The sequence below is a fragment of the Harpia harpyja genome, chromosome 11 (assembly GCF_026419915.1).
Source record: "Harpia harpyja isolate bHarHar1 chromosome 11, bHarHar1 primary haplotype, whole genome shotgun sequence".
Taxonomy (NCBI): Eukaryota; Metazoa; Chordata; class Aves; order Accipitriformes; family Accipitridae; genus Harpia; species Harpia harpyja.
In genome coordinates, this window is record NC_068950.1 from 353160 (window position 1) to 420323 (window position 67164).

Sequence of the window (67164 nt, forward strand, 5' to 3'; positions counted from 1 at the left end):
GGCTTCAGCGTGCCGCTGAATCTGCCACAGCACAAACAGGACTGGATCCCTAACTCCTGAGTCACCCACTGCAAAGGGGTTTGGACACCCCAGCCACAAGCCGGCACAATGCCCAGGGCCAAAACTCGCCCTGAATGCAAAAGGAGCTGCCTGGGATCCACCAAGCAGGATGCACAGAGCTCTTGCCAGCTCTGACCCATGGGGCTTGGTACAACCTCAAGCCTTGAATGGGGAAAGTGAGGCACACACAAGCTGGTGGGGGGCACTTTACCCCACCACTAGACCCTGCTCTCCCTCCCTCAGCTCCCAAGAGCAGTACCAGCCCCACTATGCCAGCAGCAAAGCAAGCCTGGCCCAGACCCTCCCACTGCTCAGATCAGGGGACTCGAAGGCAGCCCCCTTGCAGGCAGTGGGGGTCTGGCCCAGAGCTGGAGCAGTGCTGGCAGCAGGCCACGGCGTTCAGCCATGACCAGGGCTAGTGATGGCGGGAGGGATTGCAAACTTTGCAACAGAAACTGGACCTGCTTCACCTTCCCCAGTGCCCTGCTGGCATCCACAGGGCCAAGGAGCTGGTATACAGGCAGCTCCCTGCCAGCATCCCCTGTCCTTCCAGAGAGGGGCTGGGGAGCACACATGGGGCAGGGACTGGCTGCAGCTCACAGCCCCTCACTGTGTCCAGGCACGGCGCAGGAGCTCCCTCCAACTGCAGGTGACTCATGGCTTCGCATGACATGAATTGGGTCAGGTCTCAGCCCCTTTCCCGCACAAGGGCACAGCTGTGAGCAGGCAACATCGTCCGCCTGGGGAAGGAGCAGCCGAGCTCTCCCCTGCACACCAGGCTGCCCTGCCCTTTGGAGCCACACACTAGAGCATTGTGGCCCAGCTGGTTTTTCCAGAGATGCATCCAAGGGGCGAAATCAGATCTCAAGGGAAGGGAGCAGGCACGTTCCTGGCTGTACAAAGGAGCTGTCGAGGCAATGCCAGGAACTGGGGCAGCTGCTGGGCACCACAGCCTGGGCAGAGGAAAACCAAGCAGACAAGCTCCCAAACCTGGGCTGTGCCTTGCTGCCCCTAACTCCAGAAGCTGCTGCTCCTTTACAGACCTTTGTATGCAAACCCTGCGGCAGAGGCACCTTGCCCTGGCACTTCCCGCCAGCTTTGTTTTACACTATCAGATCTTAAACAACCAGCCTGGAAGGCTGGGACAGGGGGAAGGACCCTGCTGGGGGACCAGGGAAGGGTTTGTGGGAGGAAAGCTCTCAAAGGAAAACAGAAAAGCAGCATGTGGCAAGGGAGTTCCCTCCGCACAGGGAAGGTATTTTTGGTCAGGGCTTGTCTAGACTGGAGTAACCCACACTGCGTAAGCACATCAACACCACGCAAGCCTGGGGCATGCGGGGGCCTGCTGTTCTCGGCCAGGACAGATCAGGCTGCACTGACCGAGGGTGAGCAAGAGGCTCTGGAGGCAGAGCTGATGCCAGCACTGGGGTGACCCCGGGTGCTCCTGGGCCCTGTCCCGCAGGTCTTGGTACCCTGCAGAGCCTGGGATGTGCCTGGGTAGAGGGAGCTTACAGCACCCAGGACTCTGGGAGTCCAGCCGGGGTTCCCTGTGCCACGTCAGCAGCTCTGCCCACCTCTGGCAAGCTGCAGGCAGGACCGAAGTGGCCCTGAGCACTGCAGGCAGAGCTGGGATACCCCCATCTTGACCCGGACCCCAGAACTGGGCAGGGCTGTTGCTGACACCATGGGTGACATGGAAGAGCAGACACAGCCCTGGCTGACCCTTGAGCCTGGTCCAGCCTGGCCCTGCCAGGGTGCTGCCTCCCAGTGCCCCCCCATCACTCCCCAGCAGGGCAGAAGGCCCTGTGCCCCCTGCCAGCTCCCCAACCCCGGGGCCACTGCCTGTCCCTGCTGCAGCCTTTCCCGCAGGAGGGATGCAGGGTGGCTGTGCCAGGGCTCCCTCACCGCCCTGCCTTCCCTCGGCTCTGGCTGCCGGAGCAGGCAGGGGAGCTGCAGGCACAAAACGTCACTTTTTCCGAGAGCTTCTCCCCGCCTTCCCTTCCCCCTCGCAGAGGCCGGCTGTGGTGCCGGGGAGCTCGGGAGGCTACCGGGGTCAGGGTGAAGGCAGCACCAGGACAGGACCCAGCTGGGACCCTGCGCTGGTCACAGCTCTTCACGCCTCTCCAAGGCAGTATTTCCTAGGCAGTGTGGGCGAGGAGCACCTGGCCAGCCCCATCTTTGCTGGGGCTCCCTCCCATGGGAGGGGGCTGCTCCCATCGGCCCCTCACTGTCCCATCAGCCCTGTTCGAGACCAGCTTTCCCAGCACAACTGGGAGAGGGGCTCAGCAGCCCTGACAACAAGCAAACCTCCCTACTAGTGAGGGGCTTCAGACCTCTTTCCCTTGGAAAAGGAAACCCTAAACACTTAAGCCCATGGACTCCAAGGCCAGGAGCATCCATGGAGTAAGAGAACAGGCCTGACACATTCTTTAACGATGATCTAATTTAAAAAACACATTTTTATAAAAACACATCATAATGAAAATGCATGTAGTTTAAAAAGAGGCCCACAGCGCTCCAGTGTCGGAGGCAGCTGTGTGTCGGTGATGGGACTGCTCCATGGCCCACTCCCCACCATCCCAGGGCATTCAGAGTCCTGTGTCCGGCTCCACCTCCCCTTTATTTTCCTTTACCACAGAAAGCTTCTCCCCTTCCCCCTACCCCCCCGCACCCCCTAAAGCATCAGCTGAAGCTGCAGAGGAGACAAAGGCTCAAGCAGCCCCCTCGCCCCAAGCTAGGTGCGAAGCAGGCAGGGTGCAAGAAGCCCTCGCTTCCAGCACTGCAGCATCAGGCACCACTGGAGAAAAGCCTGCCCATGTACCCTTTGCTCACACCCGCCGCTGGTGGCCAAGACTGCTTTTAAAGGTAATCAGGGAACAGAGAAGAGCTCTGGATTGCTTTGATCCTTTCCAAAAAAGTATTGTTAGCCCAGCAGCTGTCCTCCTCCCCCTGTGCTTGTGAGGATTTGTACTCGTAAGGCTGGATAATTTGACAGGGATAACACACACTCAGCACAGGCAACCTCAGACTTCCTGACGAGTTTGCTCTTGGCTTGGTGTGGTTTGCCAGCCCAATAAATCCACTCCCACGTGCCACCCTTCCCTCCCTCCCTTCACACGGAGGGCTGGGACGGCAGCCTTGGAGCGTGACTCAGACGCACAGGGGATCGAGGACCTCCCCTTCCCACGGGCAGGGTGCTGGGATCGCCAGGCATGGGCAAGCACAGAGGCACCGCAGGCACGGGGAGCCGGGAGCCGCAGCGCTGCGGGAGCAGGCATGGACAGGGCCATCCTACAGGTACCTGCAGCAGTGAGAGGCACTGGAGCCGTGGAGCCAATGGTTAATACAGAGCCAGCGTCCCCGTCCCCCGCGCCAGGAGCAGTGTGGAGCACAGCGAGGGGCAGGTGTGCAGTCCGGCACGCGTGGCCAGCGCACAGCTCACGGGGCGCCCCGGTAGCTGTAGTGATTGCGATCGGGGTCGCTCATGGTGAGCGGCAGGCTGGGCTTGCGCTCCGGGTCTTTCTCGTCGCACTGCCGCGGGGGACGGTGCTTGAAGAAGTCAGAGACGTAGCGGACCTGGAAAAGACCGATGAGAAGAAGGGTTTGAGGACCCCTCTGACCCCTCCGGCAGGCTGAGCTGCAGCCAGCGGTAAACCGGCAGAGCATCAGGTCGGGCAGGGGACACTCACGATGAGGACGGCAATGAGAGCCCCTTGGAGCAGCCCTGCCAGCACATCGCTCCAGTGGTGCTTGTAGTCAGACACCCTGGTGTAGCCCACGTAGATGGCGAAGGTGATGAGGAAGAACTGGATGGTGGGGCGCAGCAGCCGGGCCCACTTCCCCACCAGCCGGGCTTGCACGTAGAGCTGGGCAGGGAAGGGGGAAGAATCACCCAGCGCAGGAGGCACCAACTGGCCTGAAGACGGGGTGCTCAGGGCACCGGTCCACCCTGGGGGACAGGACCCACAGGGGCTTGCCGCCATCCCGCAGCACCGAGCGCCCAGAGCACAGCACTTACCGCCAGGAACATCATGCAGTACATCCCGAAGGAGGAGTGCCCAGAATAGAAGGACAGTCTGTGGGGCAAAAGGGATGGGTCAGGCCATGAGAGGGAGCCCCCAGTGCCCATGCAGTTCCCCACAAGCTCCCCACCCACTCTGTGGGCTCTGCCCTGCAGCAGGAGAGCACCGATACCCGTCTGGGGCTGCCACCAGACCACAGGAGCCCAGCACCGCCAGGCCAGTGGAGCGGACATGTCCTGTGGCCCCATGGCTCACCTGGACTCTGTGATGTTCCTGCTCTCCCCCTGGCAGACGTTCTCCAGCTGCACGTAGATGGAGCAGTTCACCTTGGACCAGTCAGGATTGCAGACTGCCAGGAAGTTCGGCCGGAGACGGCCGATCATGTATTTGGCCAGGTCAGTCAGGGACTGGCTGATGGCCCCCCCAAAGAGGAAGGTCCCAACCACCTTGTAGAGGGCAGCCAGGTAGTTGTTGAACTCTGACTTGGAGTAGAGGCGCTCCGTGTAGACCAGGTACGCCTCCCCTGACGAGATCTACAGAGACCAAGGGGCAAGGGGTGAGGGTCTTGGGGCTACTGAGCAGCTCCCCAGCACCAGGGGTATGGGACACTCTGGCTCTCAGGTCTGCGGCAGAGGAGCCCCAGGCGCCTGCCTGCCACAGGAGCTCCTGGGGCCTCTCCCCCTCCCTGCAGGGAACTAGCCCCCCAGGATGCGGGTCTCGCTGCCCCAGAGGGAGCTCCTGACCCCCAGCAGAGGAGGGCTCGACCCGAGCGTCCTGTTGCCCTGCCAGGGGTCTGGAGGTGGGCTGTGCTGGGACCCAGCTCCCAGATATAATGTGCCAGGATGTCCCTGAGCCAGAGGGAAGGGGATAGCACTTCCTTACAATGACAACAGTGCAGGTGATGGTGACCCCAGCCATGAGGCCATGGGTGATGGTATCCGCCTTGTAGGGGTAGCGGATGGAGTCATCGTTGCAGTAGAAGCCCCGCTTGTACGGGGAGTTCACCAGCGTCAGGATGACGAAGGGCAGAGACGCTGCAAGGCAGAGAGAAGGTGAAGACTGGGGACACCCGCCTGCAGGCTCCACACAGGCACCCAGCATCACAAGGTTTCCCCATCCCTCACCCCCAGGTCTCTGGGAGGGATCCCCTCTGGGGATGCAGTCCCGAGCCACCCGCACCCAGGACAGGAGGACTTGCACCCGCCAGCACGCCAGCCCCGCTGCTGATAGGGCCCTATCGGAGCTCACAGCTGCCTGCGGCACCCAGATACCACACGAGATGGCCGCAACCGGGCACCTGCAGAGCCCCCAAGGCTGCCCCACTCCTCCCCAGGCGCAGCAGTCGCAGGGCCTGGTGCAGGAGAGCAGGGCTAATCTTCTGCCCTCTCCTCACACTCCCTAGGGTCTTTCAGCCTAGGAGGATGGAGCTCATTAGAATTAACGAGCACAGGCATCTTGCAAACCTATTTTACAGCAGGGAAGGGCCCCCAGGCCCCAGATGGTCCTGGCAGAGCCCTCACACCAGCTCCAGGAGAGCCAGTGCCTGGAGATGCTGGTGGGTGATCCACCCCAGGCACGGTCAGACCCCAGTGCACTTGGGTTCCCACCCTCGCCCTCCCACAGCCCTTGCTCCTGCCAGCCTCTCCTCTCCCCCGGCTCCTGGCAGGACTCTGGAAAGATGCTGCGACTGGCTGGATCGGTCCAGGCGAGGAGGCTCTTCCACCCGGCGTGCCCCAGCCCTGGCCACAGGCATCTTGGAGCTCGTCCCTGGACGGGACCGTCCCCAAGATCAAAAGGGGTTTTGGGGGGTCTCTGCCCCGTGCAGCAGGCATGCCAAATCCCCCACTGAAAGGGGACATCCTGCCACTGTGGCCGCTCTGACCCTGCCCAGGGGACGCTCCCTCTGGCAGCGCCGGGCAGCCCCGGGAGAAGCCCGGGCAGGGCCGAGCGCTGGAGGCACCCACCCCGGGGACACGGGGCGCCGCCGGCCCCGGGATGCTCTGCCCCGGGGAGAGGGCCCGGAGAGCACGGTCCTCCCCCGGCCCGCAGTCCACCTTAAGCCCGGGCTCCCCTCCCGGTTCCGCCTTTCCCGGCGGTTTCCGCCTCCCCTCGTTCCACCGTCTCCCGGGAACACGCACCTTTGTCCCCCGCCCGCACCCTCCTCCCCGGGGCGCAGCCGGGGGGGGGGTCCCTCCGCCGCCTCTTGCGCCCACCGAGCGAGCGGGTAAAACGATAACAAAATACCAGCCTGCGGCTCCCCGGCCTCGCCCCGCCGCCCCCCTGCTCCCCCCGAGCGCAGGCAGCAGCGGCCAGAAAACGCTGCCAGGGCGCTGGGAACGAGCCCCAGCTTCGGGGGGACGGCTGCCCGGCGCAGGGGTGTCTGCAGGCGCCTCTGTGTGCGCCTCAAACCTTAATTTGCAGCTCAAGTTAGACACCAATTTTCTTCCTGGGTAATTTCATCCTCCAAAAAAGCTCCCCTAAAAATAAAAGACACCGGCATACCGGAGCAACCCAAACAAAAACAGGAACCTGCCTCTCCCCACCGGTGCTTAGAGCCCAAGAAAGCAGCGCCCGGCCCGGGAGGTTCAGGCTGAAATTACGACCTGGGCCTTTATTTTTAGTCCGTCTTAATTAGGTGCTTGTCAGCGTCAGTTTTAGAAACAGGCGTTTGCCTGCACCGGGGGACAGGGCGGGGGGATGTAACTGGGAAGGGGCACCCCGAACCCAGCTGCCCGGGGCTGCGGAGCCCCCCGGCCCCGCTCCGGCTCCGGCCGCCCGCGGAGCGCAGGGCCCGGCCGGCGGGCAGGCAGCCAGGGCGGCGGCAGAAGGAAACGTCCCTCCCGCCCGAGCAGCGCGGCGGGGCCCGGCCAGCAGCCTCCCGGCCCGGGACCGACTCCGGCCCCCGGCCCCCCGGGGGAGGCCGCCGGACCCGCCCCGGGGTCCCCCGGCTCCCACTCGGCCGCCCGCCGGGCACGTCCCCGGGGCGCTGTGCCCCCCCCCCCCCCGCCTCCCGTCCAAGGCGCCCGGACAACGGGGCGGCCCCGCGAGCCGGGACCCCCGACGGGGCCCGGGAGCTCCGGGACAGGAGCCGGTGCCCGCCCGGCCCCGCCGCCTCCGCTCGCGCCGCCCCGAGGGCGAAGCGGCTCCGGCGAGGCCGGTGGACCCCCCGCGGAGGCCCAGAGCCCCGGGACGGGGGCCAGGCAGGTGGCTCCCCGGCAAGCCCCTGGCCCAGCCCCGCAGCACCGGCAGCGGGCCGGCCCGGGCAGGGGCGCCGGGGTCCCCGGTACCGCCCGCGGACCCGGACCCAGCCCACGGCACAGCCCCACCGGAGGGATGGGGGGGACGGGGACGGCGACGGGGACGGCGACGGGGACGGCACGGGGACGCTCCGGAGCCGCCCGGGGCGGGGGGCGCCGCGGCCGCGCCGGTACCGAGCCCTCACCGACCGCCAGGCAGAGCACGTCGAGCACCACGAAGACCTTCCTGCGCTCCATCCCGCTGCCGGTGGCGGCCCAGCGGCCCGGCCCCGCGGCTCACATGGCCCAGAACGGCGCGGGCCCGGACGGGAGGTAAAGTCCGGGCGGACGGGACGGGGCGGGGCGGGGCGGCTCCGGCAGCCGGTGCCCCCGCCCGCGGGCTGGGGCGGGGCGGGGCGGGAGCGGGCGGGGGGCGGGCTGTGGGGCCGGGGCAGGTGTGGGCCGCGGCGGGGGCGGAGGGCAGCGGGTCCCGGTGCGGCCACGCCGGGGGCGGCCCGGGCCCGGACCCCCCTCGTCCCCTGCCGCTTCCCCGGGCCCCGCTCCAGCGTCCTCGGCTCCGGTCCCCCCGGCCCCCCGCTCCTCCTGGCCGGCCTCCCCGCCCCGGCTCGGCTGCCTCCCGTCGCTGCGGCAAGGGGAAGGGGGAGAAGGAAGGGAGCGAGGCCGCGTGTGGGAGCCGCGTGTGTCCCGCCAGCCTCGGGCTTCTTTCTGGGGAAAAAAAAAAAGGGGGGGAACAAAGGAAAAATCCGAGGGTGGAAGAACGCGGCCACAGAAATGCACTGGCTGCATCGGTGCGGTGCAGCGGCTGTTTATTGCAGAGCAGATACGGGGCTGACTCAGTCGCGATGCCGGTTGTTGGGGTTAAGGAGGGTTCCCCGGGAGCCTTCGGACACAGTGGAGAGGCCAGCCGGGAGCAGAGCAGCCGGATTTAAACACAGGACAAGGCGCATGTTTGTTTTAAGCTGTGATTTAACCGCTGAAACACAGGGCGGTATTTTCCCGTGCATCAGACGTTGTTGGAGCAGGACAGGCTCCTGGTGCTGCCCGTTGGGGCTGGGGACATGCCAAGCCGGTGGCACCCAGAGCAGGGATGGGAGCAAGGGTTCGAACACAAGTCCCCACAGCGAGTCCCTGGCAGGAGTGGGGATGGCTGCAGCCCGGCTGCTCCAGGCCCGACTGTTGGTCAGGAACGGAAGGAAACATAAATAATACAGAAACCACCCAAATGATAGCTACTGGGCTGGTTTATTTAAGTGCAGCGTGAGTGGCCTGTGGAGAATGTCAAGGCTGTTGTGGGAAGCCAGCAGAGCTGGAAACGCTCTCGGGCTGCCCTGGGATTTAAGGAGAGGGGCAGAACCACTTGCCGGCTTTTCTCTGCTCCAATCCAACCTGATCTGCCCCCGTACAACCTCCTCCTGCCCTTCAGTGCCACGGGGCCCTGGCACAGCTGCTGGGGCAGGATTTGCCCCGCACATGCTGCCTGCAGGTCCCAAATCTTGGTGATGGCAAGGTAAAAGCCCTGAGGCAGGAGGGCTTAGGGGATGCTGGAGGAGGGGAGGTTGGCCAGCACCTGTGGGATGCCCAGATTGTGCCGTGGAGGGGACACAGGGTTCAATACAGTCTCTCCCACTGCTGGTAAGTGTCGTCACAGCCCCCAGCAGTCCTTGGCCGTGCTGAGCCATGCTCACAGCTGGCATCCAGGCTGGGCCATCATGGGGGCATAGATGTGGCAGTGTGGGGCTCAGTGAGGACAGGATACGGCCCGGCAGGGTCATGCTGACCCACACTGTGGGCGTGCATCTCTGTGCTGCAGCAGGGCAGTGGGGAGCAATATAGGGCAGCTGCTACCCTGCCTGCACAGCACGGCCTCGCAGAGCGGGCACCGTGGGCAGGACTTTGCCCCATGCAGTGCCGTGGCTGTCGGATGGTGCCAGGGCAGCGGGAGCCACCCAGGAACCGCCCAGCCTGGCTGGACTAGCTGCTCTCAGCTCGGCCCAGCACTCGGGGATGTAACAGGGATGGGAAGCAGCCCCTGCTCTCAGCTCGGCCCCGCACTGTTTGCTCAGCCTGCGTGGTGCTGGGCAGACGGGCTCAGCCTCTCCCTGCTCAGCACCAGGCCCCGGCCCGCAAAGGGCCTCGCAGGGCCGTGTGCGGCCGGCGACGCAGCCCTGGCTGCCGAGGGGGGGGGGGGGTCGTGGGGAGGCCTGGCAGCGTTTGGGCCCTTTGGTTAGGTTTCCTCCAACACCACTTGGATTTTCCGTGGAGTCCTGCGGGACGCCGGTCCCGGCCCCTCCCAGCCCCAGGGTGAGCACTGGGACCCCATCCCCGCGGTCTGCTGATGCTCCGCTCGGGGCGGGGGGGGTAGGGGAGGCGGGAGGGAGGACCGGGACCCTTCTCCCCCCGCTGCCGGAGGTCTGCCCACGTCTCTGCCGCCGTCCCCTCGCACGGAGGCTCACGGGAGGGAGGACGGGCCCGAGCCGGAGGAGCGGGGGCTGCTGGGGGCGGCCCAGCCCCCTCCCCGCGTCGCTGCAGCCGCAGAGGGAGCGACCGTGCGGGCCGAGCTCCCGGCCCCGCCGCCGCCCGCCGCGCCTTGGCGATGCGGGGTGCGGGGGGGCGAAGGTCCGGCACCCCCGAGCGCTGGGGACCCCCGCGGGGCGGCGCGGGTCCCCCGGGCGCAGGCGGGTCCCCCGGGCGCAGGCGGGTCCCCGGCGCGGCGCTGCGGCCCCCTCTGCCGTCGAAGCGCCGCGGCTGCAGCGGCCGCGCACCCGCCCGGGGCCGCGCCCGGAGCCGCCGCCGCCCGACCTCGCCGGGGCCGCGCGTGGGGACCGTGGGGCGGGCAGAGCCCGCGCGGCCCCGCCAGGTCGCTGCCCGCCTTCCCGCGCCCTGGAAGCAGAGAGGAGACATCTCCCCGAAGCCTGCGGGGATGCAGAGCCTTCGGGGGGGTGTCGGTCCTGCTGACCGTACGCCCTCGGAAACGTCACTCCGGTCACGCAGGGCCAAAAAAGGCATTTCAAAGGATGCGACGAGATGAGGGACAACCATCCCACCCCAGAGCTCCGAGCGCACCCGCCCTTCCCGGCGCTCCTCAGGGCCTCGAAGGAGGCGGGGAACCCGCTCCCGTCCCCCGTGCCCGGGGCTGTGCCCACCATCCTACCCAGCCTCTGCTGGAGGGAGCCGGGGGGGCTGCAGCAGCAGCTAACGGCCCTCCTCTTCCGAGGCACAGGCCGAGCTGAGCCCGGGCCCCGCTCCAGGCCCCAGCAGCCGGGGCGTGCTGCCTTACGGCCGAGAGCCGCTCCCGCTCCCATCCCTGCCGCGTGGACGGCAGCCGGGACGCTCTGCCTGCTCCCACCCGCCGTGGCTGTGTGTGGCAGCACCCCAGTCCAGAGCTCGGCCGAGGGGGTGCTTGCCCAACCCTGCTGAGTTGCCAGGAGACATGCAGAGCAGGGAGAGCTCCCAGAGGGGTGGGTTGCCCCTTTCCTGCTGGTTTTCTGGGTGGCGTTTTCCAGCTGCAAGCGAGGGAGACAGGAGCCCTCGTTTCCGCCCCCCCCCGCCCCCCCCAAGGCCCCAGGACAGAAGGCGAGAGCCAGAGAACAGAATTTAAGGAGTTTCTGACGAAACAGAGGGGCTTTGTGGTGAGGAACGAGCCTTCTTGCAGAAACATACAACACAGTTGAAGCAGGAACGTTTCTCTCGCCTCCAGGATGTTATTTCTGGCTGAAGCCAGTGAGACACGGATGGACCCCCGCCTCCCACCACCATGGGCTCTCTGAAGGCTGCCAGGGTTTCAGAGGACCTGGGGCATCTGTAAGAGCAAGGAACGCCTCCCTCCCCTCCACACACAGTGCCAGGAGGGAAAATTCAGCCAAGGAAGCTGGGCCTCCTCCCAGGTTGTGATGGCATCCCTGGTACAAGGCATAGGAAGGCAGGCAGGGGCCAGGAACAGAGAAGGGAGGGGCCCCAAGAACCAGCCCCAGACACCCTGGGACAGGAGCTGCAGGCATCCAGGCAGCTCACACGTGCTCCAGCCATGGGAAGTACCTGCACCACAGGCCCGGCTCTGGCAGGGTGAGCTGGAGGCACAAGCTCTTCACTGATCCCAGGATGAAGATGCTCCTCTCCAAGCAGAAGCAGCTGCGCTCAAGAGCAGGTTGAGTTCAGCTGCTGCAGGACTCAGGGCTGTTCTGACACGCAATCATAGCACCCGAGATGGGAGGATGCCATCCCACAGGGCTCCAGGGTCGTTACCCAGCCCGGCATCTCCCCAAGGACAGACCGGAGATCAGTGTTCAGCCACACACCCTGCCCGGGGCGTCCTTGGTCTTAGGGACCATGAACATATGCTGCCAACAGCTTCCCACGCACTCTGCTGGGCATCCCACCCCTGCCCATGGAGCGATGGAGCACTCACCCAGGGTGGGAGATGATCGGACAGAAGAGGCAAGGACCCCTTTTCTTGCCTCTACCATGACGATGCACGGGACTGTGGCATCTCAGTCTCCAAAACCAAGACAGGCTTCTGGCTCACTTCCAAATTAGGTTTTTAATTAAATAAATAACGGCGAGGGGTCTTCAAGGCAGTATCACTTCACAGTGTAGGGCTTGGGGGGGGGGGGAGGGGGGAAAGAGTCCAGCATTGGGAGCGGCTCAAAGTGAATGTGCTTTGTGAGAAGGAAAAAGAAAACCCCAACAAAAACCGAAAACCAAACCTCCTCCCCAAGTGACTCCCCCTCCCTGTCCCAGCCCTTTCCACCCCTCTCCCTTAAAGTTATGTGGAAAAAGCGCCGCACTCATGTTGAAAGACCCCATGCGAATCTGTAAACAACACTGAAGAACATAAATAAGGGAGATTTCTGCCTCCCCCAGCTTCCCCTCTCCTTTCATTAGGGCTTGAAACAAACCAAAGAAAAAATGGTTTCAGGAAAACTAAGAATGTTCTTGGCTGATGGAGAGGAGATGCCAAGGCCTGGCCCTCCCTGGGAGGGCTGCCCGTGCTCTCACCCTGCCTCCTCTTCTCCTTTCAGCCAAGGAGCTTCCTCTCTCCCCCAGAAAAGGGGAATCACAGCCTGGGCAGTTCCACTATGGAGCGGGCACTCGTATTTGCTTTCCATTTCCAGCAACTGGGAGCAACTGGAGGGGAGACCTCCAGTTACCACGTCTGGTTGACAAAGCAATGCCTGGTCAAGGCAGGTGTGTGTGTCTAGTGCTCAGCACCTCTCAGCAGAGCTGGCCAGGGACCGAAGCAAACCCCTGCTAATGCACACAAAATGGGTCTGGAGCTTGGAAGATGAGAGACAAGGTCTGACCCTGTCATCCCATGAAGCTGCCTGATGCTGTCTCTGTGATCCCACTGCAGGGCTGAGCACAACTTCACAGGGCCAGGTAAAAGGAGGATGCAGGCTAATGGTTTTAGTCATCTTCCAAATCCACTGGCAGCAGAACCAACGGCAGGATCACAGCCCACAGGCCTCTACCAAAACAAGCAGAAAACCTCAACCCAAACCCCTTCCCAAATGCGGAAAATGGCTGGAGGAAGGGAACATCTGCATCAGAGCCTTGCCCAGCAAGTCAGCAGACAGCATTCCCTGCATGGAAAAAAGGGGAATGAGAACATGTGGATTTAAGCCAATGGCAAACCCCAGACCTGGAACATATCCGGGAAGCAAAGCAGCTCTGGACTCCAGCACACCCACAAACACGCCACTGTGGCTCTCTGCACAGCAGCCACCCTCCTCGCTGCCATGCGAGGCCATCCTTGTCACCTCCTTGAACATTGCTAATGGCAGTAAAAACATACTTTCCTTTCAGAAACCAGCTCTTTTTGTGACGCAGAAAGGGGCAGGGATGCCCAGGGACTGGTGTGCTCTCCTTCCTGGGACTCTGTGCTAGCACCAGTGTCCTAGGCTTGGTGCCCCGGGAGCTAAGCAACCTTCTCCTCCCACAGCTGACAAATTGTTTGAACAAGCTGGGAAGTTACAGATGTTTTCATCTGCATTTTACCCTCTTGTACTGCAGCGGTCAGCAAGGATCAAGTCAGTCACCACCAGTAACAGAAGTGGCAGCACTGTACCACTCTGGGGCCAACATCACTTTGTGGGTGTAGAAACTCCCTTTACTCCCAGTACAAGTTCTCCATGGCCCAGCACTGCAAGGGAAGGTGAGAAGGACTTGAGTGCACACAGTGCTACTGCACCGCGCAGTGTCCCTTTCCAAGACCTGACGCTTCTGTCAAAGGGCTGGGCCAGGCCACATCCCACCTGCAGCTGGTGGTGGAGTGGGCAGGAAGACATACACAGCTGCGAGAGGTTTGAAAACAGCAGTGTGTGTGCCTGTCATGACCCACAGCTCAGGAGTGCAGGATGGCTGTTGGGAAGGGAACGGGGAGAATCACTTCTATTGCAACACACTATCTGTGGGTGAAGGGCCAAGACTCCTCATCTTCCTTCAGCATCGCCATGCCTGTCTCTGCAGGCAAACTGCCCTGCAGCCCAGGTGGACTGTGCTCCCTGCGGATTTCCTAAGCTCTCGGACCTCCAGACTGCATCCTCCATCCCAGCCCCCAAAGTGCTGGTGATACGTCCCTGTTCTCAAAGCATCTCTGCACTCAGACTGTCCCACTGGGGTCAAGCGACATTTCCCCTGTCCTGAGGCAGGGACTCTCTGAACAGCCTGGAATTACCTGGGGTGACACATGGTCAACGAAGCAGGGGGCGATGGACCTCCCCCCTCACTAAAGACAGCCACCAGCTTTGCGTGATTGTGTCAGAACACACTGGAGCAGAAAGGTGTTTGGTTTCACTGTAGCCTTGGATCAAGGAGGATGGAAAGACGGATTCTGACCAACAGCTCCAAACTGTCCCTACGGAACAGTGGAAGTTCCAGGATTTCACTCAGTCAGGTCGAAGTCCTTGCTGGGTCTGTGACAAGTTTGTGACTGGAGACTCTCACTGTGACAAAGGCTCTGACCGAGCCACAGGTGCTGGGCAAGCCTGATGAGCAGTCAGAAAACTATTTACATCTCCGATGCCAATGAGGCCAAAATCTGTGACCGATAAGGACACTTGCGCAGGGGTCACCACTGCCTCTGGGTCTCTGTCCAAATCCACAGGGCCAGCAATTAAAGGCAAACCCTCGTTAATGTCTGCAGGGAGAGTGAAGTCCATGGTTATCGTCTCACCAGAGCTCTGCAACGTCTCCTGCTTCTCTGCTAGTCCTGGTCCTGCCAGTGGCAAAGCATAGAGCCCCGATTCTGAGGGGTTGACAGTGTGTCGTGTGCAGGAAGCTGAGATGGCGCCTGAGGACGTCTCCTCCGTGGGGTCGAAGGAACAATTCGTCTCCGAAGGAGTACTGCACTCATAGCCCTGCCCCGACTCACTTATGCTGCCCAGGCTGCAGGCTGTGCTCTCCACGCTCAGAGGCTCTGCACACCGCAAAGGAGGGAAACATGGGAGACAGACAAGGAGGAAGAAAGGGTGGGGGACAGCAAGTGAAAGAGAGCTAGAGTGAGTCCATAACATACAAAAAACTAGAAACCAGTTCAGTCCCACCTAATCACAACAGTATGTGTTTGATGGCACAAATGTTTCTCTATTATAGCAACCAAGATCCCTGCCAGCATGTACCGAAGAAAGGCAAGATGCAGACAGCAGATGGGAGGCCATCAGTGTTTCTATGGAAATTAAAGGAAATCTCACAGAGACACTCCAAGATAAGCCAAATCCTAAGTCCTATCCCCTCACGCTGACAGCCCCTGGGAGGTACCTACACAAAGCCCTCATCTGTGGTAGGACGGTGAGGGAACGAACCCATTTTGGGCTCCCTGTGAGTCTTCTCAGAGCCATCTCTCTCTGAAAGCAGACTGCAGGTACAGCCTAACTTCTGGTGCCTTCAATCAGCCTCCAGAGGAGGTGCCTGTGTCTACTGTGTCTGTGTTAGTGCATTGGAAGGATCTAACTCAGGTGCCCAAAGTTAGTGCAAATCCTTTTGCTTTGTGAATGACTTAGGCCACCCCTCCAAGGCTGAAGCAGGAACAACTCTTTTTAAGTCACTACTGGTCAATGCAGAGACAGACAAGTCTCCTCTGCCCACACCAAAATCTGCCCAGGGCTGGTATTTGACACAGGGCAAAGTGAGCACACTGGCAAGGGTGTGGAGAGAAGAGCAACAGCTGGATAATGGCAACAGGAGAAAGGCAAAGGAGGGTCTGTGCTGCTGAGTGAGGGAGAGAAGTTATCCCCATGGCAGACAGAAGAAAAGAAAGTTACCTGTGCTCTCTATTGCTATCTGATCTTGACTGAAGTGAGAATCCAGGCAGCTAGTTGCAGAGGGAATTGGTGGGGAGCTCCGAGAACGACTGGTGTTTTCTACTTCACCCCCATCCAAGTCATTGTCGGTGAAATCCCTGTGGGGAAAGAGAGATAGCACTGCCACCACCTGTTAAGCAGAGAGATGCAGGCAGGGAAAATGGTGACTGGAATTAAAACCCACCAACAAATAAAACAGGACTGTAGAGGCCTCACTAGAATGAATGTCCATCCCTTCTTGGTCTGCAGAGCCCAGTCAGAGTCTGCACTGAGGCGATCGCAGTTAACTCAGCATAGCTAAGACCAGCCCACGATAAACCAGAACGGGCTCTGTAGCTTTCCAAAACAAAGAGCTCTGCCCCCCAGCTCTCCATGAGCCTCAGTCCCTTCCAAATTGAAATAAATGGTCAAATGTTCTCCCCAGAAAACAGCCACCTTCACAGAATGACTGCAGTGGGTTGTAACAATGTTAGTGTGCCAGCAAAGCGCAAGTGATGAGAAAATATTTTCCCACCCTGGGGGGACTTGAGATTTCAGGTATTTTACTGTCTTGCATCAGAATTTAAAAAAAAAAAAAAAATCTTAAGACTTCAACTAATGTTTTTAATTGATTCAACTTAAATATTTCATTTTGACCTTTTAAAACATTTCAGTTTCAACCTTATTGTAAAGTATTTTCTGTAATTAGCACACATTTCAAAGTGAAGAATTTGCCTCAAAGGGTGGCAGCAGGCAAAGAAATTAATTCAGGTTCCAAACAACGAGAAATAGTGTATTTTTGAACTTAAAAAGCTCCCTTCCCAAAACCTCATTGAACCAAGTTATTTCCCGAGATCAGCCCTGAATCCCTGACCCTATCCTTAATTTTTGTGGATGAATTTGTCTGAAACAAACCAGTACTTTCTGACACAAGGAAGTCCGCATCCAAGCAAATAATTGCTTTATCTTCCCTTCCCACACTTAACAGTGTTTATGTTCTGAGAATATCCGGTGCATCCCTCCATGCTCCCACCCAAGAAACCTTCTAGAGCAGAAAGCACGGTCTTTTAAGCGGAGGTGCTTTGCAGCAGGAATCTTCACTGGGAGGTTAATATTACTAATTTTAGTGTGAGAATATTCCACGCACGTGGCTCCAGGGTGGAGGACGTACTTCTTCCTTCCTAAACGAGTCTGCTGAGTGAAGTAGTCATAGCGCTCTGATTTTTTCCACATGTAGTAATACTCCACACACTCGCCCACTGACCGGGTGCGGACCTGAGGAGAAATGTCATAGTCAGAACACTATGCATCAAGATGTATCTCATGGAGCAAGGACTATTATCCCATTTAATCAGCACAGAAAATTAAGTGCATTACAGTAATTTATATTGCTATGGACACATCTATGCTGCAGAACAGAAGCACATACTGAGATTTCCAAGGTGGTAATCGGCCAGAAAAAGAACTCCCCACAGTGCACAATTGCTCTTGCAGACCCCAGTGTGGATTCACACATGGTCCATTTGTGCAGGACTTCCCTGCGCTTCCAGTAGCACACAACATCAAGAGAGCAAACCTGCATCCATTTTCACTGGCCAGCATCAACATGCCCACAATTAATCAGCGGTAGAACTGGACTCTCTGGTTCTGCCAACTCCCAGCACAGCAGCATATGTCCTGGGGCCCAGCTCTCCCTACAACAGCATCTTTCATTCTAGAGGACCCCAGGGGACTTTACAAAACATCCACATGCTCAACTCACTCATTCACAGAAGTACTGCAAGGGCTGAGAGTTTGGAAAGAACTTTTGAGACTCCAGAAAGGGCTAATCAGTAATTAACTGACATCACTCATGCAGCTCAGTGTTGTTTGTGACTTCTCCCACCTGGAAAATAAGGCAGAGCAGGGCAGTGAACAGCCCATCACCTGCTAGCATGAGTCAACACAAAGCCTGGGATTGGAACTCAGCAGTCCTGAACTTCCTGCATTAGCTGAGGCTCAAAACATACCTCTGGTGCAAATGCACGTGCTTCCTTCCCTTTGTCTTAGTGGGATGCAGGGGTGAGTGTCCTTACCTTATTTGCTTGGATAAGATGAAAGTTTTTCCCATGGACCCTGAAGCCATGTTCAAAATTTCTACATTCTTCCTCACTCCAGGCACAAAGCTCATCTATAGCAGAAAGAAAGAGGAATTGGAGGAGATGTACAGAATCTAGAGTTACATGTGCCTTGATGTTTGGGGTAGAACCCAAATATGGGGGGTTCTCACCTCTGATAACTTTCACATTGAACCGTAACCTCCGCAGTGCCTCTTCTGCATTGAAGTTGCATTTAACCAGTTCATACAAAGCCTAGGAAACAGAAGAAAATTACCTGCAGTATGTACTGGAGCAACACACCACAAACCAACCTGCTCATGACTCACATTTGTCTTCTAAAACTTATTTTTCCTAGGAGCCACTTTGCCACTAACCCCAGCTTGACCATCAGCATAGATTATTCCACTTTTCAAGGCACTGGATTACAAACCCTGGGACTGAAAAGATGCAGGTCTGCCAGCAGCTCTGCAGGTTACAGTTGTGCCTCCATGTTCCAGCAGACTTACTGTGAGAGTCTAACCTGGCTAGCTTAGAGGAAACTCAACTGCTCTGAAGTTTCTTAGCCAAATGTTTGATCTTCTGCTGGCTTCAAAGAAGAATTAGACAATGTTATAGAGGACAGATCCAAAAGGATGTTCCTGCTGCAAGCTCTGGCTCAGAGAGTTTGGGATACTGGGAGAATACAGTCAAAACAGTACCCAATCTCTACTTGCCCAGTCTGTTACACGCTTTCCACAAACATCCGTTACTGTGTTGGAAGAAAAGTATTAAGCTAGACAGGCCTGTGCTCTGATCCACTACAGCCTTCTCCAGTCTTCCCAACAGGAGGGTGAATAACCTCCTGAGAAGCACACCCTCACTTATCCGTGAAGCAGGAGCCGAGGATCACTGGAGTCAGGTCTCATTCTCTTTTAAGGGGGTCTCTCATTCAGGATCTCTGTAGGAAATGTTGCACTATTACGCCAGCACCATTAGAGTATCTGAGGGCTGCAAGAAGCCCCCACACGTACCTGTTCATTGTCCTTCACCATCTCTCCTTCTGGCAGGCTGCTGCTAGACAGCTCGTCCCATCGCCGCTTCACTGCACGGTATAGGAACTCTTCAACGTCTCTCTCAGGGAGTATATTCGGGTCCCAAAGCAGCTGATCTTCATTCTCGTAGGCTAACAGAAAAAGCACTGAAATAAGCTAATCAAACAGAGAGTTCTGCTGCTTTTGAGAAATGGTCTGCATGTACATGCACAGGAGAGACAGAAGGAGGGATGAATCTTTGCTTGGTACTCCAACCTGGCACTAGAGATGACAACTATCTCTGTGAAGGTACTGCATTTTCCCTCCTGATTTTGGAGGCAAATGAGCTTAATACTCTTTATACCTCTTTTAGAGCCCTAAGCACAGGCTTGGCATGCTTCCATTTCTTCAGAAGAGCTGGTTGACAATGTTTTTGTTACCATGTTCTCAAAGATTGTTGCTTTGATTCATTAATCCTGGCAACTAAAAAACCCTAGGTTCTAAGGTGTCTTTTCCAGCACACAGTAAACAAAAGGAGTGGGAGGCAAAGGCAGCTTTGAGCTACAACCCTGGCCTAGGCTCAAGACCCTCTCCCTCTCCTAGGCACAAAACCAAGGAGCTGCAAGGCTGTCCCTCCCCTGCGATAGCTTGTAATGCTCCTTCATGAGCTGCTCCACTAACACAGAATAGCAGGAGCACACTGCATCACTAAGTGATTCTTGCCCCTTTCAGCTTTCAAGGCTCCTAGTCCATGAGAACATGGCACACAACAATGCAGAGAGATGTTCAAGTAAAATAACAGCACAGAGGAAAGCAAGAAGAAAGACTGCAATAAAAAATAACCAGAAATACTGAGATTTTTCTATTCAGATAAAAACATTAGCACCCTCTGTACTTAACTTGTTTCTACAGGCAAAGGAACCAACTCTTCTGCCCTGTAGAATCACTGAAATCAGGTCAGAGGCACTACAGACTGGGCATAAAAGACCCCCGTCGGGATCTATCATCAGTTTCCTTTCATTTCACACTGATGCAAACACACAGGTTATGGAAAAAGTGCACTAAATCTGTGGTCTTCAATACAGAAGGCTGAGAGCACTGATAAAGTAACAGTGAAAAGTTCTGAGAACTATATTGGGTAAATCTGAAATAGTACTTGCAAAACTGTTAACTTTTATCTCCTTTAACTAACTTGCTCAGAGTCTGCTAGGATAAAAGAACTACGGAGGAAGCAAGTAATTTCTAAAGACATGACTTTCTGTTAGCTGTCTTGTTCAGAAACTCAACAAGCTGGTGCTAGTCTTGCACTAGTTATTAGATGCAATCTGCAAATCAAGGCACCTCCATCTACTCTGCAGACATCCTATCAAATTTGAAACTGATCAGCTCCAGGGAGTACTGAATGAAAATAACTCTGGCTACTTAAGGAAGACGTCAGAAAAAATAAATTAGAGTATCACCAGGAGGGTATTCCTTCTCTTTGGCTACAGCTGAGACCCCCTCCTCCAAACCTGTCACAACCACCCAGTTTTCAGTGAGCTTATTAGCTCCTGTAGCTGTATTACTAGCCCTGTTCAAACAGGCTAGTTTAAAGCTAGCTCAGGTGTAGCTGTAAATTTTGGAGTCAACACTGAGAGGTGCCAAGCCTAGAGATATGGAGCAGAACTGGTGAACCAGGGCCCCATCAAACATCCAGGCCAGCAGCCCTACATCCAAACAAGATACATAAAGCAGGTTGCCTTACCTTTTTCGCTGTGCCTGTTTAAGTGGAGGATGGGAACAGTGGCTTGGTACTGAGGTCCAACCATGATCTCCTGAAATATCACCACAGAGAAGCGGGTAAATTGAAATGGAAAATGCTCCATGTGGCACTGAGGTGTACTTCATGATTTAGGGACTACAACACCATGAGGCCGACTTATATATCAGTAGTCCCCACTGTCGCTATTACTTCTAGGGAACCCTGACTATTTTATAGGGTAACTAAGATGATTTACTACCAACCAGATGATACTTTGGGGACCTTAAGCATTTACATAGTTTTAACGTTAAAGATATATGGCAAGTGGCTAAGGCTGGAGATAAAGAAATGCAGAAGCTCTCCTGCAACCTTCGCAACCAGGATGAATTTGAAGTCTGCTCCTCTCTTTCGTAAGATGGCTCCCCCTCAGTAAATCCTGCTGGAAATATTGCACAGCATTTCACCTTTATAGGGCTACAGGCTGCACTTTTAGGTTACCAAGGCACAACAGCATTTTCCATATCTGAAGCAGAAGATAATTTCAGACACAGATTTCAAGATTGTATTAAAAAAACCTCTTGTAACCCACATCTGTCACCACCTCCCACAAAATGCAAGGTGCTGAGCAGAAGAAAATAAAGAAAGAAAATTTCTTGGGGAAATATCACAGAGCTGTGGTGTCATGCTTTCCTCAGACTCAGGCACATTGTATTAGCTCCCCTTCCCAATGCAGTCAGATCATTTACCTTCTTACACTCGTTGGATGGGATGGAGTCCTCCTCTGAATCCTCAGCCATGGAGGAAGCACATGGAGAGGAACAGGGCTCCTTGTCTTCGTCAGCAAGGAAGTTGTTTGCTTTGTGGGAAAGCAAAACATCTGTAGTTATGAAATGTTTGGGGTTTTTTTTATTGCTCTACGTTCCCTCTCCTTCCCTTCATTTTCTGTCCTAAAGTTACTTTCAGCATGGTCCGCAGTGACAACTTACCTATATTTTAATTTTCTCCTTTTAAATAAAAGAATTTGCACACTTGCCACATGGGTGGTGCCAACGAACCTGGGGAGCTCAGACTGCTTCATTTTGCAGGATAGCAGAAGGAATAAGATCATTTCATGCTGAGTCTCTCTCACGCACTTTGGCTTCCCACATATTCCAATTAGGAACTGCCACAATATATCACACCACTAGTACTACTGAATTTATTCACTTCTAGAGATGTCAGATCAGGTACTGATCTTTCAGACTGCAGTTACAGCAGGTAGCAAAACAATTCTCACTTTCTTAATGTTATGAGTTACAGCTAAAGACAATTCTCCCCTCATCCCACTGCTCATCTACGCTCTATCATGTCCTAACCAATGCTTGGTAACACCATTGGCACTCAGGTTTATTTGCAGCCCCCAGAAGGAAAGTGGAAAACCTGATGTCAGGAAACTAAGTGACAAAATAAAGAAAAACATTCTCACTCTATCCTGCACATCACATCTAAGTAAAAACCAATTACGTAGAAATTAGCGACACATACAGCCAGGCTGGTTTGGGAATAGGTCCGATGCATCATGGGATGTGACGGATGGAGTCAGATCATCAGCTGAAGACTGTGTCTCCTCCTCTTCTTCCCCTGAAAGCAAATCCTTCGCTATTTGTTCCTTTTAACAACAACAAGAAAGTGAAAAATATTTTTAAATTAAAAAAAGTATATAAGGAGGGGTGAGGCCTAGAGTAAAGCATTTCTGGCCAAGGGTGGCCGCATCCACAGATCTCCTCACCCTCCCACAGCTTGTCCAAAGACAGATTCTCTCTCACACTCCCCACCATCCCTAGATTATTTTCCCTAGAAGCACTGCTACAAGTGTCAAGGGTGGCTTCCTATGGAAGCCAGAGAGAGGACAAGCAAGTGGCCCTTTCTGTAGAGCTCCACTCACAGCAAATATCTCTAAGATCCTGGAAGGAAAAGAAAAAAAAAAAAAAAAAAAAAGCTTTCTACAGATTTTAGCTAGAACAGGAGGAGCCAAAGCTTCACCTGGGAAGGTACAAACCTTCCTTGACTCTCCACAGATCCACATCTACGTGCAAAGACTCATAACCCAAGTTCCACAAAGAGTTTTTACAGTGTTCTTTTAAAACAGTTATCCTTTCTCCAGTGTCCTCTAAACTCTTCACATTCACATTTCTGCACCGGGCGTTCCTCACTGGGACACCAGAACTAGGCAGGCCCCTTCCCTTGGCACTAGTCAAACCCCACCTGAAAAGAGCTACTAGACATCTCAAGCTCCAAGACAGCACAGTAACCTATAGCACAGGCTAAGAGCGTAGACCCAAGCAGACAGCTGCTCTTACCTTATCCAGAGTCATATCTGGGAGATTTGGAGTAATATCATTGCTCTCACTGTCCTGCTCCGAGATGGGATCAGATGCCTCATAGCCATAAAGTGCAAGCAGCTCCTCAAATGGCATTTCACTGCTCTGAGCGAGAGGAGGACAAAGCTTCATCAGGAATGGAACAATCACCGAGTACAACACCAGCTGTAGTGAACACAGAGATATGCAGAGGCAGTCAAGGCAGCTCTGCTCTTCTGGGGGCTCTGAAGTGCCTCGGGTAACGCTGCGTAATGGAGGAGGCATGGTCTATCAGGACCCACCATAACCTGTTCTTCTCAAAGGTATGGAGAAGCCAGGAACTTTCACCCCAAAGCAATACAGTCTATATATTGACTATATATACAGTCAAAATATATTTATTTTTTACACTAGATTTCATGCTGCTGAAGAGATGCCAGGCAGCACAACTGTATTTACAGAGAGGAAGGGAAGGAGCAAATCTCTGTATTAGTCTTGTGCCTGACCTGAAGAGACAGTTTCTGTCACCAAGAACACGCTTTGTGTTCCACCAAGGTCTCCATGGGAACACCCCCAGGAAGACCACATCATCTCATCTTCGTGGTTCCTCCACTGTGAAACAGACATTGAACATATACCCAACAGCTGATGGTTCTTCAGCAAGGTGAGCGAAGACCACCTTGTCAGATTGGCTTCTTGGCAGAGGAACACTCCAAAATTTACTGCTTTTACCTTGTCCTGATTTTGGCTGGGAGAGAGTTAATTTTCTTTCTAGTAGCTGGTACAGTGTTATGTTTTGGATTTAGTAGAATAATAATGTTGATAACACACCGATGTTCTCAGTTGTTGCTAAGTAGTGTTTATACTAACTCCATTTTTCAGCTTTTCATGCCCAGCCAGCAAGAAGGCTGGAGGGGCAAAAGAAGTTGGGAGGGCACATAGCCAGGACAGCTGACCCAAACTGGCCAAAGGAATATTCTATACCATGTGACATCATGCCCAGTATTATAAAGTGGGGGGAGTTGGCCTGGGGCGGGGCACGGGCGGATCTCTGCTCAGGAACTAACCGGGCATCAGTTGGCAAGTGGTGAGCAATTGCATTGTGCATCACTTGTTTTGTATATTCCAATTATTTTATTATTATTATTGTCATTTTATTATCATCATTATTATTTTCTTCCTTTCTGTCCTATTAAGCAGTTCTTATCTCAACCCACGAGTTTTACTTTTTCTTTCCGAATTCTCTCCCCCATCCCACAGGGTGGAGGGGAAGTGAGCGAGCGGCTGCGTGGTGCTTAGTTGTTGTCTGGGGTTAAGCCAAAACACACCTGTTGTCAAAACCATTCCTTCCTATCGAAATGCAAACGTAACACTTGTTGATGGGTGGACTTAAACACAGCGCATTGCCAGGTGAGCAAGTCACAGTTTCTCACAAAGATCTTTGGTACCAGTACTGTAAAAGGAAACAAGAAAATCCAGCAGGTAATTTCCCTTCCCCTCCCTTGCTGCCTTTACCTGAGAGGCACTGAAACTCTTCTCCAGCTCTTCTAAAGATTTCTGCTTCTCCTGAGTATCATCTTCTTCTTCCCTCTCTTCCCGTACACCATAGTTCTGTGAAAGGATCTCTGCTAGGTTCAGTCGATGATCAGCTGAGCCCATTGACACAACTGCAGGGATTAGAAGTTGGATACTAACACCACCCTGGACCAAATCTTCAGATGTGACAAAGCCTGGGACAATCCCTCCTCGTATGTGTGCAGCCATGATAAGCCAGAGGAAGAGATTAGGTAGAAAGGAGTGAGAAGGGCTGGGGAACACAACTGAAGGAAGTCACTCTGTAAGCACTAAAATTGCAAAGCCCGGTTCTCTGCACATTCAAGTCCCACAACTGACTGAAAGCTGAATCTCAAGGTTTTCTGAGTATTTGTGTGTCTCTCCTGACTGGATTCGCTAGTGTCATAACATGCGAACACACAGTGCAGCCTTTCCTTCGCCCAAGGCATTTTTAGCATAATTATCCCTTATTGCAAGAATGGGCAAATGGACACTTGTAGGAGCTTTGGCATCTTTAAGACTCTCCTCCTCTGTCAAATGGCATGGGAATCAACCAACAGGTTTGGAAGGTGTTGGAAGGAGAAGGGAACAGACAGGCCTATCACAGGAGCCTTGTTTTCTCTGGAAACCAGACCAACAAACAGATGCATACTTAAGCTGTGGCTACCTGCTGCACTCTGAAGGCCAGGCTCTCCAGGACATAGACTGCGGGCTGGGTATGGCACCACCCTCGGACTCTGCCTGCCAACCGAGGCCTTCAAGAAAAGAGAAAAATATGGCTGAGACATCTTTTCTTAAAAATGTAACATGCCTCCAGCCACTTAACCCCAACAGCAAATGCAATTAATTTAATTTCAAAGCAAAAGTTAACAGAAACCACACAGGGTAGCAGTAGAAACTGTGCTGTGCAAAAAGAGCTCTAGTCAAGTGTATTTAACAGCTCTTCCAGGCCTCCTTTCCTCTGGATTCATCACCTTCCCCACAGTCTCTAACTGCATATGGTGGTGTTTCCATTTTATCTTTTTTACCTTCAGCACTCCACTAATTATTTATCCTCTCACAAGTTTAAGACCTCAGATCTTTATGGCTTACATCTTCACTTAAAAGAAGGACTTTGACCCTAAGCCATTATTCTAAACACACACATCATGCTTGTTTGAACACAGCGTTTTTAAGAACTGACCCACTCTTTGGAGAGGCAATCAGAAGCAGCCAGCCACAACATGCTGGCTTCTCCCTAATGCCTCACCACATCCAGAAGGCTCAGAGGGGTAAGCAAAGAAACTTAGAGCTGAGCAGGCAGCGAAGGAGTCTGGGAGGACTGCGAGTGGCACAGGTGAGGCAGGAAAGGGTGAGACAGGTAGACACCGAGAACAGGCACCTGCTTTCGGGCATTCAGTGCTCGGTCAGAAGTTCAGGCAGCAGTATGGGCTGAGGCCTGGAAAACAACCCAGAACATCTGCTGCTCCTTGGGCTGCTGTACATGGAAATGCTGTTCATCAAGTTCAGCCTAGGTAGGGAGCAAGCAGGTAATTAACCAATGCCTTTGGGTGACTGAGAGCATCCGACTGCAGAAGAAAACCATAGTGTCAGTCCCCCAGTCACCAATGACATCTTTTTATGATCCTCAGCCATTAATAATCTCAGCCGTGCACCATTACTCCTCTCTTAGTCAGTGGGAGCCAGGACCTCTACAATGCTTCAGTATGAGGCTCTTACAACTTATTTAAGAAAACATAGTACAGCTTCACATCAAAATTCATCCTCTAACAATAGAGCAAAGTACATACCAAAAAAGCCACCCCAGACTTTGGTTTCTGAGTTAGTGCCTTCAGGTGTTAACACACATATTGCAAATTCCATAACAACTAGAGAGGCAGCTATTTTCCAGGTATAATTACTGCTACGATAACGGTTGGCCTGGAAGGCAGATGACATTGCCATACAAGAGCAGGACCAAGAGGGAGGGAGGGAGGGAAAGGATCTGTGAAGCAGCCATGGAATTCTTGCTCCTTCCTCTACCAGGACCGGTGAAAAGAGGATGCCTTTAGTCCAACTGGAGCACACACTGTGCACTAATTCACCATCCCCAAGGGTCTGATTATTAGCAGCAAGATAACCCCACTGGAGACCACTCTGTCTGGCTGCAGACAGAGCCCACTGCCCGTGTGCACTAAGAAAAGGGAGGAGTTTATGGTATAATGAAAGGAAAAGGGGACAGAAAGGATTCGGACAGCCTCCATTTTGAGGATGGTCACACCAGGAAACAGCTTTGTAACTCAGGAAAGTGTCAATGCCCCTTTGTTGGGCTTTGCTGGAATGTGACCAAGTACAAAACCCTCTTGGATAAATCCTTCCAAGCAAACAACCCCAGTTTCATGAAAAGGATGAGGGTGTGGTCTACACTTACTCCTGCCAGTCTTGAGCAATCTGCAGAACTCTCCTTCCTGAGACAATGATCTATATATTGATTGTGACTCCTTCGCATGGGGATCAATAAGGAGCTGCATGCAAAGGATTTTGAAAACAAAGACTGAAACTGTTAGCGATGGATGGGCTGGCTTGAAAAGATGTCAAGAATACTTCAGGACCAATGAGATCTTATATTAATGATCAGGTGCTGAAATGAAGAGTAGTAGTCAGTACGACAGGATGACAATTCAGTAACTAATCACGAGTTTATTTCCCCAAAGCAGTAACATAGCATTAGAGCAAGCGGGAACTGCTGTGAGCTGGAGTCACCATAAAATAACTAGCACTGCTGTGTTTGGGCTGAGAAAAGAAGAAACAAACGACAGACAAAGCAAATGGCCCATTCCACACCCAAATTTAAACGTGTGAAACTGAATGATCCCTCAGATTATTTACAAATCCAGAAGACCACGGAAACAAGAGTCAAAGTCAAAGGAGTAGGGGAGAAAGGCAGGTCTAGCTTAAATATGGAAATGATGACAGAGAGAATATTCCTGATTACACTGATTGCTGATGCCACATGATGTGGAGTTAGGCATGAAGTTGGATGTGAAGGCGAGGTAGCTGCTGCTTGACACTTCAAATCCACATCACACAGGAGGCAGAAAATGCAACAGCATTACATGCGTCAGAAAGGCAGCAGCAACACTGAGGCACTACCAGGTATCTCCAGATCAAGAACGGTTCTTGGACAAGGTGTAAATGCTCCTATTGCTGGTGACAGTTTTGGTCACCAGGAAAGGTCACAGTGGTGAACTCCATTTATTCTGACAGTGCAGCATGATGCTGGAAAATGGCTCCTACATCCATGGGCCATTTAATCATGGTGGGGGAAAAGGGAGATTAAATTCCTTTAATCTTGGTTTAAGTTTTCCAGCAGCTGCTTTCCTTCCACTAGTCTCTGCTTCTCAGGCATGAGAGTAACTTCCCTCTCTCAAAAGTTACAGAGAGGCTGACCAATTACTCGCCCTCGCATTTGTATTTCTGGATGACTCCAGGACTCCCTCCTTAATTCTGTACTCAAGTTTTTCAGTACATGGAACAAAGCAACAGCCATGTTTTAGAAAACACAGGCAGAGGAAGAGCCTGAGCTTTTTGCACTGACAAAGCCATTTCCCAGGGCAAGGCAGATTGTTTGTCCAGAGAACTATCAGAGAAAACCCTTCAGGCTGAAACCACTCTTGCAAGAAAGTGAGGAAAGATAGAGAAGGTTTCCCTTTCCAGTGTTACTACTTTAATAACTAAGGTGGTTTCCTGAGCCAGTGTAACACGTATTTCAGACTCAGTGAGAGAAGTGTTCCTTGTTCCTTTGCCTTGCCCATACTACTTGACATGGGTCCGTTTTCTACAAACTCCAGCTGTAGCCAGAGGGAAATGGTATGGATGGAAACGGAGTCATCCTGTAAGCTATGGACCTGAAAGAGCACAAAACGAACAGAGGACATGACACACAGGTCATCTCCCACGCTGCTCAGGAAAATCAGTGCCCCGAAAGCACACTGTTGCAATGTCACAGCAGAGATACTCCGCAGTTCAAACATCATCTGCGAGACAGCTATGGCTCCCAGATCTCCCCAAAGGAGAGACCTGTGTGCACAATGGCAACATGGTGCAACGTGCCAGGGCAGCACTTCAGCGTGTCACATCAGCCCAACAACGTGCCGAAGTAACGCTTCGGCACAGACGAATGCAGCACCCTTGGTGCTCCACCAAAGGCAGTGGCAAAGACCAAACCATTCTGGATGGGACGGCAGGCAGGCCAGACAGCACCTTCCTCATGCGGAAAGCTGAAATACCCTGAAAGCAAAGCCTTGCTGTCCCACAGAAGCTGTCTCAGCTAGCGGTGTTCCAAGATCCTGCGACAGAGCAGCCCGCTACCTCGACGTCTTCCCAGCGTCCTCTTCCCACATCGTGGTCACCACAAGGCTCTTGTGATGGAAATGAAGTGCAGATGTGCCACGACAACCATTACGACAGGACGGGGATATTTCAAGGATGGGTCAAGACACGACGGGGAATGGCATCACCAACCGTAAGCGTGGCAGAGCGACGGCAGTAACGTTTCGGCACGATGCACCAAGACAAACGCAACGTCGGAACGGGAGAGGCGGCAGGGGCGTCCCTGCCCGGCACCAGAGCACAAGCCCCCCTCGCCAGGGCGGTTCTCCCCATCCCAGCCACCCAGCCAAACCCTTCCCGCCACCCTCCCCAGCCCTCTGTCGCTCCCATGTTCTCTCCCACTGCCCAGGCCCCCTCACTTACCTCCGGCCTTCCCGAGACCCTTTCCGGCAGCTCCGCACCCCTCCCGCCCCGGCGCCCTCGGCCCCTGCTGCGCTAAAGCCTCGGGGGCTCCCGCTTCGTCCTCTGCCCCCGCGCCCCCCGCCAGCCTTCTCCAGCCCCCGCAGTCCCGCCCGCCGCCCCCCCCCCTCCGCGGCCCAGCCCCGGCCGCTCTGACGGGTCCCCCGGGGCCCTCTCCCGCAGGTCCGGCCACGGGCCCTCCAGCCGCGGGCAGCCCCGCCGGCCCCGCCGCTGCCTCCTCGGCGCTGGCGGGAGGGCAGAGCCGCCGCCGCTCCCCAGCCTCGGGCGCTGCCCCGCCGCCCTGCCCCGGCTCTCCCGCCGGGTCCCGCCCAGCCGCCCCTTCCCCCGCCCGCCCCCGCCGGCGCACCCTCGGCCGCGGGCCGCCCCCCGCCCCTCGGCCCGCTGCCGCCCGGGGCCTCGGAGCCCCTCGGCCCGAGTGCCCCCGCCCCGGCGAGCCCCATCCACCCCACGGCCGCAGGACCCCGGCCCGGGGCGGCCCCAGGCTGCCGGGACTCGGGGGGGTCCCCGCCCGGGACGGGGAGACGGGAGGCCGGAGGCCCGAGGCCCGGCGCGGCCCAGCGCGACCCCGGCGGCGGCTCACTCACCTCCGCCATGGCCGAGCGCGAGCGGCGCGGGGCGGAGGGGGGCGGGGGGGGGGGCTCGCGGGCCCCGGATGCGGCGGCGGCCGTTCATTGGCTGCGGCGCCGCGAGGGCGGGGGAGCGCCGGGGGCGCGGCGGGGCGGGCGGCGCGGGGCCGGGTCAGGGGGCGGGGTCGGGGGTCGGGGGTCAGGGGGCGCCGCCGGGCCGGGGCCCTTCCCCGGAGCCGGAGGCGCCGCTAACGGCCGCTCCCGGGAACACGGGCGTCGTTCGGCCGACTGCCGTCATCTCCCGGAGACGCCCCCGGCACGGGGGTTGGGGCGGCCCGGCCCCGGCACGGGGGTTGGGGCGGCCCGGCCCCGGCCCGAGGAGCGGGGCCGCTCCCGGCCGGCCGTCAGGGCATCCCCGTGAACCGGCGTGGAGGGAGGGGAGGCCGCCGCCGGCTGGCGCGGGCCCGCAGCAGCGCTCCCCGAGCGCCGGGCCCGGCCACAAACGGGCGGTCAGACCGGCTGCGGGGCCGTTGTCGTGAAGGCCCGCAGAGCCCGAGTGGGTCAGTGCACAGACCCTGGGCTGCGGCCCGAGGCGGGCAGTGGCACACGTCCCCTGGGACCCGCGTTGGGAAGGAGGTTTTTAGGACTGAGATGCCTGCGCGCCCGTGCCGGTGGCCCTGTGAGCGGCCGGCGCTGGTCCCCCTTCCACCGGCCGTGGCAGCGGGGGTGGACGAGGCCCAGAGACGGTCCGCAGGTGAGCAGGGCCCCTGTCCTGTGCTCCACCGGGGAAAGCCTTGGAGCCAGGTCACGGCACAGAAATACACCAGGGACCGCGCGCGCCAGAGGCAGAAATAATGCTCGCGGCCGCAACCCGCGCATTCTTAAACACCAAAGTTAGTGGATCACAAAGCTTGGATCTGTAGGAAACAAACCTTCAGCAACCCTTGCTGAGCAACTTGTTGAGAAAAAGCCACTGCGTCTCATTTAGCAGCCACAGAAGAGGAAAATCAGGGTAGGAGCCCAGGAGTGGTCCCTGCCATGCGAGGACCGACGTGTAAACACTATCTTGTGGTTTCTTGCCGTGGCTGTACTCCGAGAACACCAGAGGTGCACTTGGGGAGGCTGCTTGATGGGTCTTTTCAGTTCTGTTTAACTGATGACGAGCCACACGCTTCCAGAGCATAACCCTCCAGTGTGCTTCATTCTCCTTTAATCCTGCACATCTCCAGGGCTTCCTATAGCAAACTGCCCTGCCAGGGGCCCCTGTCATTCCTCAGGGACCCACAGCCGCACCCAGTGGGCCAGTGCTTTCCTCAAGGTGTGCATTAAGGAGCTGCCAATGCGATTGGCAGGACGTGCAGATACGTTTGCCACCAGATCTCGCCATTTGATCAAGTCCAGTAGATTGTTGTTCAACTCAAGCCGATGCCTCTCAGGCTGCGACCAGATCCAGCCACGGAGCTGGATCTTAGTGCTCAGTCGCTAGGAGCAGCCTCCACGCCCAGCACCCTGGCAGCTTGCTCTGTGTTGGGTTTTGCTCATGCTTTTGAGTTCAGGAAGCAAAGTGTTATCAAGTGCTTCTGAAGTGGTGGTGGCCCTTGAGCTGAGAACCAGAGCACTTCAAAAGGCCTTTATTCCCTCACACAGATCTGTCTAGTTCTTCCCAAAGGACTAACAGATTGCAGATGCTGTTTATTCAGTTAAAAAAGTAACCTTGTCTCTAGCTTTCAGAGAAATTTCTACAAAAATTGCTGTTTTCTGCCTTGCTCCCAACAGTGCATCCAGGTGTTTTGTCACCACAAAAAGCAGAAGGGCCTGGATTTGGGGTCAAGACTTGGGGAGAGCGAGCTACTCTGTTGCATCTGCCTGTTTGCAGTTTGCTCCAGGAGCCGTCTTGCTGGTCTGCTGTGTTTCCAGCATGATCTGGGAAGTGGTTCAGGCAGCCCGTGGGACTGGTAACCCACAAATCGCTGTACCCATCCCATAAGTGCTCAGTACTCAAACCTGCAGAGACCACGGGCTGGCTGCACAGGGCCAGCTGCAGGCTCTTGCGTGAATTCATGTTCACACTTTGATACTAGCTTTCCTGTGGTCTCACAAAGCAAGTTTCACTCTCCCAAACATTTGGGGGGAAGGACATATTGCAGCAAGTTCAATTCTTCGTGACAATTGCCCAGCTCTATTCATTTGAGTGCTGTGCCAGGAGCTCAGCTCTACTGACCTGGAGCAGTGTCCACGCCAAATTCTGCTGCTCTGTTTAATGATTGCAGTGACAACTGCCAGGCTGAGTGTCTCCAAGTGGCTGCACTTCCCTGAGGGAGCGGTGAAACACTTCTCAGTAGACACTTCCATTGCCCAGTATGTTAATTTCTGTCCTCAGAATTACCAGGTGCAGTGATTCTCCATCCTGCAGCCACCACCGCTCTGAAGACAGCTCACAGCCCATTTGTGGCGCCAGGCCGCAGAGCAGTTAGTGTGTGAGCAAAGGCAGCCCCACGTCAGCACAGAAAGTCAGAGATTGTAGCACCTGACATTCAGTATTTTGAAATTTTCAAAGGCCTTTAAAAAACCTGAAGGGCATTGGAATACAGGGTGGCTTAGACTCTCCAGATGTCTGCAAGTGATTAGTCGTGACACTCCAACAGCATGCTGTTTTACAATTGCTGCTCTATGGATTAAGATGACAAAACATAGAAGGGTGAAGTGGCTTTGGCTGAATCCAGGGTCGATCTGGCTGCAAAACTGGGGTGGACCTAGGTCTTGCCCTCCTTTTTCTCCTCCACCTGTGCTCTACCCAGTAAGCAACACTTCTTGGAAAAGCTTTACAGCCCAGAGACAAACAGCAAATACTTTTTCACCTGATACAGTTCAGCAATGGGGTGTTTACCCACAAGGGCTTGTAGATATAAAAAAGTTTACAAAAGCAATTTTGATAGGAAAAAAAATTATATTGGTGTTGGGAAAGGACTGACTCCTGCCTAGGGCAAGTATAGGTTTGTGTCTGGATGTGTCCTGCCACAAGGCAGGCACCTGCAGAGTGAAGGATGGTCTAAATGCAGAGGAGGTGATAGACCTGCATGTGTAAGCTTTGACTATAAAGAAACACTTGGTTTCCTGTTGGTTGTGGCTGTTAACAGACAGAAGAACAGCTTTTAAACACTTAACAAAGTAGTTATGAATTCAGCTTTAGAGAAGCATCAGTTTTCGTGAATGCTAGATGGAGCTATGCTACTCGCAAATAACATACTAGTTTAGATTTTCAGACAAGTGTTGATACTTCTAAAACGTGCTAGCTTCTCAGGATCCACCAGTGCTGTCAGGTCTTTATTGAACACATACAATTTACACGCTCCTTTTCCACGTTGGTTAAGGCAGCCTGTCCACCTGAGTAAGGCCAGTTGATAGGATGGGTGGGTTAAGGTGATGCATCATGGCTATAGAGTTTCCTTTTTGCACCTATTATCCTTCCTCCCTCCCTCCTGACAGACCTCCACTTCAAGTCATCACAACCCACAAATATAATTTATTTACAGTCAAAATAATTATTACAGAATAGTCTCTGTGGGGTTCACAAAGGTATGTGCAATATCTACAGACATAAGTGGGTACTGTTGTACCTGATGGTTTTATTGACCACCAGTGCCCAAGAACCCTTTACAAATGTTAGGCCAGGGTTACAGAGCTCATCTCAGTGGTCCTGTAGGAGTGGCTCATGAAACACAGGCCGTTCTCCCTTTTGAGGTTCCTCAGCCTGTAGATAACACAGTTGTGATGGGTTAACCCTGGCTGGATGCCAGGTGCCCACCAGAGCTGTTCTATCACTCCCCCTCCTTCTCAACTGGACAGGGGAGAGAAAATATAACAAAGAGCTTGTGGGTCGAGATAAGGATAGGAGAGATCACTCACCAATTACCGTCACGGGCAAAACAGACTCAGTTTGGGGAAGAATTAACTTGATTTATTACAAATCAACCGGAGTAGGGTAATGAGAAATAAAACCAAATCTCAGAACACCTTCCCTCCACCCCTCCCTTCTTCCCGGGCACAACTTCACTCCCGGATTCTCTACCACCCCCCCAGCGGCACAGGGGGACGGGGATGGGGTTTACGGTCAGTTCATCACACGTTATTTTCTGCCGCTTCATCCTCCTCAGGGGGAGGACTCATCACACTCTTCCCCTGCTCCAGCGTGGGGTCCCACCCACGGGAGACAGTCCTCCACGAACTTCTCCAACGTGGGTCCTTCCCACGGGCTGCAGTTCTTCACGAACTGCTCCAGCATGGGTCCTTTCCACGGTGTGCAGTCCTTCAGGCACAGACTGCTCCAGCGTGAGCCCCCCACGGGGTCACAAGTCCTGCCAGAAAACCTGCTCCGTGGGCTCCTCTCTCCACAGATCCGCAGGTCCTGCCAGGAGCCTGCTCCAGCGCGGGGTTCCCACGGGGTCACAGCCTCCTTCGGGAACCCACCTGCTCCGGCGTGGGGTCCTCCACGGGCTGCAGGTGGATATCTGCTCCACCGTGGACCTCCATGGACTGCAGGGGGACAGCCTGCCTCACCATGGTCTTCACCACGGGCTGCAGGGGAATCTCTGCTCCGGCGCCTGGAGCATCTCCTCCCCCTCCTTCTTCACTGACCTTGGTGTCCGCAGGGTTGTTTCTCTTACATGTTCTCACTCCTCTCTCCGGCTGCCGAATACCGCCGTCCCAACTTTTTTTCCTTCTTAAAAATGTTATCACAGAGGCGTTACCACTATCGCTGATTGGCTCGGCCTTGGCCGGCGGCGGGTCTGTCTTAGAGCCGGCTGGTATGGGCTCTGTCGAACACAGGGGAAGCTTCCAGCAGCTTCTTACAGAAGCCACCCCTGTAACCCCACCTGCTACCAAAACCTTGCCACACAAAACCAATACAACAGTTGATGTCTTTTGATCCTGGCTTCTTGCACCCCAGGGCAGTACCCGATAATAAGCGAGCAGGTCTCACTCTCAGCCTGACAACACTGACCAGTCTTAACTTGGGATTCCTGCTGACCCCGTGCTAACGATTCTCTTGTGGGGCAGACATTCATTCTTAATTGCAATGCAGCGATGAGCTTCCTGTGGGGAATGCCTCTGTAACGTTCAATCCAGTTATTACTGATCTTACCCTTCTCAGAGTTGATGATACCACAGCCCTGACACGGCAGCCTTGTCCAATTCAAAAATTCATCTTTCTGACAGTTACAAGGACTTGAAAAGACGATGTCCGGAGCAGAGACCTCCCATGCGAGGCAGGGGCCTCACCGCTCACAGCTTCCAGAATTATCGTGCCTGCATTCACATCCCAAATGGATAGTATTTTCTCTTCCTTCCCTCCTGCAACAATCTATAACTTTCTAAATTCACCTTCAATACCCTCTTGGCAAACTATTGGTTTTCTGACATTGCCATGGGAGTGGGAAATTCTATGCAGCTGCTGGGCTCACACACTAGGGATTAGTCCTGCAAGGCAACTAATATGCAGGCTGCCATCCCATGTGCTGGAATATAGGATGGCATCGCAGGTACAGGCAGGAAAATGTAACTTGACAGCAGTTCAAATAGCCAAGTCAAGGGCTGGCAGTTACGCGGCCTTTGCAGCAGCATGGTCTGCCAAATAAACCAGCCATGGCATGGTAAATCCTTTCAAGATGTCTACTTTCTGAAAAGGCCAGCGCCAAGAGAACAGACAAGGCATGTTTTCTTTTTCCTAGCACACTCCACTGGTGTGATAACGGCTGGCGTTAGAGCCAAGGGGAATGACAAAGCCGCACAAAGCCTCTCCTGCAACAACAGAGGGACATGCCGTCAGCTCGCTGGCGTATCACACAATACCCTCTTGACCTTCCCAGACCCCAATCTCCCCCCACAGACCCTTTGCTTTGGTGCTGGTGGGATTGATCCTGCATCCAGTGACGTTCCTGTATTTGAAATATATGCTGAGGGCAAGTTCCTGTCCCATGATTTCCCTACCTAATTGCCTGCATTGAAGTGCTGTGTAAGTAACAACTGTAACTGCTGCTTGCAAAGAAAAACAGAGAAGAAACATGCTAGTGTATACACAGATGGATGCAGAGGCATCCAGAGCCATATAAATCTCTGCTTCAATTTCACTCATACAAGCATCGCTTCCCTACAGCCAAAGGCATGGCCCTGGTGGGCTCAGGTGAGCAGAATCTGACCCCAAACCTGTTTCTGAAGAAAGGAGGTGTGGGACAAGCCTGATAAGAAACTCAAACCACGCCAACAAGGGCAAGACAATATAAAGTCCTCCTGGTTTATCCCTCCTGCCCTGCTGTATTTCATCCTACCTTTGCACAGTGCAGATGAAGCCCCGAGCTCAGGGGAGATGCAGGGACAGGGCTGCCTGCACCCCTCCGATCCCATTGCCCAGCTCCAGCCAGTACCTGGCCACAGCAGAGAAGTCAGACCCTTGCGGAGGGGCCTTAAAAAAGCTCTGCAGGTGCCCCCCGTCCCGGACTGCCCAGCCCCACCTGCTCTCTGGAGCAGCCCCGTGGTGCTGGGGGCTAATCACACAATTAAAAAGCTGCAATCAGCAGAAGATGTTCTCCCTTTCCTGTTCCCTTGCTAGCACTGCCCACAAATGTTTCTTGCTGGTGTCAAGTAATTAAAAGTAGGTGCTTGATAAGGGATGCACAGAGGCCAGCCTTGCCTGGACTTGGGTCTCTGTGCCCCCTGTGCCATGGGGTAGTGTGGCCCCAGGAACCCCCCATCCACCCAGCTGGGGGGCTCAGCCCCCTTCCAGCCTTCAGCCTGTCCCCGCCAGCCCTTGGCCCATGCACACACGTGTATACCTGTGCCTGCATATGCACATGTTCCTGTGTACACCCCCTGCACACTCACCCCTGTGAACACCCCCCCCCTCGCCCCGCTGCCAAGGGAGCAGGCTCAGATGCTGCTTGGGGGGGCTGCGCGCCTGCCACCCCGAGCTGGTGACTCCAGGAGGGAGCTAAATGAAGCAGTGCTGATGAGGAACTCATTAATTCTGGTGCCTGTCAGCCTTACAGGATGATAAAACGCTGCATCCTTCTGGAGCAGCAGGATGCAGCGGCAGGACTAGAAGGGAGCAGTTCGGTCGTCCCGCACCCCTCCTGCAGGCGGCCCTCCACCCTGCGCCCCTCCATCCTGACATACCTCTTGCATCCAGCCCCCCATCTGCCTCTGGCAGATCAGGGGAGTGTGAGGGCCCCCAGGAGGGATGGGGGGGTTGCAGGGTGGACGAGGGCCCCTGCATGCGTGGGTTATCTGCTGGGCTTTTTGCAGGCACTGCGTTCACTGCAGCTGGGTGCCCGCAGAGGTGGAGGCAGCTCCTCTGCGGTTTGGTGGGGCACGTGGGGCCGGCCGACACACGGAGTGTGTGTGACTGCCCACCTCTCTGGCCTCACGCACCTGCGTGTGCCTCGGCACGGTCTCCGTGCGCTGGCGTACAGGGTGGCACGTCCGCGGGGGTCAGCATGTGTTGCTCCAACTGCCTGGGCACCAGCTGAGGGTCCCGTGGCAGAGCGCGCCTGGCAGCGCTCCTAATGAATTCAGCGCTGCCCTTCACATCAAACAGCCACATGAGAAGGTGTTTTTCAGTCCCATCTTTATTCAATGTGCCAAACACGCCTCTCCTGCGCCTCACCCTTGCAAACATCTTGTTCACAGCTGCAGCTTCAAAAGGACCAAGGGAGAAGGAGGGGGGGGCTGTGAGGTGCACCACAAAGCCAGGGAGCGCGCTGGGGCTGCCTGCCATCACTCTCCTCCATCCGGGAGGAGCTGAGACCCCCTGGACACAATCCCAGCTCTGCTCCCCCGGGATGCCCATGGCTGGCTGTGCTGCTGGGATCTGCCTGTCCAGATGCGAGACACCTCTGACAAGGTCTGGGGCCAGACTGGGGCTGGCAGCATCCCACAGCTGAGCAGAGGGGCAGCAGGTGGATGGCAGGCAAGGGGGGGGGTCTGTCCTACTTGGAGCTGCCTCTGCCCCCTCCTCTTCCTCCCTGCTTTGCTCTCAGCCCAGCCCCATCCATCTTGCAGGGCTGAAACCCAATTACCATCCCAGGGAGGGGGATGGTGCAGCCGGCAGAGATGCCCGTTAGCTCCTGGGAACAGAGATGGAGCGATAGGAGCTCTAATGGCTTCTCCACGGAGCCCTGATGTCAGGCTGGCTGCCCCAGCTGCATGGAGCCTGTGGGCCTGGGAGGGTGCTGCAAGCATGAGGGGGGTACCTCCAGCCTCCCACATGCCCCCGGCTGCCCCCAGCTCCCTGCCCCACTTGGTGACACCTCTCCTCCCCAAAGCCATCTGTCTGTCTGCCTTTGAGGGCTGGGTGATGGACAAACAGCAGGCTGCGTGGTGGAGAGCCTCGCAAGAGGAGCTAGAGAAGGGTCCCATGGAGGGTGGGATGGGGATGGGAGCCTCCTGCACTGGGGTGACGCAAGCAGCAGTTAAGTTGTGGTTTGCACCCCTTGGCAGGGATCTTGATGCAGATTTTGAGCCATGCGTGTGCAAGCATGTGCACGCATGCTTGCATGTGCTGGCACGACTTAAAGCCACCCCAACACCTGCAGGAGCTGCCCCGAAGCGTGGCCTGGCCATCCCGGCTGTAAGGCAGCCCAGGGCTGCTCCCTCCCCACCTTCCACGGTCCTGCTTGGGGGTGGTGCCTGCTGATCTCTGAAGTTTAATTAACCCAGTCTCCCTCCTGCACAGCCTTCCCTTCCTCTGCTCAAATGCCACAAATGATCCTATGCAGATGCTAATCTGCAGAAGGAAAAAGAATATTCCACATTTAATTGCAGAACATAAAGATATTACAGGGTCATTAAAACACCATGAATATGGAAATGAAATCCACAGGCATCCATGCAGATAATGGCAGGGAAAAGGCAGCCGCAGGTGAAGCTGAAAGGTGGAAAGGTGGAAAGGTGGGCTTTGTCTGGATGCATCATTAACCCCCTGCTCCAGGCAATCTCCAGGGGCTGGGGCTTGGGGGGATCTCGGGGTTCTCAGATATCCTGGCCTCGCGCCGCAGGACCTGCAGCGGGTGGTGCTGCCCAGGCAGGAGCCCAGCGGTGAGGGCTGGCCCTTGCTGCAGTCTCTGGGGACCAGCCTCTGCCTGCGGCTGCAGGAGCCCCCCAAAGTGGCTCGAGTCCCCACCGATTCCGGCCTCAGGGCTGTGCTGGCGGCAGGGGCTTGCCGGGCTCACATCGCGCCTGCACCAGCCTGGCATTCCCACTCTGCCCATGCCCTGGCACCACTGCAGACACCAGGGTCCAGCCTGGGCACGGGGGCTGAAGACAGGCTCCCAAATCTGCTCCAAATGCCTGGGAGCAAATACTGTGGGAGAGCAGAGGAGGGAGCTGGGACCTGCCTGCAACTTGGAGCCGTGGGACCTGATGGCAAAGGGAGGGACTTCCAGGACAGTGGAGCCAGATGGGAGCTTTTGCTCCACGGCGGCTCATTCCCACCCTAGGGCAGCTGTGGGCAGCTGTGGGGCCAAGGCTTGGCCTATGTGCACCTGTGGCTCATTAGCGGGCTGATCCCAGCACCATCTCCCCTCTGCTGCTCCCGGCAGCTCAGGCTCCCTCCTGCACCACACGCTGCCAGTTTGACACTGACGTGAGCTGCTGAGTGGAAAAAATTAATAGGGGCCTCGCTAATTGGAGCTGAGCCACCGGGAAAGGGAGATGGAGCTGCACGGGGCATCCTCATCCGGAGGGCAGGGTGGTTCCGACACCTCGTGGCTACAGCTGGGAAAGAAGGGGGGTTGTGGGGCCGGTGAGCAGGGTGGCAGGCAGCCACGGCCATCTGGGTTTGGGGGCTGTTAGCTGTGCCTGGGGCACTGCTGTGCCTTTGTCCCTGCAGCCCCTTCAGGACGTCCTTGAGGAACTGCAGTCCCCTTGGGCAGCACGGGGGCCCCGGTGCCCCCCCAGTGCCTGCACTGTCGGTGGCACGGCACAGAGGTGTCCCAGCCCCTTTGCTGGGGAGCTGCTGCCCTCACTGCCACCAGCCCACGCGTCCTGTGCACAGCCAGAGCCGGGAGAGCAGAGGGAGGAGGAAGAAGGGAGAGCCCTGGGTGCTCTGAAACCTCCCTGAATTTCTGCCACTGCTGGCATCCAGGCCCTGCCAGCCAGCTGCTGCCTGACGGGAGAGCATGGTGAGGAGGGCACAGTGCTGCTGGGACACTTGCAGACCATCAGGACCCTCCAGACCCCCAGCACGGTGCTGCCAGTGCTCTCCTCGCCAAGCTGCCAGAGCCCCCCTGCTCTCCCAGCAGCAGCTTTTGCCTCGGGAGAACGCAAGGAGGAGAAAAGCAGATTAGAGCTATCGCTGCATCTCCATGCGCTGAGCTGCAGACCTAAATGTCAGATTACGTCTGACATGGCACCAGAGAGGAAGACGAGGAGCCCTGGTGCACCCCTTGCCAGGGTGGGCACCCCCTGGGGCGCAGGCAGCTGGGCTGGCGGGCATCAGCCTTCCCCTGGGAGCGGAGAGCGGAGATGGCTGGCTCTGGGCTCCCGCCGCCTCGCCTGGCTGGCACGATCCCCGCTGCAGCCCCAGAAACTTTCCTCCTCCAGTTCCCATGGAAACGAGGAATTTTCTTCTCCCCAAAGTTGAGCAGGCTGCGGGGCCGGCAGTGGGCAGGGACAGGCAACAGGCGATGCCTGCGCTCGCCTGCCTAAGTTGAGCCCCTGATGCTGGAGCCCCACGATGGTGGGAGCTGCTGGTTCAGCTGGCGCCGCGCATTTCTGCACCCGGTGCTGCCAGCGTGGGGGGAGCGTGTCTGCAAGCGAGAGCCCAGCTGCAGAGCTGGGGGTCTGTGCAGACCCCCTTGCACTGAAGGAGCACTGCATGTTGCAGTGGCTTTCTCCCCTCCGCAGATCAGGATGGCCTGATGGGTGGAGAGGGGCCGAGGAGGAGGAATGTCGCCTGCTGAGCGTACCCTGTCGTCCTCCACAACTCAGCCAGAGAAAACGAGCAGCCTGCTGGGAAAATTACCCAGCAGAGCGACCAGAGAGCCCTCGCTCCTGCCCCAGCCATCCCTGTCGTGTGAGCCCCTGTGGGTGATAGCCACGCAGGGGAAGCCAGCTCCGCTTTTGGCTCAGGCTGGGAAGGACACTTGGGGAGCGATTTGAGACCCATCCATCAGCAGTCAGAAGGTTTCGGCACTCTACTCGCCTCCCACAGGAAGATGAAAGCCTGGCGCCTGCTCTGATGAGAGGAAAAGCTTTTGCTGTCCACCAGCCCCAGGAAGCGCAGCAGCAGCGACTGTCAGGACCGTGTCCCCTGCACAGGTGTGGGGCCACTGTCCCCGCAGCCGGGGGTCTCTGCCAGTGGAAGCCAGGGGCTGCCCCAACCTTCCCGCAGGCTGGAGGGAGTGGGCACCAGGCACCGGCCCTGGGGCCACTGAAATCCTGGAGCTGAGCTCCAGGAGCTTTTACATGGGATAAATGTGGAGGAGACAGGTTTAGACAGCAATGACTAAAACTAAGCTTCAGCAAAAATTAACTCCAAGCAGGGGAATGTTCCAGGTGCTGCCATTCACTGTCGGTAAAAATAAACCTGCAGGTTAAACACAGCCTTTTCCTCCTGGATGCTCACGTGCCAGATCAGAGAGCTTCCTCCTGGTGAAATGGTTAAAAACCTAAAATCAGGCACAAGCCTCAAGGTGTGTGGCACGGGAGAGCAGCCCTGAGAGCAGCCCTGCTCTTGGTCATCCCACATGGCCCTGGAGCACCATCCCCACTGCACCTGCGCAGGAGCTGTGCATGGGGACGCCTGCGCCTGCCCCAGCCACCCTCCAGCCAGGGCCAGGGCGGAGGAGGGAGGATGCAGGAGCTGCCTGGCTGGTGCAGGGGTCGGCAGAGACCCGGGCAGCTGCCAGGGCCATGCAGGCAGTGCCGCTCGCGGCGCTGGCACCTGTGCTGGTGGAGGGAGGCAGCTGACAGCACAGGCTGGCAGCCTCCCCGCAGCCTTCGCCCTCCCCGTGGGAGGTGTGAGATCTCGCACTTTGCTTTGCCCCTGCACCACCGCCCGCTGCCCTCTCGCTCCTGGCCGCGGGGGGACCAGGCATGAAAGCATCTGGTGCTGCCACTGGGGAGGGGTGATGTGGCCCCCGGTGCCCGCCCGGGGCTGTCCCATGGGACGGGGATGGGAGCAGGCACCGCTGGAGATGCTCCCCCTTCTCCCTCCTGCTCCCGCACCCCGGCAGGATCCAGCACTGCAGTGCAGGAGCGTGACTCCTCCTGGCACAGGACAAAGACCCCTCTGCCCTGCCCCGTTGGGCATCGTCCCCAAGGCTGGGACGGGGTCCCCAGGGCCCCTCGGTGCTGAGGGCTGCAGCAGGGCTGGGGCTGCCTTGTTAGTGCTGCAGCTGGTGGCCGACAAGTGCCCGCTCGTCATCCAGGAGCTGGAGGGAGCTGGAAGCATTGGATGGCATTTGAGGCTCGCTGGAGAGGCCTGTCCCTGTGCCTGCCGGTGCTGGCGTGCCTCCAAGCCACGCACCCCTTCTCCCAGGGCCAGCTCCTTCCCTCCGCCTGCCACTCGCGCTGGGTTTTTAATTAGCGCTCCTCTGTATATTCAGATAGCGGGAGCCCGGAATGGAAATGTACAGGTGTCCTCTTGATCCAGTTTCCATGGTTGCCGCATCGAGGTGGGGGCTACAGCTTTTTTTTTATTTAATAATTTTATTACAGTGGCTTCAGTCCATTGGCAAAGCAGGGAAGAGGGAGAATGTGGGGGAATAAAAAAATGCTGGATGAGAAGGCCACGCTCCCGCGGCTGGGCTTATTTGCTGTCATTCTTTTTGTCTTATTAGCAAGCACCAGTTTCCAAGATGCTCAAAGTCAAAGAGCTCAGTAACGAGATCCCAGCCCTCGCTGGCGTGGGGAGAAGAGCCCTTGCAGCCACACCGGAGCTGCACAAATGCCCACGGGGCCACCCTGTCGGCAGAGGTGGCCCCTGCAGCAGAGGGAGAGGAGCAGGATGGCACTGAGTGGGGTGGAGGTCAGGGACAGTGCTGAGCTGTGCTGACATGTCCCCATCCTCACTCCCCTGCCCCATCCAGCCTGCCCATGGGGTTGTCCCCGGCATCCCTTGCTGGGACAGCAGAGCTTCCCCAGCCCCAGCCTGTGAAGGGACCCCGTCTGCCCCTGAGCAGAGGCTGTTGGGGACGTTGGGCTGAGTCCCCTGCTGCTGGGCCCTGCGGCACAGCCTGGGGCTGGAGAGCCCAGGGCATCCCAGGGGGAAGGTCCCGCAGCCTCCCTGGGGAATCTGGTTCGTGTTTGGGGATCCCCAGTGCTGTGCTCGCTCCAACCCACCCCGTCCTTGCCTGGCGTGACGGCACTTGGTCAGGGTGGGAGCTGCCCCAGGGCTCTGGGTGCCAGCACCAGACACTCTCCTCCTTTCCTCTGCACCGAATTAATCTCAATTTCCTCTGCTGAGACCAGCGCGGTGTGTAAATGGGCCCGTCTGTAACCATTAGATGATTTATCCCCGACCCTGCCTGTGCAAGCAGGCAAAATCCACTCTGTTTATGGGAGGGGGCGGAGCACAGCTTTTGTGCAACAGGGGTTAAAAATAACGTGGAAACAGCACAGGCCCAGGAAAAATCTGCTCTCCTCGCACCGCACCGCGCAGCTCAGTTTGCCAACTGCGTGGAAGAAATCCCCTCTCCTCCTCATGCTGGCAACATCCCGCGCTGTGGCAGGCAAACACACACGCGCTGAGCCACGGACCTATTAGTCACCCGTAAATGTTCTTTTCTCTCCCGATTTGTTTCCCTTAAGCTTGATGTTTTCCTCTCCTGCTGCCCCGGCCTCGTTAGGCTGCAATTAAAACCAGGAATCAAAGCCGCATGGTGCAATTAAAACTACACGCAGGATGCAGGATGCCACGGGGAAGCAGGCAGCCATTGCTTGGCTCTGCTCACGCACCCAGACGTCCTCGTCCCCCCGCCCGGCCCCAGGGTGCTTCTCTGGCGTGTGGGGTGCGATGACAGTGCGAGGCGGCAGGACAGGCACAGGCTGAACCCAGCCGAGCTCCGCCATAAAGGTCCTTCTGTTGCTCATGGCGTCACCAGATCCAGCGCCTGGAGGATGCGCTGAGATGCATCCACTCTTGAAGCAAGATGAATTTTCCCAGCTGCGAGGATCATTAAACATACGGAGCAGCTCTGAGGGCAGGGAAGAGACCGGCTCTGCTCAGCGCCTTTACACTGAGATTAAATCTCCCTCTTGCTGGGGCACAGCAGTGACTGTCCCTGCATGGGACCCTCCAGCCCCAGGGGACAGTCCTGGGGACGCAGCTCCCACCAGCAGAACCTGGAGCTGTCACACTGGCTCGCATCCCCATCCCAGCAAAGGACTCGGGGGACAGCCCACGCCATCAGCACCCTGCCCCTGGCCGGGCAAGCGTGGCTCCAAGAGCCACATCCAGCTCTGGTGCAGGCTGACGCCAGCCGGGGCCACGGGACAAAGGCTTGGTAGCACGGCCTGGGCAGGCGCATTGTTGGTGCCCCACGAGGCGCGACAGCAGGCGGTGAGCCAGCCACGCAGTGCCCGGGGCAGAGCACAGAGGGGTCGGATCCTGCCATGGAGGGGCCGCATCGCTGGCATGCTGAGCTCCTTTGCAGGACAGGACTAGCCGGCTCCACCAGCACCTGAGCCACCGGCACAGCGGCTGCAGCCAGCCGTGCCCCGGACAAGCGCTGGAGCCGGTGCCGTGTGGGAAGCGCTGGGGAGCGGGGGTTCCCCACAGAGCAGGGCTGACCCCGCCGAAGGGCAGAGACCCGCTGTGCCCATCTGCCACAGGGATGCTAGAAACTCCGGCGTCCCTGAGGTGCTGCCCTGCAGCCCATCTCCGTGCCGCCAGGGCACGGCCCGCCAGCCACCCGGTGAAGAGGCAGCCCCGGCTTTGGAAATATATAGTAACGAGCGAGCGCAGGCAGCAGAAGTAGCAAAGCATATGGTAGGTGGTGGAGTTTATTCCTGTCGGTGAGTGTCAGCAGTGACAGACGGCTGGGGGTGGTGAAGCGAGAGATTTTGGTAGGTGCCCGTGCAACACCACCCTACGGATGCTACAGCTGCAGCGAGGGTGGGGACCCCGACGCCCCCCACTGTGTGCCATCGGGGGGGCACCCGCATGCGCAGGGACCTGTGCGTGGCGATGCTCTCCTGGCGCTGGCGAGGCGCAGCTCGGGGCTGTCTACACCACCTCCCTGCACGCCAGGGACATTTGGCATCGCTGGTGCCCAGGGCTGAGGCACCCCCAGCTGTGCAAAACCCACAAATAATTTGGCTGCTCCCAAACGAGCAGAGCCCCATGAGCCTCGTCCATCCCAGCTGAAGATCACCTGCCTGATCTGGAGGGGAATCCAGGGAGGACTAACGGCTGCTCCCTGGTCCCAGTGGCCACTCTGCAGGCTTGGCCAGCCCCCGGGGTTTGCCAGCACAGGCAGTGACCCCACTGCCACCAGGGACTGGCAGGGAGCTGCCCACTCAGCCCAGCCTGGCTCCGTGGCGCTCAGGGGCTTTTGGCGAATCAGCCCAGTGGCCAGACTTGCTCCCAGACGCCTCTGCCAGGAGACGCTGCGGGCAGGCGGCCAGCAGCAGTGGGAGGGGAACAGATTGTCCGCAAAAAAGCGCGTCAGTCCCCGAAGCGGCAGCGCGGAGCAGGATCTCCTGCAGGTTTATACCCCGTTTGCCTGAGCCTGCTGGGAGGGTTTAGGAGACAGGGCGTCCCCTGAGCAACTCCTCTGGGGTCCGGTAACGCAGGCGCTCATGCCGGCTGGGATGCACAATGCGTTTCCCACCAGCAGGTCCTTCCTGTGCTGGCCGGACCAGGATGGGGAGCAGGAGCTGCCTCCCCCACAGCCATGTGGAGCAAAAGCTGCCAAGAGGAGGGTGATGCTTTGCTGGCGGTCAGGCTACCAGCAACTTCCCCCTGCCCCTAAAGCCTAAGTCTCCCTCTGCTCAGTGAGGGACACCCAAGCGGGACAGGGAGAGGCAGGCTGTGGCACTGGGAGCGATGACAAGAGGAGCCAGGAAACCCAGAATTAAGGCTGATGCTTCATCTCCAGCTCCTGGTGCTGTGACAAGCAGAGGCACAGGCAGCGCTGTTTAAGGACACTTCGTCAGCATCCTCTTGAGGTTTCTCACCTCCCCTGGCAGCACCAGGGTGATGGGGGGGGCTGGGAAAGGCAAGCCCCCTCTCCAGCAGAGGCTGGCCAGCCGCCAGCGTGACCGTGCTGCCTGTGGAGCTCCCAACAGCTGCTGGTGCTTGGCAGCTCCAGTAGCACCACAGCATCAGCTCCCCCATCCCCAAGCATCCCACTCTGCCCAGGATGGGCAAGGGACAGGTCCAGCAAGCACTCAACCAAGCACATGTCCTCCCCTGGCACAGGTGAAATAAATACTTGCCGAGCAGCAGCTCACCTGCAGCTCCTGTTCCTGCTAATTGCAGTGTTCTCACTTCACACTGATGTGCTTGATAAGATTAGTGATTACAGAAATCTCATATGGCAATTGGATTGAATTGGGAGCTGTGTGAGGGAAATTGGACTGAGCTGCAAATAGGAATTAATTATAATCTGGCAGCAGTGAGATTTGAGGCTTTGAACATACATTTTTACGTATTGCCCAGCGCAACCTCTGGCTTTGTCGTAGGTGCAAGGGGTGCTGAGGGCTTCACCCGCAGCAAGGATGCGCTTGCCGCTGTCCAGGCTGTCACAGGGCTCGAGCAGGGGATGTCAGCATGACGGGCCCTGGGCTGGGACTCCCACCGCTTCCCCGGCACAGACGAGTGCGGCTGGCGGCATCTCCCCAGCGAGCTCAGCCTGCCCAAGCTCCCTGCCCTCCCTGCTCTCCGCCTGGCAGTGGGCCGTTATCTCCATTACCATGGCAATGCCAGACGAGCTCCCTGCAGCGTGTCCAGCGTGATCTCTGGGCTCTGCCTCCACCGGGCAGACTCGGTCGCGATGGCAGACGTGGTCCCACGCCTGTCTTGTGCCCTTCTCCTGTCATGCCCCACCAAGATGAACAGCCCTGGAGCAGACAGGGGCTAACGTTAGCACAGCCCTGACGGGCCGTGGGGCTGCCACCGCCCTGGGAGAGCTGAGGGAGGGAGATGGAGACTTGTCCCCTTGCCCGGGGGCTTGGGGTCTGGGTGGGGAAACAGGGGGAGAAGTGGAGCTCTGCCCCAGCTGGCACCTGGAGCATCTCCCAGCCATTCCCAGCCCTGGTGCTCCAGGTCCGGACAGGTGCCCCCCGCTGCAGTGGGACCCCTGGGCAGCACAGCCGCCCCAGGCTCAGCCAGAGCCCCCCCTGCGTGGGAGGCAGCGAGCGTGGGTGCCAGCCCATGGGTGCAGAGCGGAGATCAGCCCGCGGCCCCAAATGCTGTATCGATTGGCGCCCGTCTGCACTGATACTGAAGTGTTTGCCAGCAGCTGCTGGCGTTTAACAAATCCTCCTGTCTGCTTTGTTTATGCCATTTTTTTCCCTCCCACCTGGGCCTATTTGATGCTTTGGGCATTTTGCAAACATTTTAAAGGCAGATTTAAAACTCCAGCAGGCAGGTAGTGAAGAGCAGGTCACTGGAGACAGAGAGGAGAGGCAGGGAGAGATCCTTCACCCCGCAAAGCTGCCTCTGCCCTTGCCCTCATCCATCCTCATAGCTGTGCGCTCCCCGAGCTCCCCGGCGCGGTCCTGCACGCTCCATGCGCCCACCCTGGCCCCAGGCCTGAGCCAAGCCTGCGCTGGCTCCAGGGTCTTGCACGTATTTCTCCTCTGCCAGAGGAGATAGGGAGGAAGAGTCCAAGGCAGTGCTTCCCATCTGCTCGCTGACTTTCCCTGGCTACGGAGGCAGGATCTGGCCCCAGGTCCTTGTTGGATCACCAGCCTCAAAGTAGGAGAGCAAAGCTCAAATGGAAAAGCAAAATTCACAGAGTGTGTGCCCTGGAGCTGGCAGTGACAGGCAGCGCTACCTGCCCTGGGGACACACCAGCAGCTGCTGCTTCCACGGCACTGGCTTTTAGCAAACCACCAAGCGCCACAGGGCTGACAAGCAGCCACGGGTTGTCCCTGCTCCCAGCGGACCCCTGGGTCCCCCAGCCCGAGGGGTCTGTGTCACCTGGGGGAGCACGGACCACTGGCTGGCAGGGTGCAGCCAGTGCCCGGCCGAGGGTGCTGGGTTGCAGGAGCCCGGGAGGTGCACGAGGGGGAATCGCTCTCCTCTGGCTTTCTCCCTCGCCTGATGTGACTACAAGGGATTGTGGGATTTAATTAAGTTCTGTTTTCCTCCCAGTAACAGTGGGAGTCTCTCCTCTCTGCTTTAAAACAGACACACTGCCATGGAAGACAAATGCTTGCAATAAAGCGAAGGACCGTGCGTGCCGGGGGAGGCCGATGCTCGCGTGCAGCTGGCACTGCCCGGGGCGCGCTTGCCGCTTCCCTGCCGCACACCCGCATGCTCGCAGCTGCCCTGCGCCTCTGCACGCCCAGTCCTGCGTGCAGTGCGTCCCGCCGGCCAGGCCCCGGTGCCCAGAGCCATGTGGCAGAGCTGCCGTGGGCTGGCCCCAGCGCAGGACCCCCGTGCAGCCCCTGTGCCCCCAGCCCAGCTGACGGCCAGCGACGGGCACGGGGCTGTTTCACCGTCAGCTCCCACAGCCGCTGCCTCCACGTCTGCCCCAGGAGGTGGGGGGCTTGTAAGGGCGGCTGCCGCCAACCCGGGGCACGCCGGCACTTTGCGGAGCTGTCGCCCCTCCGCAGGGCAGTGATGGCTCCGGGGGTCTCACCCCAGTGGGAGCCTGGTTTTTCTCGCCCCGGAGGTTTTTCTGTGCCGTCTGACGGCTAGATGCAGTTGCCTGTTTGCTGGCCTGGTGAATCACATCCTGGGAGAACCGTCATGCTCGAAGGTGGCAGGTTGTGCTTGCCAGCGGGGAGCCCATGGTGGGCAGCGATTTCGCACCGTGGGCACAGCCGGGAGCACACCGGGCGATCGCGCCCTCCAAGAGCCGTGGTGCAGACCCCGAGCACGAGAAACGCTCCGGCGGCTTCGCATACGCCGTGCGCACCTCCAGCACCGAGCAGCCCCTCGCCCATGGTGCGGCAGAGGCCCCCCCCCCCCATGGAGCGTCCCCCTGCCCCGCACCCACCGCTGGACAGGGTGGCCGAGGGTTGCCAGGCAACGGGAAGATGCTTTTTCAGACCAAAACGATAAATCAGCAGCTGGGTCAGGGGCAGGGAGGGACACGGCCGGGATGGGGCTGCCTGGGGAGCACTCGAGTCTCCCCCAGCCCCAACAGTGCCACAAAAATCCAGAGAGGAGAAGCAGTTGTTGCAGCCCCGCTCAGCCAAAACCTGCTCTGGTCCCAACCACCGCCGAGGACCCCTGAGCATCAGCTGAGGACCGCACTCGGCCCCGGGATGCCCCTGCCCAGCTGGGGGACAGGGCAGGGACAGGGTGTCCTCCTGCGGGGATGGCCCTGCTGGCCTCCTCCCTGGGGAACCCTTCCGAGGGAGCCCTGGCCCCACCGCACGCCCCGTATGAGATTGAGCCCCTAATCTGCCCTCTCCCTCCCTTGCCAGCCATCACACACACAGCTAAACGAGCTCCAGGCAATTTTCTCAGAAGTTGAATCCTCGCATTGTGGGAACACAGGACTAAAAATAGCCGAGGTCTGTGTGCGCGTCTCACCCAGGTGAATCTTGCTCTGGAGATAATGGTAAAGGAGGCTGCCACCGGCTCCTCTGCATCCAGCCATCTCCCCCCACTCTGCCTCAGTTTCCTGGAGGGATCTTGCTGCCCAAACGTGTGCTGTGCCATCCCCCAGAGCAACCTGTGCATGGCTGCAGCAGCCTGGGGACCCCTGGCCAGAGAAACCCCTGTGCAGGGGAAAGCTCCCGGAGCTCGAACATCCCTCGGTGTGGGCATCGCCAGCAATGGGCAGAGGTGCCCTCGATCTCTCACCTGGCAGCCTCCAAGGGCTGCACTTCATCTGGGCATCCTCCGTCCCGAGGGGCTGCGTTGTGGAGAGGGGACGTATCCCCCTGCTCCCCGCCCTGGCCACCACCAGCATCTTCCAATTCAGAGACTCATCTCAGGCCAACCCCAGCCCTCCCGGGTCCAGCCCAGGGTGTAGAGAAGTAGCCGCATTTCCTTCCCACAATGACTCAATTACAAATTCAGAGTTAAATCTTCTCCCACAAGACACCCCCCTCCACCCCTATGACTACTTCCACTGCTTTGAATGTTGAACACTTTCCAGGGATTTTTCATGTGTTCAGGCTGACCCCATCCACTCTAGTTCAGACTAACTTAATCAGCCTCATTTTATTGCTAACTGCTGTAGTTTTACACCTCTAGAAAAAGGCACTGCCTAAGTTATTGGCACCTGCCAAGCCCTCACCACGCTGCTTTCTCTGCCCCTGTGGGGGCAGGAGGAGAGAGGGTGGATCTGTTTAGTGCTCCCAGCCTTTATTTCTATCAAAAATGACAAATTATTAGAATGGTGGAAATTAGAAAAATGGCATTTAGGTAACAGACAAACCTCCCTCTTTTCTTCAGTGGCATCTGGTTAAAAGCAGATTTGGAAGTGAAAGGTGGGAAAAAAACAGGGTAATCTGCTGAATGCTGACAGCTAGGCAGGGGGGCTCCCCGGAGGGGCAGGGGAGGGAAACAGCCCAGGGGACACCCTGAGAGCAGCTCATCCGACACCCACATCGCTCACACCGCGGAGCACTTGGGAGACACGTCCTGGCAGCACCGTGGCAGGGGCACAGCTGGACAGAAACCATCGGGTTTGTTTTCATGCCAAAACACTGCCGGAGCAGATCACCACCGCTGTGCAGGAGCTGGCCTGAGGTGCCGGGGTTTTGCTGGGAAAAGGACTGTGAAATGCAGAAAGCAGCAGGGAGGGCTTTCCACCCTTGCGCTGCCATGGGGCCAGAGCTCAGCTGTGCCCCAGAGAGACCCCTGAGGGTCTCCTGGAGCTCAGACTTCCCCCATGAGGGCAGCCCCTGGGCTGTGGGTGCTGGGCACCCGGCCCCCCGCGAGGGCAGCGCGCCAGCCCACGCAGCCCACTGCTGACGGGGAGCACAAAAACATCATCATATCTTTAATCACCAGCACTGCTGAGAAGGAGCGCAGAGGCCAGGCTGGGGGAGCTGGCGAGGAGGAGGAAGGACTCCCACTGGAGCGTGGGAAGGGGCTCTCCCTCACCACAGCCCCGTCCTCACGCAGACGATGCCCCAGCTCAGCTCTGCCCCGGCTGGGATAGCCCAGGTCATCATCCCCCACCCCCCAGCAGGAACAGCCCCTTTCCCCATGTCCCCTGTTCTCCCCGGGAGATTTGCTTCCACCTCATCCCACGGCTGGTCGGCAGCACCAGGAAAGAGCTTTGAGCCCCTGCAAGGCTGTCAGGAATGGGCAGCACCACCCAGAAGAGCAGTCGCTGCTCTGTGGCTGGGCAACCCCAGCCACCCAGCTCTGCTCCCCCACCCCTCCACTGCACAGCCAGCTGGTGTGGAAGGTAAGAGGGCCCGGAGGATGCCACAGCCACGGCAATAAAAAGCATAGGGAATGCCTTGGGGAAACCAGGAGCCAGGGCACCACCTGCATCTGTTTTAGAAATGACTTTATTGCACTAAAAAGGGGAAGTCATCTGTAAACAAACATTCCATTCAGGTATTAATATATTTTTTCACTCCAAAAATGCATCATTAAATCCAGCCACAGAAATATCAAAGCAGGAACAGTAGAAAATAGCTACAGGGGAGGAAAGACCCAGACAGGCCACAGTCCCGGCTCCCACACTGCCTGCCCACCCATTGCGGGAGCAGGGCTCACAGCAGCACGTCCCAGGGCTCGACTCCAGTGAGGCAGCCCTGGGACAGGTGGGGGGGCAGCACAAGCCCCCAGGCCCTTGGGTGTCCCCCCAGGGCCAGCCCCAACCCAAGGAGCAGCCCAGGGCCCTGCTCTCAGCATCCCCCTTCCCCGAACCCAAAGGGGCACAGCTCTGCCATGGAGGATGCGTCACCCCCCAACTCTCTCACAGAGCACCAAAATCTTTGCCCAGCTCCTGTTCTCCCTCCCCTTGCAGCCTGCTGGGTGCCCCCCACCCCCAGCAGTGCCTGGGTCCCACCAGCCCCTTGCAGGCACAGCCCCCCCTGGGGACCACAGGGCACTGGTGAGGGGTGCACAGGGCTGTCGGGCAGCAGCCAGCTGGGCAGGGTCCCCTTCCTGCCCCAGGACTGCTCAGGGACATGGCCCATCTCCCCATCCCACCCTCCCCAGAGCCCCCATCTTCCCCCAGGGCAAGCCTGGGCACTCAGGGGCCAAGGAGTGTCCCCCGTGTTGGCTCCTGGGGGAGCGGTGGGAAGCCCCCCGCGAAGGAGGGATGTGTCTGCTCCTTACGTCCTGCACGGTTTGTTTTCAGCCACAAGCTCGACAAACAGCCACGATCACCCCAAATCCCCCCGACATGCAAACACCGTGCTATCAGAACCATGCCTCGCGTACCTGAAACATATTTACAGACATAAGTAAAACACGCTGGGAAAGATCAGCCTCAGATATAAATAGCCAACACTGAAATCTGCCATCTGCTGCAAAGGACAAAGAAGGAACATCAACTGCCACCAACAGAGGTTAATACAGAGGGACACATGTGTGTGCGTGTGTCCACGCGTGCTGCAACAGGCAGGGACAGGAGCACTGTGAATTCTGCTCCCTTCCACAGAAACATGCAGAGCCCGATGCAATGGGTAACACCACACCAAACAACAACAAGGTGTCTGTTTTATCCATCTGCAGAAATGCCCCGGCTGGCATTTCTCCCACCCCCAGTGCCTTCAGCCAGTTGACTGGGATGGCAGGGAGGGATGGGAAGCAGTGGGAGCACCCCACTCCGCCCAAAAGGGAAACTGCAGAGCCAGGCCAGTCCCTTTGGGGAGCTGTGTCCCGCTGGGCACAGGGGCTTCATGGCCCCATGGGACATATCGCTCTGGCCTGGCGGGTGCAGCTGCTCATAAGCCCCCGCAGGCAAGGGAGGGCAGAGGGTAGGGGAGCCTCAGCCTGCCTCCTGCCCAGCAACACCAGGGGATGTCCCCAGTGCCAGCCAGACCGCCAGCACACAGGGAGGCTACTCCTGTCGCCTTGGCTTTTGTCAGCAAGGATGTCTGCTGGGACACTGCCCGGGACCACCCATGTGCCCAGGGCGAGGGGTGCCAGGCCCCCCATGGCAGTGCCAGCCCCTGGCATCTCCCTCCCATGGGCAGGGGACAGGCACAGGCAGCCTCCTGGATTTGAGCAAACCCAAAGCCCCTAAAGCTCCATGAGCCATTTCCTGCAGGGGGTCAGCAGCGGGGGGGACACTGCTGGGGGTGGGCAGGGAGGGCATCCTGGGAGGCTGCACTGTCAGACCAAGCCGACTTGCACATCTGTGCAGTCCCGCAGGGCTGGGAGAAGTCCAGGAAAGGCTCAAAAACCACAAACCTGACTCATCCCCCAGGGTCACCTCCCTTGGCCCACTCTTGGGTCACCTCTGCAGTATTTTCTCTGCAGTTTCCAAGACTAGAAACTTGTCTTTTAAATTAAAGCCGAGATTGATGGTACCACCTGACTCCAGGAGCTGGGGCTTTGAGAGAGGTGGCAGTAAGTATGCTACAGAGATCTACCCACCTCCAACCTTCGTGCTGGCCAGCTGGAGACCACAGGCACCAGGGAGGGAAGAGCCCAGCAGTTGACATCCATCCTTCCCGGTGGAGATGGGGCCGGTGCCTCCCCACTGGGCTCCGGGAGATGCAGCCCCAGGAGGGAGAAGGGAGGGAGCAGAGGGGAGAGGCTGCAGCTGCCAGCCCTGCCTGCTCTACTGCAGGAGGGCTGGTGCTGGCAGAGCCCCACAGCAGTGCCGCCCCCGTGGACCCCCACGCTCTGCCACGGCCCCGTCCCTCCTCCGAGGGCCCTTCCAAGCCCTCCTCCAGCAGGGCTGGGGGACAGGGCCGGCCTCCCCCCCTCGCCCTGGCCCCACAGGCAGGCAGCAATCTCCGGGGCTGGCAGCAAGCGCCTACAGGCAGGACAGGAGGGCGGTGAGCGGCAGCTCCTTCTCTCCCAGCAGCGTGTCCCGCTTAAGGCTGCTGCCCTTGTTGACCACCTTGAGCTTCAGGGACATCTTCCTGGCGTGGCCAGGGCCCAGCCCATCAAAGAAGAAGTCCTCGTTGAAGATGGGGTTGCGGCTGTTCTTGACGATGGTGCTGCGCTGCTTCTGCAGCTTCCCGGGGTTGAGGCACAGGGAGACGCAGCAGTTGATGCTGCGCAGGTCGACGAGGGCATCGTAGAGGTCCTCGGCGGAGACGAGCCGCACGCGCAGCCGGGCGTTGGAGGGGTCGTAGTCAGCAGCCAGGCGCAGGCTCCCACCCCGGCTGAGCCGCAGGCTGTGCTCCCGGTCGCGGCCCGGTGGCAGGTCCAGGGGCAGCAGGGCAGTGGGTGGCTGCCCCCCGGCTGGGGCGCTCCTGGCACGGCGCTGGGCGCTGGGGCTGGTGTCAGCTGAACTGTCGTCAGTGGACAGTGAGCTGTTGCGGGCCACCGAGTGCTTCAGCTTGATGACCTTGGACTGGCTCTCCTGGCTGAAGATCTTCAGCAGGGAAACAGAGCGGGAGAGCAGCGGGGAGCTGAAGGGCGAGGACTCGGCTGAGGAGCACGTGTCGCTCTCGCCGCCGCTGAAGTAGCGGCCGGGGTGCATGAGGGCTGCACCCAGGTCAGCGGGCGCCCGGGGCCCGCTCTCGCCATTGAGCTTGGCTCTGCGCTGGGTGCTGGGCGAGGTGGCCGGTGAGGGGCAGAGGCTGCTGTGCTCACTGTGGAAAAGCGACTCTTTGCGCCGTGTGTGGGGACTCTCCACCAGCGTGGCAAAGCCATAGGAGGTCTGTGCCTTGGGCACGTAGGGCAGCGACATGGCCGTCTGCGCCTGCGGGTCCACGTTGGTGCCGAAGCCCCCCTCGGCCGTCCAGTCCTCGGCGCTCTCAATCTGGATGATGTGCCGGCCAGCGGCCCGCGGCCGGGACCGGCTGGACGGCCGGGGGCTGCGTGGGGGTTTGCGCCCGGCCAGGTCCTGCTCTGAGGCTGAGGGGCCCAGGGCGGGCGCTGCGGGGGTCTCAGGGCCCTCGGCCTCGGCGGGTGCCGCGCTCAGCTTGGGTGGGATGAAGAAGTCGGGGATCTTGTCGGGGGTGAGGACGTTGCTGTAGCGGGACCCCCGCGGGGACTCTTCCGGCCCTGCACCCCGGGACCCGCCATTCTCCGCCACGCCGCGCAGCCGTTCCAGGAGCCACATGTTGCCACTGAGTGCGGGGCTGGAAGAGACCCGAAGGGCAACGCTGTCACCGGGGGCCGGGCACCGGCAGCCTGGAGCCATCAGCCTGGAGGGTGAGCAGCGGCACCGAGAGACCGGGACCCGCCAGCCCGGGGGGACGGGGACAAGGATAGGAGGGAACCGGCCACACCGAGGGACACGGGGACCCGCCAGCCCGGGGTGGGGGACGGGAAAAAACCGGCCGCGCCGATGGGCAGCGGGACCCGCCAGCCCGGGGGTGGGGAACGGGAAAGAACCGGCCGCGCAGAGGGAAACGGACCCGAGGGACACGGACCCGAGGGACACGGACCCGAGCGATGGGACGGGACGGCCGCGGCGCACGGGGAGCCGCTGCCGGCCGCGACGCGATGCGATGCGATGCGATGCGATGCCCGGACGAATCGACCGACCGACCGACCGACCGACCGACCGACCGACCGACCGACCGACCGACCGACCGGCGCCGCCGCGAGCGGGAAGTTGCCGGGAGCCGCCGCACCTGGAGCGGAGCCGCCGCCGCCACCGCAGCCCGGGCGGGGCGGGCGCGGACGCGCTTTTATACGGCGGCGACGGCCCCGCTCCTTCCCCGCGCCGCCGCCGTAATCCTCCGAGCGCGGCGCCCCCGCATTTCCCCGCGCCGTGCCGCGCCGCGCCCGGCCGGACCGGGACCGGGACCGGGACCGGGACCGGGACCGGGACCGAGCCGGGCCGAGCGGCCCCGGCGTGCTGATGCTCGGTGGATGCGGGGACCCGGCCCCGGGACAACCGGCCACCTGCCCACGGGAGCGCCGGGGCTGGGATGGGACCGGGAGAGCGGGGGCCCTGAGCCGGGATGAGGGCGGGAGCGGGACGGCAGCAGCCCCGTGGCCCCCCCAGCGCCCTCCCGCCCTGAGCGCGACCGGGGGCCGAGGCCAGCGGGACGGAGCCGTTCCCTCCCCCCCCCGAGCACAGCCCGCTCTCCCCTCCGAGCTCTGGAGCTCGTCAAAGTGCTGGACAAAGCCAACAGCACTTGAGGGGGCTTGGAGCTCAAGGACTCCCCGAGTGCGTTAAGTGGTTTAGTATCGTGGCTGGAGGAGTCGGGGGAGACAGCGCCACATGTCACACGTCTCACTGGCACCTGGCGGGGACAGTGCTGGGGCAGGATACGGCCCAGGTGGTGCTGGAGGCACCAGGGGCAAAACGTCAGGAGGATCCACGGAGCATCACTGCAGGCCCCGGTGCCGCGGGGGGGCAGGAGCGGGGCAGGAGGCTCAAACCAGCGTGATCGGCCCCAGCCCAGGTACCACATGGATTTATAGCCTTGGGGACAGGGATGCACCAAGCAGGATGGTGGCACGGACAGGGGCCGGCAGCTGTTCCTTCCTGGCTGCTGCCCTGTGGATGCCGTCAGGCTGCAGGGAAGGCGCCGTCATCTCACAGCAGTGCAGGGCTGGGAATAATCGCCAGGAAGGAGAGCCGGGCATGGTGAGCTCCTTCGGCAGGGGCTGCTGCAACCAGGCAGCAACCGCGAGAGGTGGGAGGTCTCAGCTCCCTCTGCATCCTGACTCGGAGCTGATAAAAAGAGCCAGCCGGCCGTGCCGAGCTAGACTGAGGGCCAGCAGCCAGCTCTGCCAGCGCCTGGGAAAGGTGGCAGGAGAGAAGGTCCCCAGGTCCTGGGGGAACAACCCTCCTCCCTCTCTGGAAGCGAATTGCCCTCCCCTCTCCCTGCACCCCCCCCAGTTTTGCCAAGTGCCCTCCGTCTGCCATGCCCAGGCCTCTCCCAGCAGCGAGCGGGTGGTCCCTGGCAGGGCGAGCACGCTGATTTATGGATTTTCTTGGCACATTGCTCTGCCTGGCCAGGAGCACTGGCTCAGGCCAACTGCAGACCCTCACTGGCAGTGGGCCCTTTGGCACAGCTGCCCCTCGCTGGCACAGGAGCAGACCTGGGAAAAGGTGCTGGGACCCTCCGAACAGGGCGTGTGGGGATCAGGAACCAGCCAGGACCTGGAGGGATCTGGGCAGGGATGTCTTGCGGGTGGCAGTGGGGAAGGGGGACAGTGGTGTCCTGCCTGGACACTGGGCACTGCACTGCAAGGGTGCTGAGTCCTGGGTCCCATGGTGGGGGAAGAGGACAGATGGAGCTCAGGAGAGGAAAACGAGGCTCACAGGAAGGGGAGGCTGGTGAACAAAGACTGGTGTTTGCTTTTCCTCCCCGCCCTGGCACAACAGCGGGTTAACAAGGTGCAGAAATGGTTGGGTTCCCTTGAGATAACAAAGAACGCTGGAGCTGGGCCAGGCCTGCCCGCTCGGCTCAGCGCCAGCTGTCTCTGGGACATGGAGGGGAGCAGGGTGCTTGGAGCTTCCTGCACTGAGCTTGCCTGGGCTCAGCTTGGGGCAGGGCTTCAAGGTTTGAGGCAGGAGAGGAGTTGCAGCAGTCAGGCAGTGATGCTGAGGTCCAGAATCCCCCAGTTCCCACTGAAGGGACGGCAGGAGAGACCCTGTGCTCACGGCAGGAGCTGGCATGGGTGCTCGCATCTCTGGCACCTTGGGGACATGGGCTGTGCTGGGGACATCCCTTCCCGGCAGTGCAGGCAGGGGCTGCAGCCAGCCCCATTGCCGGCACGGGGCTGCCAGAGACCAGCACTCGCCTGCGGCACTGTGCTGCCACAGCCACTGCGTGCGCTGGGAGCTGCCAGACCCAAAACAGAAACAGGCAGAGAACAAACGCTCACAGGGCCAGCAGAAAACAAGGTTTCCAGGGCCTCTAAAATGGGCTCTGGACTCTCGCTCGGCACCCAGCAACATGGAGCCAGGAGGGGTGCCTTTTCTTGCCGGCCTCCCCCTCATCCAGGGCTCTCCGCGGATCAGGCAGCACGGGATGCCAGGAGGGGTCAGCTCTCAGGGCTCCAGAGCCACTTCCTCAGGCAGCATGACGGGGAGCCAGACAAGGGCTGGGTGAGGTGGACAGGGGTCCCTCATGCTGGGCTGGAGGCTGCCAGAGGCATGTGGTGCCTGGCAAGGCCTGGGCATGGCACCATGGGTGAGCGACGCCTGGCTGTGGACACTGCCGGGGCTGGGGACGCTGGCAGGGCTGGGGACGGGGCTGGCGGAGCTGGCAGCGTGCTACCACCTGCTGGAAGCTGGGAAGGAGAAAGGCCCAGGAGGGGAAGGAGCTGGCACCAGGACCCCGGGATCCCGGGGCATGGGCTGAGTCCCTGCCGCAGCCCCTCCAGGGCAATGCTGCACAAATTTCTTACCCAACTGGTTAGTTCTTTCCATGAAACTTGCTCTGCCAATGTCAGAGACTCTTATCCTCTGTCCAGGAAAACTGAACTGGGCAGTGTTTGTTGTCAGCACGATTGGAAACAGAGGGACGGTTGGCCAGCGAGATCCCCACAGCCCTGGGAGAGCAAGGAGGCCACGTCCCTCTGCAGCTGCTCTTTTGTGGCTTCCAAACCTTCCCCAAACATCTCGGCCTCCCCATCATCACATGGGCTGAAGGAGCAGTGCTGAGAGGCCAGTAGCTCTCCCCTTCAGCCCGGCGTTAACTCTGGAGCCTACAGATGGCTACTCAAAACACACCAGCAGCCACTGCCGGTTTCGGCGCATGTGCCACTATCCGCTTCGCTCCACCGTCATCCAGCCGCAGGCTCCCCTGGGCGCTCTCCTCACTCGCCCTCAGCCCAGCCAGGACCAGCCCGGAGCAGAGCTGCACTGGGTGCAGAGCATGTGGAAAGAAATCCAATTTCAGATAGGAGCACTCCCTGGTGCTCTGACTGCATTATTCATGTCCATTCTTAACTCAATCAAGGCCTCATATTTGTTTTAACTGTTTTTTTTTGTTTCAAGAACTGCCGCATGGCTCCCAGCCTGCCTTCCCCTGCAGGGTCCTGCCCTCATGCCGGGTGGCCGTGGGGTGCTGCCCACAGCAGGACCCTCTCGAGGAGGGTCCCCGTGTCTCCACGCAGTAGTCCTACAACCTGGGGCGGAGGCGGGGGGGGCAGAGCCCCCTGCGCCGTTGGCACTGCACACCAGCTTCAACCAAAGCGGTTAAACCCCTAAAATAAATACCCCACCAGCCCTTCAGGCACCTCATGGCCGCATCCCCGGGGCCAAGGGGCCAGGGCAGAGCCAGCAGCAGCCAGTGAAAGGCGTGGGCTTGTTCTCCAGCAGTGAAAAGAAGAAAATCTGGGCTGTCGCTGCCTTTTCCTGCCTCTGCTATTGAGGGAACAGCGCAATTATCTTTGCAGACGCATTACTACATGACAAAAAATAGCAGCTGAGATGGAAGCACCATGTCCCTGTAGGTATTCAACTATCAATGGAAAATGACACATGCATTACTGGGCTTTATTTAGGGGCTTATTTTATTCATTGAGTCAGGAAGCACCCGGCAGCTCCGTCCCAGGAGGGGTTGTCCCCAGCGAGGGGCAGAGGGTGCCGGGGTGACCCCGCTCTGCAAGGCGGGTGCCAGCAGCACAGCGGCAGCACCAGGCACGTGGGGCAGAGCCGGACAGGCCACCAGCACCTGCCTGGGGTAGGACCCCGGAGCCAGCCAGCACTGGGGCTGCTGCCCACCCGGTGCGCGTGCCCGGCGGTTCACAGCCCAGCCACACTGCTGGCATGGAAAGCCTCCCGCTGCCGGGCTCGAGCAGCACTGGGGCAGCCTTCTCCTGCCTCCGCCGATTCCCGCCATGTGCCTTTTCTACCTGCCGGCCATGCCGCACAGCCAGGAGCTGCGGCCAGGCCCACTACAGGGCTCTCGCTCTGCTGGACACCCTGTTCATTAACGGGTGACAACTTGGCTCCAGGCTGCTCGGTGCCAGCCTGGCTGCGGCAAGAGCCAGAGGAGGCCTCGCCAAGAGGCTTGGAGGCGGGTGGCCGCATCCTGCCCGGGGTAGAAGTGGGAGGTGAGCCTGCAGGCAGCAGAAGCAGGCAGGGCAAGGAGATGCCGGGTGCAAGGAGGAGATGCCGTGCAGGACCAGCACCGCAGGGTCAAGCCCTGGGTGCTCTAGCCCCCTCCAGAGCTGGGGGGGACAGGGGGTAACTCACGTGCAGAAGGGGGGACAGGGTGACCGGGGAGGGGAGAGAGACAAGCGTGACCAGCCAGGACAGGGCATGCTGCCACTGCCATCGTGAGACTGACCAGGAACTGGTGGTGATGGAGATGCCGTCCTGGCACCATCTGCATGCCCGAGTCCCTGGGCACAGGATCCGGCAGCGGCAGCCCCATCCCAGCACCATGCCCAGGGGCAGCACGAACAACCCGGGCACCTTGCTTATTTCCAGGTTTAATTAGAAACGTATTCCAAACCACGAACCCGTGCCGAGTGCCAGACACAGTGGAGAAGGGGCCGTGTATGCCATAAAAACCTGCCGAAGCCCCGAGCCGGCCGGGGGGTCCCCCAGGGGCCAGGGGCCGCCTCTCCTCCTGGCAGCCCTGGCCTCATGAGCCAGTGCCAGGAGCTTGCCTCTGCCACGCACCTTCCCCGCAGCAGCTTCATCCTGGCCCCGGCCTGGGAAGGGCTGCGGGGGCTCGGGGCCGCCGGGAGCCTCACGTGGCAGTCACTCCTGGGGAGAATCCAGCTGGAAATGTGGGACCGACAGGGAGATCCAGCACCACTGGCCTCCAAGAGACATTGTGCCCAGCCCCATGGGCAGAGCCAAGCCGGGGGCTACAACCCACACTGACAGAAGACCCCATGGATGGGGGCACCCCCTGAATGTCCTGGCAGAGAGGGGGAACCAAGGCAGGGAGCTGGGTCCTGAGCAGCAACACTGGGCGAGAGGCACAGCCCTATGGGGAAGGGGCTGGTCCTCCCAGCTGCCCCTCACATACCTATGCACGCACACAGATATGCACACACGCGTGCATGCACACGCCAAGGCTGCTCACCCCATCCCACCCTGGGAGCCCTGGGATGAGGCTCCTGGCACCAGCCTAGACCCCATTTGCTCTATCATCATCCAGAGACCAATTCCTTGCACCGAGATGGAGCCGGCCCCAGCGGCAGCAGCGCTGGGCAGCGGGGGCTGGCAGTACCAGGGGCTGGGTGCACACAGCCCTGTGCAGGCAGGGCCCCCAGGCAGGAGGGGGACAGGGCAGCCCCACAGCGATGCCCGCCCGGGCCCCCTCCCATTGCTGGGGTGAGCCGCGGGCAGCCCCAGGCAGGAGCAGGCAGCGCTGCCCGAGCCGAATTTGGGCTCCACACCTCTTGGTGAGGCCACCCACGGGCTCCCACCCTGGCACCATTTCACCTGCACGCGTGGAATAAACATCTTCATGTCCAGCTGGGCAAGGGGCCCCATGCAGACGATGGAGGGGAGGCAGTAATGTGGGGGGGCCCTTCGGGGCCAGGGACCGTGGGGCCACGCTGGGGAGGGGGATAGGGAACCTGACCCTGGCATGTTGGGGGGGGCCTTTGCCTTCCCCAGAGGCCAGGCACAATCGGAGGAGGGGAGCGCAGACGGGCCCCGGCTTTGCCCCAGAGCTGGGGCGAGTCCGGTGCCAGGGGAGTGGGTCGGGGGCTCACGTACCCTCCGGCATCACTGCTTCCTCCGGACAACCTGGCGGAGGTGCAGCTCGCTCTCCGCGGCCACGATGGGCTGCTCGTTCTGCCGGTGGTGGCTGATGAGGTGGCTGATGCTCTCAAACAGCACGTCCTTGGTCCTCACCTGGGGGCCGGGGGGCACAGCAGTCCTGAACCCAGGAGAGCTGCCTCCTGCGCAGGTTCCCCATGCGACCCCTGACGCCTGCCCACCCCTGCAGCCCGTGTCCTCCAGCATCCCTCTCCACCCCGCCCTCACCCCCCGTCCCCCATCGCCCATCCCGTGCCCTGCCCTTACCACTCCCTCAGGATCCACCAGCAGCAGGTGCTTGGGCTGCCCGCTGTGCATGCCGGTCAGCACGTACTGCCCCGGGTTGGTGAGGCTGTCCCGCACCAGGAAGTCCCCGTCCATCTGCAGGAGCCTCTCAGCGTCCCGCCGGCTCATCTTCCCGTGGTACCACGGCTCCCGCCTGAGCTGCTCCTCCGTGGGGGCGATGGGGGCCTTCCGCGTGGGGGGGCTCGGCCACTGGTCCTCGATGGGGGGGCTGGTGCCACCTCCGGCAATGCACTCATGGAGCTTCAGGGCATCCTCGAACGGTCCTGCAGGAGCCAGGGGGTGCAGGATGTCACGCACCCCCCCCCCCAGGCACAAAGCAGGGCTGGGGTGCGGTGGGGGCCAGTCCAAGCAGTGGCAGCAGGACCCCAGGTTACAGCCAGACCCAATTCTGGGCTGGATCCTGCTGCACCACAGCCGTCCCGGGCATGATGCTGTGCCCAGGCACGGAGGGTCGGTGCCCCCCTGCCCTGGCACAGCTGCCCCCTCCACGTGGCCAGGCAGGGCAGGCAGACGGGGTGCCCACCTGCAGCCCTGCCGCGAGCACGGCCCTGCTGCCCCGGCAAGGATGGGCCCCGGCTCACGGCCCCCAGCGCTCAGCACGTCACTGCTCTGGGCTCAGCCAGCGCAGGCACCGCCAGAGCTGTTGCATGTGGCTGGGCAGCCCACCGGCATGGCTTGGACCCCCTGCAGCAGGTTCTGTGCCAGACACCCCCCAGTGCGGCGGCTTACTCATATCAAAGAGGTCCTTTTTGGGGCTCTCCTCCAGCGCCCCGCGAGCTGCTGCCTCTGGCTCCCAGGCGTCCAGGCTCTGCGTGTTCACATACATGTGCTCCTCGTAGTCCCGTGGGCCCAGGGGGTGGCCGTCCGCCTCCAGGTACCCGTCGCAGGGCTGGCCTGCGAGAACCGGGCATCACTGCCAGCCCAGGCAGCGCAGAGCCGCGGGGACCCTCACTCACGGTTCCCGGGGCTCCCCCGCGGTGGTACCCACCCTGGCTCTCCAGGTCCCAGGGTGGCCCTGGCTGGCTGCTCTGGTCTCGCCTGGCTGCAAAGCTGCCCTGGGGAGAGGAGACAGTGAGGGCGTCGGGTGGGGGCCTGCCTGGGACCCCCACAGCAGGACTGACAGCGGCCCCAGGGGCTCACCTGGCTGGGGGGGCCGGAGCCGGAGGGCTGAGTGCGGACGTGGCCCAGGATTGTGCCGTGCCGGAGCCGGGAGTCGATCAGCCCCCCCGGGGGTGGCTCCTTCCCCGGGATGCTGTTGTAGTAATCGTGCTCGGCCACCTCTTCATCCTCTCCCCAGGCTGATTCCTCTGCACCCAGTGCCCTGCAGCGGGGTCGGGTGAGCTGGGGACGCCCTGCCGGGCTCAGAGCCCTCCCCACGCCCGGCAGGGATGGGGGCTCCCAGAGCAACCCCCAGCCAGGGGACGTGCCCAGGACAGGGGCTGTGGGGCTGCAGCGGGGCCCCTGCTCCCCTACCTGTCTGGGGGTACCACCACCTTGGGGGGGCTGTGCAGGTACTGCTTGAAGCGCAGCTCGAAGGCCTGTCCCACCGTGCTGATGACGCTCTGCGCCAGCCCCTCGCAGCACTCCAGGATGTGGCAGGCTGCGGACAGACAGATGAACGGCCCGAGTGTTTCCCCTGCACTCCCACCACCCCTCTGGGACCACCCTGAGCCACCCCTCGTGCTCCCCATGAGGGATCCCCTCCTCCAGCCTTCATCCCCCCCGTGCATCCTGCCTCCTCCACAGAGCTCCCAGGCGTGGGGGCCAGCGTCACCTCTCTGGTTGATGGGGTCCTTGGCGACGTAGGCGACATAGTCCGTGGTGTCCTGGGGGCACAGGGGGAGCTCAGGACCCGCGTCCCGCTGCGGTGCAGGGAGCAGGGCTGGGGGGCCGGGACGATGGGACCGGCTCGGCCTCGGCCCCGGCCCTGCATCCTGCCCTGGGACCAGGCTGCCCCGCAATTCGGCTCAGCCGTGGGACAGGCAGCCCCCATCCCCGCTGCCCCCGAGGGACCGCAGCCAGGGGAGGGCTGAGATGCGTGTGCCTCACCGTGTCCCCACCAGAGGCGAAGGAGATGGATTGCATGTGGTGGTTGGCGATGATCTGTGGGGGGGTACATGGCCCACAGGGAGGTTTAGCTTGGGGGCCGCCAGCCCCCCTGGTTCACGGCAGGAGGCAGAGGTCTGGGAGGTGGCAGGGCCGTGTCCCTGGGGACAGTCCTCACCTGGCGCGTGGTGGGGATCATGAGGTTCAACCCATCAACGGAGATGTTGACAGCGATGCTCATGCCAGCAAAGCGAAGGTTGCTCTTGCCCAGGATGGAGAAGAGGGCTTTGTTGGGAGCCTGACGGGGGGAGAGGACTGTGGGGGCGATGCAGCCCACCAGGACCAGGTTTCCTGGGGTGAAGAAGGCAAAGAGGGGTGCCCCAAGAGACCCCAGACTCTGCTCTGCAAACCAGGCAGGCGCCCCCAGCACCCTGTCCTGCAGCCCCGGCTCACCCCAGGAAGGAGCCCAAGGAGGGACAGGCTGGGTGGAAACTCACCTTCTTCTTCCAGATGCCCTTGACGCCCGGCACTGCCTCGTACAGTCTGTTGATGGCTTCCCTGCAAGCCACGACCCCCAGCCGGGTTACTGCTGCAGACCCCCGGCCCCTTCCCAGCTGCCTCCCCTGCCCACGGCTCTGCAGGGTCTGGGGGCATCAACCCCCACAGCCCGGGGCACTGCAGCCTCCCCGCAGCGCTGCCCCACGTCATGGCCCGCGGTATGTAATCCCAGCCAGGGCCACCTCCCTTCTCCTCTTTCCACCCATCGATCCGCAGCAGTGCCCTTCGTCCGTGTCCCTGCATGCAGGGTGGATCCCGTGGGGCAGAGCCCCCCCAGACCCTGGCCCCGTGTGCCCCCCCCCCCCCCCTAGGGCCCTGGGGAGGGGGTGCACCCAGGGCCGATGGGGGCTCCGGATGGCACTGGGGTGCAGGAGAGCGGGACCGCAGGGCCGTACCTGGTGACCTGTGTCCGGGTGTTGAAGTCGAGGGACCTCATGGAGCGCAGCACCTCGATGCACCCCATGTACTGCGGGGGGGACGGGACACGGTCAGAGCAGCCTCCTCCGGCCACCACCACCAGCCCAGGGCAGGCGATGGAGAGGAGAGGAGGAGCCAGGCGTCAGTGAGAAGGGCCCCTTCCACGCCAGCTCCAGCGACCACACGGCACCCTTTCGCCCCCCACCCCAAAATGCCCCATAGCACGCCCAGCCCCCACGCTGAGACCCGACAAACTCATCCGCGCGCTATGGCTTGCGATGCCCTCGTAGGGGCTGACTGCTGCTGGGTCCCGAGGCTGGTTCCCCAGCCCAGAAAGCCCCCCCCGGCCCCCACCCCGTCCCAGGCCGGTTCGGGACGCCGCGCCGTCCCTCCCAGGCCGCGCCAGACAACGCGGGCAGTAACGGGGCCGGGCTGCCCGTGATGGGGCGAAGCGGCCGCAGGCTGCGTGTGCCGGGGGTGGCTGCCCAGGACACCCTCCAGGCCGGGCCCCCACCGCGTCCCCTCGGCCGCTGTCACGGCCGCGCTCGGCACCGTGGGCTCGGGCGGCGGCGGCCCCAGGGCAGCGCCCGCGGGAGCCTGGGGATGCGGCCGCAGTCCTGCCTCGGCGGCAGAGCCTGCCCCGGGGCAGCCGGGGCTGGGGGACACGGAGGACCCGAGCCGCGGGCTCTGCCCGCAGCCGTCGGGAGGAGCGGCGAGACTCGCCGAGCCCCGGACACGGACACGTGTGGGTCCGGGGGGCTCAGCGCCCTCCCGCGCCGGTGCGGGCCGGGCTCGGGCTTCGGGCTCGGGACTTACCCGGACGATGTAGGAGACGCCGGGCCCCAGCACCCGCTCGTCGGGGTGCAGCCAGCCCTGCGCCGGCTTGCGGATGAAGCTGCCCTTGCGGCTCCACTCCTCCCCGCCCGGCCGGGCCGCCTCCGCCCGCGCCGCCCGCCCCGCCGTCCCCGCCGCCCCCCGCGGCCGCCCGCCGGCCGGCAGCGAGCAGGGCGCGGCGCAGAGCGGTTCGCAGGCGCCCAGCACGGCGGCCAGCGCCGAGGGGGCCCCCGCGGCCGCGGCGCCGCCCGCCCGGGCCGGCGCGGAGAGCTCCCGGCCGGCGCCGGCGGGGCCGCGGCCGAGGAAGCCGGCGGGGCCGGGGAACTTCCACTGCGGCATCCGCGGCAGCAGCGCGCAGAAGGTGGTGCCGGGCTCGGGCTCCTCGCCCGCCGCGGGGCAAGGCGCGGGGGCCGGCGACGGCATGGGGGCGGTCAGCGGCTCGTCGCGGAAGCGGTCATACTTGGGCTCCGGGAGCATGCCCGGGGCCGCGCTCCGCACCGCTCCGCTGCTGCCGCTCCGCTGCCGCGCCGGCTCCCGCCCCCCCGCCCGCCCGCTCCCCCGGGGCCGCGCCGCGCTGATGTCATGGTGCGAGCGCTCCGCCGCCCCCCCCGGCCCGCCGGCGCATCCCCCGCCCTCCCCCCCCCCCCCTCCCCGGGCTGGCAGCGCATCCCCCGCCACCCCCCCCCGCCATCCTGGGCCCGCGGCCACCCCAGCATCCCCCGCCATCAGCATCCTCAGACCGCCCCGCGCCCCCCAGGCTGTGCTGCTCCCCCCGAGTCACCAGCGGGGGCTTGCGGGGGGGGCGGCGGCGGGAGCCCCGAAAGGGTAGGCGCGATCCCGGCACTGGGGGACAGCGGGGGACGAGGCCGGCAGACAGACAGACCGACCTCCGGGCGCGGCTCTGCGGCCCCCACGTCCGAGCGGCCCCCGCGGGGACGGAGCCTCTCGCCCTCTGCCCCGCGCCCTGCTCCAGACCCGGCTCGCCGCGGCCCACGGCTGAGCCGAGCCCCGGGGCTCGCACCGGCCCTGCGGGCTCCCAGCTTCACCCCAGGCAGTGTGGGGTCAACGGGCTGGGGGGGCAGTGGAGCAGGGGTATGGGCTGCTGCCTCCCCTGGGAGCCATCAGGCTGATGCACAGGCTGTTCCCCACTCACGCTTTGCCATTAGCTGGAGTGGCCAGCAGGCAGCTTCTGGAAGGGGCCAGCAGCCCCTGGCCACTGCCCTCACCCACAAAGGGGACATTTTCTGCTCTTTCCGCATCTCCGTCACCAGGCAGCGCCTCCAGGGAGCCTGGGGCTGGCTGGGAGGCGGGGGTGCGGGAGACTTTGCCAGGCTTCGCTGCACAGCAAGGCTGCCCTATTTCTGTGCCTCCC

General features: G+C 59.6%; 4 protein-coding genes across 17 annotated transcripts; all 4 read right to left on the minus strand.

Moving 5' to 3' along the window:
- Positions 1–2485: 2485 nt before the first annotated feature.
- On the minus strand, positions 2486–7684 carry PLPP2 (phospholipid phosphatase 2). Its single transcript, XM_052802045.1, has 6 exons — positions 7525–7684; positions 4965–5116; positions 4338–4615; positions 4079–4136; positions 3750–3926; positions 2486–3636 (listed from the first exon to the last, which is right to left on the minus strand). The coding sequence occupies exons 1-6, from the start codon at positions 7574–7576 to the stop codon at positions 3499–3501; spliced, it is 855 nt and encodes a 284-aa protein (XP_052658005.1). The 5' UTR covers positions 7577–7684; the 3' UTR covers positions 2486–3498.
- A 4173-nt stretch (positions 7685–11857) lies between these two features.
- Positions 11858–29765, minus strand: MIER2 (MIER family member 2). 11 transcript variants are annotated; one of them, XM_052801352.1, is made up of 13 exons: positions 28709–29164; positions 25026–25113; positions 24320–24471; positions 22805–22990; positions 21990–22113; positions 21212–21321; positions 20469–20538; positions 18725–18891; positions 17885–17966; positions 17691–17785; positions 16763–16890; positions 15598–15734; positions 11858–14753 (listed from the first exon to the last, which is right to left on the minus strand). In XM_052801352.1, the coding sequence occupies exons 3-13, from the start codon at positions 24461–24463 to the stop codon at positions 14278–14280; spliced, it is 1719 nt and encodes a 572-aa protein (XP_052657312.1). In that variant the 5' UTR covers positions 24464–24471; positions 25026–25113; positions 28709–29164; the 3' UTR covers positions 11858–14277. The 11 variants fall into 11 exon arrangements, with proteins under 11 accessions (XP_052657312.1, XP_052657311.1, XP_052657303.1 ...); XM_052801351.1 differs by having other exon boundaries at positions 25740–29164; XM_052801343.1 differs by lacking the exon at positions 28709–29164 and adding an exon at positions 29734–29765 and having other exon boundaries at positions 17691–17966; positions 18725–18876; positions 25026–25868.
- A 22342-nt stretch (positions 29766–52107) lies between these two features.
- C2CD4C (C2 calcium dependent domain containing 4C) lies at positions 52108–55641 on the minus strand. Its single transcript, XM_052802445.1, has 2 exons — positions 55573–55641; positions 52108–55074 (listed from the first exon to the last, which is right to left on the minus strand). Exon 2 carries the CDS (start codon positions 55053–55055, stop codon positions 53796–53798), a length of 1260 nt encoding a protein of 419 aa, XP_052658405.1. The 5' UTR covers positions 55056–55074; positions 55573–55641; the 3' UTR covers positions 52108–53795.
- A 4686-nt stretch (positions 55642–60327) lies between these two features.
- Positions 60328–66329, minus strand: SHC2 (SHC adaptor protein 2). Of its 4 annotated transcripts, none has more exons than XM_052802212.1 (13): positions 65775–66329; positions 64937–65007; positions 64481–64541; positions 64162–64281; positions 63987–64040; positions 63712–63763; positions 63411–63537; positions 63078–63258; positions 62926–62992; positions 62667–62831; positions 61899–62200; positions 61590–61727; positions 60328–60623 (listed from the first exon to the last, which is right to left on the minus strand). In XM_052802212.1, the coding sequence occupies exons 1-12, from the start codon at positions 66267–66269 to the stop codon at positions 61599–61601; spliced, it is 1824 nt and encodes a 607-aa protein (XP_052658172.1). In that variant the 5' UTR covers positions 66270–66329; the 3' UTR covers positions 60328–60623; positions 61590–61598. The 4 variants fall into 4 exon arrangements, with proteins under 4 accessions (XP_052658172.1, XP_052658173.1, XP_052658171.1 ...); XM_052802213.1 differs by having other exon boundaries at positions 60328–60638; XM_052802211.1 differs by having other exon boundaries at positions 60328–60780.
- Positions 66330–67164: the final 835 nt, after the last annotated feature.

Coding starts and splice junctions, on each gene's coding strand:
- PLPP2 (XM_052802045.1), bottom strand. CDS start 7,576: ATGGAGCGCAGGAAGGTCTTCGTGGTGCTCGACGTGCTCTGCCTGGCG. Junction 5,117..7,524: donor CGTGCTCTGCCTGGCGGTCG/GTGAGGGCTCGG, acceptor TCTGCCTTGCAG/CGTCTCTGCCCTTCGTCATC. Junction 4,137..4,337: donor AGGAACATCACAGAGTCCAG/GTGAGCCATGGG, acceptor TTTGCCCCACAG/ACTGTCCTTCTATTCTGGGC.
- MIER2 (XM_052801343.1), bottom strand. CDS start 25,146: ATGTCTCAGCCATATTTTTCTCTTTTCTTGAAGGCCTCGGTTGGCAGG. Junction 24,472..25,025: donor TGGCCTTCAGAGTGCAGCAG/GTAGCCACAGCT, acceptor TAATCCCTGCAG/TTGTGTCAATGGGCTCAGCT. Junction 15,735..16,762: donor GTCCTCCACCCTGGAGCCAC/GTGCGTGGAATA, acceptor CTTTCCCCACAG/GGATTTCACCGACAATGACT.
- C2CD4C (XM_052802445.1), bottom strand. CDS start 55,055: ATGTGGCTCCTGGAACGGCTGCGCGGCGTGGCGGAGAATGGCGGGTCC.
- SHC2 (XM_052802212.1), bottom strand. CDS start 66,269: ATGCTCCCGGAGCCCAAGTATGACCGCTTCCGCGACGAGCCGCTGACC. Junction 63,764..63,986: donor TCGCCTCTGGTGGGGACACG/GTGAGGCACACG, acceptor CTGTGCCCCCAG/GACACCACGGACTATGTCGC. Junction 62,832..62,925: donor CTGGGACCTGGAGAGCCAGG/GTGGGTACCACC, acceptor CGGTTCTCGCAG/GCCAGCCCTGCGACGGGTAC.